Source organism: Macaca mulatta, chromosome 11 (genome assembly GCF_049350105.2).
Source record: "Macaca mulatta isolate MMU2019108-1 chromosome 11, T2T-MMU8v2.0, whole genome shotgun sequence".
Taxonomy (NCBI): domain Eukaryota; kingdom Metazoa; phylum Chordata; class Mammalia; order Primates; family Cercopithecidae; genus Macaca; species Macaca mulatta.
The window spans coordinates 105,797,053-105,868,913 of NC_133416.1; the positions used below are offsets into that span (position 1 = coordinate 105,797,053).

The 71,861-nt window shown below is 41.8% G+C and overlaps 1 protein-coding gene and 2 non-coding genes across 7 annotated transcripts; all 3 read left to right on the forward strand.

The window, feature by feature from the left end:
- The first annotated feature begins 2,525 nt into the window (after positions 1-2,525).
- Positions 2,526-2,597, forward strand: TRNAD-GUC (transfer RNA aspartic acid (anticodon GUC)). Its single transcript has one exon. It is a non-coding gene; the product is annotated as a tRNA-Asp (tRNA).
- Positions 2,598-3,268: 671 nt separating this feature from the next.
- On the forward strand, positions 3,269-3,340 carry TRNAW-CCA (transfer RNA tryptophan (anticodon CCA)). The gene has a single exon. It is a non-coding gene; the product is annotated as a tRNA-Trp (tRNA).
- Positions 3,341-10,713: 7,373 nt separating this feature from the next.
- TMPO (thymopoietin) lies at positions 10,714-46,694 on the forward strand. 5 transcript variants are annotated; one of them, XM_002798750.4, is made up of 9 exons: positions 10,718-11,274; positions 23,817-23,943; positions 27,915-28,073; positions 34,032-34,129; positions 40,575-40,694; positions 40,793-40,888; positions 41,295-41,405; positions 42,663-42,751; positions 43,879-46,694. In XM_002798750.4, the coding sequence occupies exons 1-9, from the start codon at positions 10,996-10,998 to the stop codon at positions 44,162-44,164; spliced, it is 1,365 nt and encodes a 454-aa protein (XP_002798796.3). In that variant the 5' UTR covers positions 10,718-10,995; the 3' UTR covers positions 44,165-46,694.
- The last annotated feature ends 25,167 nt before the right edge of the window (positions 46,695-71,861 follow it).

A 71,861-nucleotide genomic window follows, 5' to 3' on the forward strand; every position in this document is an offset into this window, starting at 1 on the left:
ACTGCCCCATAGCTCTACCCACTGAGAGACTTGGGGAAGTCCCTTCGATTTTACCAGGAAAAGGACATCATCATCGCTATCACAGTGCCCTTTGGCCCTGGCAAAAGTTTTTGGAGGGTCAAAGTGGAAGGAGGCCCCGGCACACTGAGTTTGTTTTGAGGCTTTTGGTGTAGTTAACAGTGAAACAGGGGCCAGGCCCAGTGGCTCACGCCTGTAATCCTAGCACTTTGGGAGGCCAACGCGGGTGAATCACCTGAGGTCAGGAGTTCTAGACCAGCCTGACCAACATGGTGAAACCCCATCTCTGCCAGAAATACAAAATTAGCTAGGTGTGGTGGCGCATGCCTGTAATCCAGCTACTTGGGAGATTGAGGCAGGAGAATCGCTTGAACCCAGGAGGCGGAAGTTGCAGTGAGCCAAGATTGTGCCATTGCACTCCAACCTGGGCAAGAGAGCGAAACTGTGTCTCAAAAAAAAAAAAAGAGAGAGAGTGAAAAAGGGTTGAGCGCGGCCGCTCGAGGCCGAGGCGGGTGGATCACTTGAGGTCAGGAGTTTGAGACCAGCCTGACCAACATGGTGAAACCCCCGTCTCCACTGAAAATACAAAAGGAAGTGGTGGCGTGCGCCTGTAGTTCCACCTACTCGGGAGGCTGAGGCAGGAGAATCACTGGAACCCAGAAGGTGGAGGTTGCAGTGAGCCGAGATCGTGCCACTGCACTCCTGCCTGGGCGACAGAGCAAGACTCTGTCTCAAACAATAATAATAATAATAATAATAATAATAATAACGGCAAAAAAGAAAGCCAAAACATGCCTCAGAAACTGCCATTTGTTTAATATCTGCATTAAAAACGTATCCCTTCCATCAGATGAAAAATACCTTATAATTTATTATTGATAATACATTAATTCATAGCATACTAGAAACAAGGGATTCCTTAAAACACATATGTAAGTTTGTTGTTGTTGTTGTTATTTTTATTTTATTATCTTTAAGGTTAATTTGTTGGGTAGGGGTCAGTGAGTACTGATCGGTTGGGTTGGAGACAAGACACATAAGTTTAAGTTCTATAATGAAACGCTTTCAATCATGTCAGTTTATCTGTGCCTATAAACACACTCCTTTAGAGAATAGTCAAGTTTACGGCCGGGCGTGGTGCCTCACGCCCGTAATCCCAGCACTTTGGGAGGCCGAGGTGCGTGGATCACCTGAGGTCTGGAGTTCGAGACCAGCTTGACCAACATGGTGAATTCCCATCTCTACTAGATATACAAATTGGCCTGGCGTGTTGGCGGGCGCCTGTAATCCCAGCTACTCGGGAGGCTGAGACAGGAGAATCCCTTGAACCCAGGGGGCGGAGGTTGCAGTGAGCCAAGATCGTGCCACTGCACTCCAGCCTGGGCAACAAGAGTGAAACTCTGTCTCAAAAAAAAGTTTACATATAAGGCTCTCCCAGTATCCCTGCGAAAAGGGTGGATCCTGTCTATGAACGGGTTTAGATTAGTGCACTTTCCTAACCGTGTTTAATCAGTGGCACATCCTGGTTTTGAATTATTTAAACGTATTATTACTTAGCCATTTACATACTTATGTTGGTCACTTCCAGGTAAACTGTAGCCGCCTACAGAGACCGAAACAGAAGTAGCTGATAACATTTTGATAAAATTTCATTTGACCGCAGCTGGTCATTTCATTGAGCGCTTTTGTATTACAAAAGTGTGTGAATTGGCCGGGCGTGGTGATTCCCGCCTGTAAATCCCAGCACTTTAGGAGGCCGAGGCGGGTGGATCACTAGAGGTCAGGAGTTCGAGACCAGCCTGGCCAACACGGTGAAACCCCGTCTCTAGTAAAATACAAAAATTAGCCAGGCATGATGGTGCGTGCCTGTAATCCCAACTACTTGAGAGGTTGAGGCGGGAGAATGACTTGAGCCTTGAAGGTGCAGGTTGTAGTAAGGCGAGATCGCACCACTGCACTCCAGCCTAGTCGACAGAGCAAGACTTCCTCTTAAAAAAAAAAAAAAAAAAAAAAAAAAAAAAAAAAAAGGCTTACGAATTGTTGTTTGAAGAGACAGGAGACCGCGGTGACCCTAAGTGTTCCAGACATCTGGCAGCCATATGCTATCCTTGAACTTGAACTTCAGAGTGAAAGTATAAATTTGTAAGGGGAAGGCTCTGCCGCAAGTCACATACCACTGGTCAATTTAAAAAAAACAAAAACAAAAAACAAAAAACCTCAGGCCAGCAACCTAAATCATTTAGAAAGCGTCAAGAGCCTGGGAAAAACCATTTTCACACACTTCTCCAGCACTAACATGGCAAGCGCGTTTGCTTCACATATTCCAAACCTTTTATTCTTCCCACCAACATCAAGAGTACAAGGCGCCCTGGGAGGACAATAAGCCTAGCAAGGGCTCCAAGAGACCAGACCTTCCTACTTTCCGGGGGCAGGCGACAGGGGACGGAGCGCTAGAAGGGTCTTACGGCTCCTTGAAGATATGTCCGAAAAAATCTTCGCACAACCACTCCTCGTTAGTATAGTGGTTAGTATCCCCGCCTGTCACGCGGGAGACCGGGGTTCAATTCCCCGACGGGGAGATATGACTTTTTGTCGACCGTTATTATTTTCTGTATCGTTCAATGACAGAACACTCCTGTTAAAGATAATGTGCTAAACTACTTCCCTTAAGTGTACGACCATGTCTTTTCAAAATGGTGACTTTTAAGCTTAATGCCCACCATGAAATGAAAGCCTCCCCTGAGAGAAAATGCCTTACATTGTTTGCAGGAAGAGAGGAAAGGGAAAAAAAAAACGCTCTGAAAGCCTCCGCCCTTGCCTCCAGCCGCCATCTTGCGAAGAGCTGCGCCGGCGTACTGGCGCCTCTCCAGATTACAACTGGAGGTCGCGAACTCAGCGCGAGGAACCTGTTGGGGGAGGGGAGAGAGGGAGGAGTCTCGCGCCTAACGGGGCGGGGGCGGGGCGGGTAAGAACGGAAATCATTTGGTAAAGAAGAGGAAGGGCCAATTTCCTTTGATCCTGGAGACCCGACTAAACGGGAAGCCCGGTTCTCCCGCCTCCGCTGGTTACGTCCCAGCCTTGGTTAGAGGACTAGCAGTCAGGAAAGTTTGGACGCTGAAGGAATCGGGCTCCTGGTTCCACAGATACTGGGTAGAGGGGCAGAGAGTAAATGGAAGAGAAAGACGGGTACTCTTGGAAGGAAAGCCATTTATCGGTGTCCTAAGAAACTGCGTGAGCCACAGCCCAGCAGGACCTCGTGGCGCAACGGTAGCGCGTCTGACTCCAGATCAGAAGGCTGCGTGTTCGAATCACGTCGGGGTCAAGTCGTGTTTTTGTTTCCCATTTCTCTTACGTTATTTTAAACTACCGACTCCTAGAAGCTGAGGTGTATTCCCGCCGCCAGTTTTCTTGAATGTTAGAATTTTGTCCTCTTTCAGGTGTTATGGTACTAATCCTTGGTTTGCAGGAAGATACGATTTACTCTATATCGAAGAGCCTCAAGGCTGATGTTTTTATCATTTGGCCTTTTAAAGTGAGTTTTTTTTTTGTCACTTAACATGCATAATGTGTAAAGAGGTGGACTATTACTGCTGTGCATTAGTGGGTGTTATCAGTCCACTAGTCTATCACAGGAAGTGTACAATATACTGTACAAGCTGTTTTTTCCAAAGTTTTAGGCTGTTTGCCTTTCGAGAGTACAATAGTGTACAATTTCTAATTTTGAATGTTATACTAATCAAATGTCTTAGCCCTTACCGTGTGCCAACACTGTGAACAACCTCACAATGTTTGACTATTATCCCACTTTTACAAATGTGGCTGTGGCTCACAGGGTTAGTGACCTGCTAAGGGTCACCCAAGATTCTGAACCAGGTGAACAACTCTGGATCCCTCTTTATAAATACTTTATAATAAAGGTAGAAACAAGCAGTTGAAAGAATGTGTGACGGCTGGGCTTGGTGGCTCACGCCTGTGATACCAGCACTTTGGAAGGCCGAAGTGGGTGGATCACGAGGTCTGGAGTTCAAGACCAGCCTGGCCAACATGGTGAAACCCCATTTCTACTGAAAATACAAAAATTAGCCAGGCATGCTGGCAGGTGCCTGTAATCCCAACTACTCAGGAGGCTGAAGCAGGAGAATTGCTTGAACCCAGGAGGCAGAGGTTGCAGTGAGCCAAGATGGCGCCACTGCACTCTGGCTTGGGTAACACAGTGAGACTCCATCTAAAAAAAAAAGACATGATTAAGTAAAAATGAAGCCATTAGGGTGGGTCCTAATCCAGTCTGACTGGTGTCATACTTATGAGAGGAAATTTGGACACACAGACACCAAGGATGTGTGCACACAGGGGAAAGGCCATGTGAGGACACAGCAAGAGAGAAGCCATCTACAAGCCAAGGTCTAGGAAGAAGCCAACCCTGCTGGCCTCTTGATCTTAGACTGCTGGCCTCAAGATCTCTAAGAAAATAAGTATCTGTTTACTTTTATTATGGTAGCCCTTGACAGCTTCCGTCAAGAACTACTAGTTCTGCAGAATGACTGGAGAGGTAAATAGGAATCAGCATACAGGACCAGTGTGCCATTCCAACTAATTTAGATTTTATTCCGAGGGCAATGCAGAACTATAATTCATGACTGAGACAATCCAACCAGCTTCACAAAGACTAAAAAATGGCCAAGAACTGTTCCTGGACCAGCATTCTGGGAATAAGTTAGAAATGCAAATTTTCAGGCCTTACCTCAGACCTACAGACTCAGAAAATTGGGTGTGGGGCACAGCAACAAACCTTCCAGGCCATTTTGATGCAAGCCAAAGTTTGAAGACCTCTGGCCTATAAAGCAAGGCAAGACTACAGGTCCTACTTACCCCACAGGTTAAAAGGATCAAATAAGATAAAATACATCAAAATGTTTTCGAAGCTGTTATACATGTCATTATTAATACTGTTATGGCTCTATAACTGTCACTTCCCAGGTCCCAGAGTCTTTCCCAAGGCTGGGCATCTGTAGTTTTTTAGAATGCTCCATCTGATGACTTTCTATAACTTTGAAAAGACTGCAAATCCAACACTTTTTAACTTAATTTTCTACACTCATGATATAGGGATGATATACAGAAAGAGTTTTATAGTAAAGGTAGAAACAAAGAGCTATCAAGAGCTATGAAGTGTCAGGATTTAAACTGAAACATGGACCTGTCTAGAAAAGACAGCTTTGTGGATTTGTTCTATTTCACTAAGAAATGTCTATTTATTCTTATTTATTTATTCTTCTTCCAAGAGGACTTCTTTATTCTTCCAAGAGGACTTATCCACTACTACAGAATGCTCTGCTCATTTATTTCACCTGTTTAATAGCCTAGCTTTTTTTTTTTCCTGAGATTATTTTACTTAAGTCCTGTGAAAGAAAAATAAATCTCGGTATTACCAGGGTCCCGATCCAGACCACAAGAGAGGGTTCTTGAACCTCACACAAGAAAGAATTCAAGGCGAGTCCATAAAATGAAAGCAAGTTTATTACGTCGGTATTACCAGGGTCCCGATCCAGACCACAAGAGAGGGTTCTTGAACCTCACACAAGAAAGAATTCAAGGCGAGTCCATAAAATGAAAGCAAGTTTATTACGTAAAGGAATAAAGAATGGCTACTCCATAGGCAGAGCAGCCCAGAGGGCTGCTGATTGCCCATTTTTGTGGTTATTTCTTCATTATATGCTAAACAAGGGGTGGATTATTCATGCCTCCCCTTTTTAGAACATATAGTGTAACCTCCTAACATTGCCATGGCATTTGTAAACTGTCATGGTGCTGGTGGGAGTGTAGCAGTGAGGACAACCAGAGGTCACTCTCATTGCCATCTTGGTTTTGGTGGGTTTTGGCAGGCTACTGCAACCTGTTTTACCAGCAAGGTCTTTATGATCTGTGTCTTTTTTTTTTTTTTTTTTTTGAGACAGTCTCACTCTTGCCCAGGCTGGAGTGCAGTGGTGCAATCTCGGCTCACTGCAACCTCCACCTCCCGCGTTCAAGCAATTCTCCTGCCTCAGCCTCCCAAGTAGCTGGGACTACAGGAACGCGCCACCATGCCCGGCTAATTTTTGTATTTTTGGTAGAGACGGGTTCATCATGTTGGTCAGGCTGGTCTCGAACTCCTGAACTCATGATCTGCCTGCCTTGGCCCCCGCAAAGTGCTGGGATTACAAGCATAAGCCACTGCGCCCAGCCTATGACCTGTATCTTGTGCTGACCTCCTATCTCATCTTGTGGCTTAGGATGCCTTAACTGTCTGGGAATGCAGCCCAGTAGGTCTCAGCCTCATTTTACCCACCCTCTTTTTTTTTTTTTTTTTTTTTTTTTTTTTTGAGACGGAGTCTCACGCTGTTGCCCAGGCTGGAGTGCAGTGGCGCGATCTCGGCTCACTGCAAGCTCTGCCTCCTGGGTTCACGCCATTCTCCTGCCTCAGCCTCCTGAGTAGCTAGGACTACAGGCGCCCGCCACCGCGCCTGGCTAATTTTTTTTGTATTTTTAGTAGAGATGGGGTTTCACTGTGGTCTCGATCTCCTGACCTTGTGATCCGCCCACCTCGGCCTCCCAAAGTGCTGGGATTACAGGCTTGAGCCACCGCGCCCGGCCTTTTTTTTTTTGAGATGGAGTTTTGCTCTTGTTGCCCTGGCTGGAGTGCAATGGCACAATCTTGGCTCACTGCAACCTCCGCCTCCCAGGTTCAAGTGATTCTCCTGCCTCAGCCTCCTGTGTAGCTGGGATTATAGGCATGCACCACCACGCCCGGCTAATTTTGTATTTTTAGTAGAGACAGAGTTTCCCCATGTTGGTCAGGCTGGTCTCAAACTCCCGACCTCAGGTGATCCGCCCATCTCAGCCTCCCAAAGTGTTGGGATTACAGGTGTGAGCCACCGGGCCCAGCTCCAGATGATTTTTTTTTTTTTTTTTTTAAGTCATAGGAAAGATTTCTGATTACAAAAAAAAAAAAAAAAAAAAAAAAAAAAAAATTGCATCAGGCCAGACGCAGTGGCTTATGCCTGTAATCCCAGCAATTTGGGAGGCCGAGGCAGGCGGATTGCCTGAGGTCAGGAGTTCGAGACCAACCTGGTCAACATAGTGAAACTCTGTCTCTACTAAATTACAAAAAAATTAGCTGGGCATGGCAGCAGGCGCCTGTAATCCCAGCTACTCAGGAGGCTAAAGCAGAAGAATTGCTTGAATTGGGAGGCAGAGGTTACAGTGAGCTGAGATTGTGCCACTGCACTCTAGGCTGAGCAACAGAGGGAGACTCTGTCTCCCCCTCTCCCTAAAAATTGCATCCTCCGTGCACAGTGGCTCACGCCTGTAATCCCAGAACTTTGGGAGGCTGAGGCAGGTGTATCACCTGAGGTCAGGAGTTCGAGACCAGCCTGGTCAACATGGCGAAACCCAGCCTCTAAAATACAAAAAAATTAGCTGGGGGGTTAGTAGGCTTCTGTAATTCCAGCTACTCAGGAGGCTGGGGCAGGGAGAAATGCTTGAACCCAGGAGGCAGAGGTTGCAGTGATCCAAGACTATGCCACTGTACTCCAGCCTAGTCTCTGTTGGACATTCTGACCAGTCAGAATATTAAGATTTCTCAAAACTCTCATTTCCCTGTGAAATTTTCTGAATTAAAACGACTTGGTATTTTATTTATTCAGAGACAGGGTCTCACTCTGTTGCCCAGGCTGGAGTGCAGTGATGGGATTATGGCTCACTGCAGCCTCAGCCTCCCTAGTAGCTAGAACTACAGGTGGGCACCATGCTGGCTAAATTTTGTATTTCTTTTGTAGAGATGGGGTTTTACTGTGTTGCCTAGGCTGGTCTTAAACTCCTAGGCTCAAGGGATCTGCCTGCCTCAGCTTCCCAAAGTGCTGGGATTACAGGCGTGAGCCACCATGCTTAGCCTTTGTGTTTTGTGTGTTACATTGATCAAACACTTTAAAAATTATCTTTTATGTTGAAACAAGTATTAAGGAGGTGATGGAAAGAGTCAATTCCTTGAGGAGGGCAAGAGCCAGAGTATAAGTGGTAGAATTTGCTTCTGACAGGACACATCTTTCACTGAAAAAAAAAATGCAAGAGAAAATGAATGCAGATTGGAAAGTCTGACGTTGAAGCATTCCCCACAGGTGGTTTTTATTTTCTGAAGTTGAGGCAAGGTCACCAGCTAAAAATGAGAGGTGGGGAAAAAGGACGTGAAATTTGAGGAGATGTGAACACATGAATGGTTAATCCAGAGACTGGAATAGCATTGCCAGCCAGTGTTGAGTGCTCCTGAGAGGACTGAGGTCATGAATTAAAACCAGTTAGCTTGTTATATGACTGACTGACTTTTCTCCAGCAGCTTTTGCTGTTTGGATTCAAGAAATGAGAAAGTTCAGCTGGAGCATGGTTTAGTCCAAGCAAGGCTGAGATTCTTTCAAGCAAAAAAGGAGACATTGAGATCAGAGTTGAAAATGTTTGTAAAAGAGGATGAAAAGGACTGATTAGGGAATTTAAGTCAGGTGACTTGCAAAATGATTATATGATCGCAGAAGCAGAAGAGTTGAGTTTTTTTAAGTGTTGGGGTTAATAGAGTGGAGGTCTTAATTAGGTAATTGAGAGTACAATAAATTAGCTGGGAAAAAAGGGCTAGTGATTGACAAATTGGGAAGCTTGAAACTGAGATTTCAACTGATGACAAGGTTCAGAATCTGAGTGACACCGAAGTGGTTAAGACGCAACAGAGGAACAAATTCTTGGAGATGAAGAGGTCAGAGGTCTAAGAGGCCAAGTGTTGGTGTTGCATGGGTCACCTACAAGGATGTTGAATTCAGATAGAATGTAGACAAGAGGGATGGTGAGGAAAACCTACGACAAGCAGCTCTATAATTTCTGGGAAGTGGCCAGGAGGCTCGTGGATGATGGCAGTAAGGAGAGTAGAAGGTGATTTGGCCAGAAGATATGAACTTCAAGTATTTTTGAAGGAGAAAAGAGCAGAAATAGTTTGGAAGTAGCAATCAGGACCAAAGAGACCACCCAATCTCAATAGCCTAACCTCTTTGTGTTAGGGTATGCTGAATCTGTTAAGTGTAATCTCAATTTTGGAGTTCTACAGCAGTAAATCCGCAAGTATAACCACCTGTAGCTAATGTCCAGGTATAAGAAAAAGATAATGAAAATGTTTTTGCCCAGGAAACATTAATTGCAGGCATCTAGAATGCAGTTCTTGCATTATACGTACTGGGTTACCAGTCATTGCAAAATCATGGTCCTTTGCCTCTCAGCTCAGTTCCCCTTCTGAAGATAAAAACATTTGCCTATGTGTCCAGGGAAGCCGTAGGGGCAAAAAACCAAGTAACTTTTACAAGGGATCATAAAAATCTACCTAACAACTTGCTAATTAAAACCTGATTTTTAATTTGCATTATTGAGCTTAATACCATTGCTTATATATGGATACTGAGATTTTTATAAACTAGTTACCTCTAGGAAAATATCACTAAAAGAAGTATCTCCTCAATTTGAACAAAAGTAAGTCGCTTAAATCATAGGAAACATTTTTAGTGAAAGCGTTTGTTTTAAATATATTCTAACCTAACAGTGTAGAAAGCAGGCAAACCAAAAAAAATGTAATCAGTTTCTAAAATATAGTTTGGAGCTCAGATTCTGGGGAAATTATTAACACATTCTTGATCCAAGGTCTCCTTTCTTTTCTAGAATCTTTAATCATACATATTCATCAGAAATACAAATATTTGTCATCAGTGATACTAATTTTCAGGCAAACATTTTAATTGCAGTCACTACCAGGTTTTAATTTGGATTAGTAATACGGGTTTGATTAGGGTTCTCGGCCTAATTATAGGTCACTAGGCTTCCTTTAGGATTACGCAACATCTGCTATTTTAAATTGACCATTGAGGGGGTTCCCAAGGGTTCGGCTTCGTTTTGTTATCAAACGTTAGTGGGATCCAAAGCCAGGATCGGTTTCAACAAAAATGCAAGCGCGAATTTGTCTTGAGTCTCAACGCACTGTTCAAATTAAACAATTTAGACATGCCCCAACTACGAGACTAAGAAGTGAACGGTATAGTACACTTTTGTCACAAATTCAAGGGTAAAGTGCCCGATGGTAGAGGTCTGGCTTCTCCCGGGTTTCTGGAACAAAAGAAGCGTTCGCGAGTAGACAGAGGGGTAACTCCCTGCCCTCCCCCTCCCAAAGTAAATCAAATCAAGGAATATGAGTGCCTGCAGACAAGTCTCGCTTCTTTTCTTCCCCTTCATGGCTAGCGTTTGGGGAAGGCAAGGCTGCGGCTACTCTTCGGTGCTTCAGTGTCCCGGGAGGAAGAAAGGCCCAGACAAGGGTCCTCACAGCCGGCGTGGAATTCGGCCGGTTCGTAGGCGATCGACCCCAGAGACGAAAGCTGCTTCTCAAGCTGGGGGAGGGAGAGGAAACGGCGCACAAAAGCAGTACGACCTGTCCCTTATCGGCGTCTAAGGGGAAGGGTGGAGAAAATGAAAACAGAAGCGGGCCGGGCGCCTCGGCTCCCGCCCCAGCGCCTTTTAAACTGCGTTTCTACCTCCTCTCGCTCAGCGCGGCGGCTAATGGAACCCGCGCGGGCCGTCCCGCCAATCACCGCCGCGCTTCCTCCCGTCGCCCGCCAATGGCGCCGCGCGTTCTTGGGGCGTGGGCGAAGCAAGCTGCTCGCCTCCTGCCTGTAGTGTGTAGGCTGGGGTTGGTGCGGGCTTCCAGCTTGGCTGCACTTCGTCCGTAGTTCGGCTCTGGGGTCTTTTGTGTCCGGGTCTGGCTTGGCTTTGTGTCCGCGAGTTTTTGCTCCGCTCCGCAGCGCTCCTACTGGGCAGGAGCCGTGAGGCTCGGAGGCGGCAGCGCGGCCCCCGGCCAGGAGCGAGCGCGCCGGCGTGAGCGGCGGCAGCGAAGGCTGCGGGGAGGGGGCTTCGCAGATCCCCGAGATGCCGGACTTCCTGGAAGACCCCTCGGTCCTGACGAAGGACAAGTTGAAGAGTGAGTTGGTCGCCAACAATGTGACGCTGCCGGCTGGGGAGCAGCGCAAAGACGTGTACGTCCAGCTCTACCTGCAGCACCTCACGGCGCGCAACCGGCCGCCGCTCGCCGCCGGCGCCAACAGCAAGGGGCCCCCGGACTTCTCCAGTGACGAGGAACGCGAGCCCACGCCGATTCTCGGCTCTGTGGCCGCCGCCGCGGGCCGGAGCCGAGCAGCCGTCGGCAGGGTAAGGACGCGGGGCCGGGGCCACAAAGGCGGGCGTTTGGCGGTTGCCGCGCGCGCTCGCCGCCGTTTGCAGCCCCTCCCTCCCGGGCGCCCCCTTGGGCCTCCCAGGTGCGGGGCTGTCCCTGCGCCCCCTCGCGTTGCCCCTTCCCCGCGGGGCTGCAGGCGCTGGAGCGGAGAGGCCAGAAGTTGGGGCACCGGGATTCGCGTTCTTTGACGTGTGTGTCTGGGAGGTGTGGAGTTGCGTTGGTGGCGGTTGTTTTGCACGCGGGCGACGCGGCTTCCCTGGACCACCAGCTGCCGGCAGCGGGCGTTTAGACGGGGACTTCCGTGGCCTTTCGAAAGCTCTGGAGGGGTGGCCCCAAAATGCTATAGGTTAAGTTCGAGCGTTTTCCCGCTTTATTAACTGAAATGACTCGCAGCAGAGTCTCACAGCGCTCCCTGGAGGGCAACTGATGACACACTAATTTCTAACCAAAATTTGAATTAAGGAAATTCCCGCCTTTTTATACTTTTGCGTATGGAGGGCTTTTTGAACCGTTTATGTTTTCTAGTTTAATTTTTCCCACCAACAGGACATCTTTTGGCGGGACGGCTTCACGCAGAATTGAAAGGAACAGTTTAAACTACATTTTAAAGCGCCTATTATAATTTTTAAATATTTATTTATTTATTTTTGAGATGGAGTTTCGCTCCTGTTGCCCAGGCTGGCGTGCAATGGCGTGATGTCGGCTCACTGCCACTTCCGCCTCCCGGGTTCAAGCGATTCTCCTGCCTCAGCCTCCCGAGTAGCTAGGATTACCGGCATGCGTCGCCACGCCCGGGTAATTTTTGTATTTTAGTAGAAACCGGGTTTCTCCATGTTGGTTAGGCCGGTCTCGAACTCCTGACCTCAGGTGGTCCACTCACCTCGGCCTCCCAAGTTCTGGGATAACAGGCGTGAGCCACCGGACCCGGCCCTATAAACAAATATTTGAAAATTACTCACAGTTTGGATTGCGTTTTTCTCCCTTACTGGTAAATTTTGCTTGAGGAAAGGAAAGAGGATTCAGGAAAAATTTATTGCATGACATTCTGGTGCAACAGTATTGCAATTTGGAATGTCTGATCCTGGTTAAATCTCAAATCGGCTCCAGCAAAGCATGTTTTGTTTGAGAATAGTTTGCTTTTTTTCCTGTGGATTTTAATATGCTTTTTGTGTGTTTGCTTATGCCTGCCGAGTTACCAGGCTTCAAGTCGTAGTAGGATGAAGCTAAAACTAGTAATTGGTGTAACATAAAATGCCTTGTAAGAGACAGTGAATGTGGTGTTTGGGGTTGTTGCGAGTTATCACTAGTGTAAACCGAAATTACTCCTTCCTTCAAAGTTTACTTTAGTTTTTAAGGAACCTGTCTAATGTGTTTTCCCAGCTACTCAGGCAAAAATGAAAGACAAATGTAATAGACACAGGTAAATTTAATTGAAAATCTTATCCTAAGTTTTAGAGAAGTTGAACGTCTTAACAAACGTCTTAAGTCCGGTGTGTGACACATAGTAGTGCAAAATAATTGTACAATAAATAAAAGACCTATCACACCTTATTGTTTCAACGTCTTGTTTTGTGGAAAGCTACTTTAATTTATTAATAAACAAATTTACTTTTGAAGTAAAGTGTGCCCTTTTACCCATTATGTTCCCCTGTTCTGAAAAAGAAGGTAGTATTTAAACTCTTTCAGTAGACGTTGGTTGAGGCCGGGCGCGGAGGCTCACTCCTGTAATCCCAGCACTTTGGGAGGTACAGGCGGGTGGATCACCCGAGGTCAGGAGTTCTAGACCAGTCTGGCCCACATGGTGAAACTACTAAAGAAAAAAAAATACAAAAATTAGCCGGGCCTGGTGGCAGGGGCCGAGGCAGGAGAATCGCTTGAACCCGGGAGGCGGAGGTTGCAGTGAACCGAGATCACGCCATCGCAGTCCAGCCTGGGGGACAGAGCGAGACTCCGTCTCAAAAAAAAAAAAAAAACAGTTGTTTGAAAATGAAATATTCAAATCCGCACACTTTATTAAAAAACCTAGTTGTTCTATAGAACCCTTTATCGGTCCTCTGTGCAAATGTATTAAACCGTGAAGTTTTTGGTTGTATGTTTATAATATAATTACTGGTTATTATTTTTAGGCAGGATCTCGCTCTGTCACCCACACCAGAGTGCAGGAGTGTGATCATAGCTTACTGCAGCCTCAAGCTCCTTGGCTCATGAGAGCCTCCTGCCTCAGCTTCCCTGAGTAGCAAGGGCAATGGGGCATACGCCACTATGCCCGGCTAGTTTTTTTATCTTTTTTTCTTTGTTTTTGTTTTGTTTTGTTTGTTTTTACACAGGCTTTCTGTGTTGTCCAGGCTGGTCTAGAACTCTTGGCCTCGAGCAATCCTGCCTCAGCCTTGGTTCCTATTTGTTTTGAGGATGATTTCTTTTACACAGAAACAACCGTCTCAGTTTTAATGTTTCCTATCAGTCACTTGGTAAAAGAGAGTTTATGTCCCAATCTACCTTGTGTTCTTTGGGGGTAAGAAGACCTAAATGTAAAAATTTTTTTTTTTTTTTTTTTTTTGAGATGGAGTCTCGCGCTGTCACCCAGGCTGGAATGCAGTGGCCGGATCTCAGCTCACTGCAAGCTCCGCCTCCCGGGTTCACGCCATTCTCCTGCCTCCGCCTCCTGAGTAGCTGGGACTACAGGCGTCCGCCACCTCGGCCGGCTAGTTTTTTGTATTTCTTAGTAGAGACGGGGTTTCACCGTGTTAACCAGGATGGTCTCGATCTCGTGACCTCGTGATCCGCCCGTCTCGGCCTCCCAAAGTGCTGGGATTACAGGCTTGAGCCACCGCGCTCGGCCTAAAAATTTTTTGATTAAGATTATCCAGCAATTTTGAGTTCCTACCAAGTGTTTTTAACTACTGGGTTTAAAACTTTGGGGATTTAAAAATGAATTGTGTTTATTTACTCGTATGTGCAACTCGTGCTAATTGAAGTTGGTCAGCATCATGTAAATGTTGAGTAAAATGAAATAATTTTTTTTTTTTTTTTTTTGAGACGGAGTCTCGCTCTGTCAGCCCAGGCTGGAGTGCAGTGGCATGATCTCGGCTGACTGCAAGCTCACACCATTCTCCTGCCTCAGCCTCCTGAGTAGCTGGGACTATAGGCGCCCGCCACCATGCCCAGCTAAGTTTTTTGTATTTTTAATAGAGATGGGTTTTCACTGTGTTAGCCAAGATGGTCTCGATCTCCTGACCTCGTGATCTGCCCGCCTCGGCTTCCCGAAGTGCTGGGATTACAGGCATGAGCTACCACGCCCAGACAAAATGAAGTAATTTTTGTTGTTGTTGTTTTGTTTGTTTGTTCTGAGATGGAGTCTCCATCGCCTAGGTTGGAGTACAATGGCCTGATTTCAGCTCACTGCAACCTCCGCCTCCTGGGTTCAAATGATTCTCCTGCCTCGGCCTCCCAAGTAGCTGGAATTACAGGTGTGCGCTACCACACCCGGCTAACTTTTGTATTTTTAATAGAGACGGGGTATTGCCTCCCGAGTAGCTGGAATTACAGGTGTGCACTACCACACCCGGCTAACTTTTGTATTTTTAATAGAGACGGGGTATTATTGCCATGTTGGCCAGGCTGGTCTCGAACTCCTGACCTCAGGTAATATGTCCCCCTGGACTTCCCAAAGTGCTGGGAATGCAGGGATGAGCCACGGCACCCAGCCTAGAAGTAATGTTTTTTAGAGTACTTAGTAGGTCTATTGGCATGGTAATTAAGCTTTTTATATTTCATTTATTTCGTCCATACAAAGAAAACTTACTTCATAATTACAGGTTTAAATATCTTCTACCTGGAGTATTTAAAACTCAAGAGGTGTTTACCCTTGACTGGTCTTAATAGCCGTGCCAACAACTTGAAGAAAAGTATCGATAGTCAGTAGCGTCATTTTCTCTTTTAAAGTACGTTAAGTACAAGTGAGTTAGGAGTCTGGTCAATGTTTTTATCAGCCATAGGAAAAAATAATTTTGAATTTACAGGAAAAGAGTCTTAGGACATTTATAATAATTGATGTATAAAGTTATTCATGTCAGATTCCTTTTATATGTACTATATTTTATGTTTTGGTCATTTTTAGCCCCATATAAAAATAATACTAGGTCATATTTCTTTTCTTTTTCTTTCTTTTTTTTTTTTTTGAGACGGAGTCTCGCTGTGTCGCCCACGCTGGAGTGCAGTGGCGCGATCTCTGCTCACTGCAAGCTCCACCTCCCGGGTTTACGCCATTCTCCTGCCTCAGCCTCCAAGTAGCTGGGACTACAGGCGCCCGCCGCCTCGCCCGGCTAGTTTTTTGTATTTTTTTTAGTAGAGACGGGGTTTCACCATGTTAGCCAGGATGGTCTCGATCTTCTGACCTCGTGATCCACCCGCCTCGGCCTCCCAAAGTGCTGGGATTACAGGCTTGAGCCACCGCGCCCGGCCTTTTTCTTTCTTTCTTTCTTTCTTTTTTTTTTTGTGAGATGGAGTCTCAGTCTGTCACCCAGGCTGGAGTGCAGTGGCATGATCTTGGCTGTCTGCAACCTCCGCCTCTCATGTTCAAGCAATTCTCCTGCCTTAGCCTCCTGAGTAGCTGGGATTACTTACAGGCACACACCACTACACCTGGCTTAATTTTTTTATTTTTAGTAGAGACAGGGTTTCACCATGTTGGTCAGGCTGGTCTGGAACTCCTGACCTCGTGATCCACCTGCAAGCTCCGCCTCCCGGGTTCACGCCATTCTCCTGCCTCAGCCTCCTGAGTAGCTGGGACTACAGGTGCCCGCCACCACACCTGGCTAATTTTATGTATTTTTAGTAGAGATGGGGTTTCACCGTGTTAGCCAGGATGGTGTTGATCTCCTGACCTCGTGATCTGCCCACCTTGTCCTCCCAGAGTGCTGGGATTACAGGCATAAGCCACCGCACCCAGCCTCAGGTCATATTTCTTAAAGAATATTTACAATCTTCTACATAATGGGGTGGTAAAAAAGGAATAAAAGAATATTTATTGGCCGGGCGCGATGGCTCAAGCCTGTAATCCCAGCACTTTGGGAGGCCGAGACGGGCGGATCACGAGGTCAGGAGATCGAGACCATCCTGGCTAACACGGTGAAACCCCGTCTCTACTAAAAAATACAAAAAACTAGCCGGGCGAGGTGGCGGGCGCCTGTAGTCCCAGCTACTCGGGAGGCTGAGGCAGGAGAATGGCGTGAACCCGGGAGGCGGAGCTTGCAGTGAGCTGAGATCCGGCCACAGCACTCCAGCCTGGGTGACAGAGCAAGACTCCGTCTCAAAAAAAAAAAAAAAAAAAAGAATATTTATTTATTTAGAATATAGGAGAAAGCCAAATTATGTTTAAGAGTTGCAGATAAGGGAGATTTTTAACATTTTAAGACAAATCAAGTGTTAATGTGGATTTGGCCAAGATGAACTATTTGCATGCATATACCTTCTATTTAATCATGAGTTTATAAGGATTTGTTGTTGTTGTTTTTTTTTTTTTTTTTTTTTTTTTTTGAGACGGAGTCTCGCTCTGTCGCCCAGGCTGGACTGCAGTGGCGTGATCTCCACTCACTGCAAGCTCCGCCTCTTGGGTTTATGGCATTCTCCTGCCTCAGCCTCCTGAGTAGCTGGGACTACAGGTACCTGCCACCACGCCCAGCTAATTTTTTGTGTTTTTAGTAGAGACGGGGTTTCACCATGTTAGCCAGGATGGTCTCGATCTCCTGACCTTGTGATCCTCCTGCCTCGGCCTCCCAAAGTGCTGGGATTACAGATGTGAGCCACTGTGCCCAGCCTATGGGGAATAGTTTTAATTAAAAAAGAAGTTGTTTCATTTTAGCCTCTACCATAGTCTCTTGGATTCACTTGGTGTAATGTGACAGAACTTTACATGTTAAAAGTTTTGTTTTGATTTTGTTTTCTTATTTCTAAGCTTTTTATGTGTCTTGCTACCAATATTTTTATGTGTTGAAGTTATCTAGATCGTGTACACAAAAATAAACATGTACAGAGTTGGCCGTCTGCCTTTTTGTTCTAAGAGGCAGAACATGAAGGTGTAGCTATTTGGATCTAGTGGAGCATAATATTCTTGAATGATCTGGTCTGGTGAATTATGAGTGTGTATTTGTTTGAGAAGGAGTCTTGCTCTGTCATCCAGGCTGGAGTGCAGTGGCGTGATCTCGGCTCACTGCAACCTCTGCCTCCCGCGTTCAAGTGATTCTCCTGCCTCAGCCTCCTGAGTAGCTGGGATTACAGGCGTGCACCACCACGCCTAGCTAATTTTTGTGTTTTTGGTAGAGACTGTTTCACCACGTTGGTCAGGCTGGTCTCAAACTCCTTTCTGACTTTGTGATCTGCCTTCCTGAGCCTCCTGAAGTGCTGGGATTACAGGCGTAAGACACTGCGCCCATCTGTGTGGTGTGATCGTAGCTCACTGCAGCCTCGAACTCCTGGGCTCAAGCCTCCGGAATAGCTGGGACTACAGGTGTGTGCCACCATGCCTAACTAATTTTTAAAAATTTTATAGAGATAGTCTCACTATGTTGACCAGCCCGATCTTGAACTCCTGGCCTCAAGTGATCCTCCCGCTTAGGCCTCCCAAAGTGTTGGGATTGTAGGTGTGAGCTACTGCTCCTGGGCAAATTACGAATTATCAATAGGAAATATTTGAAGACTTGGGAAAGAACAATAAAAAGTATGCTACCAATAGGAAATGTTAATTATATCTCAAATTGACCACCAGTGTATAATAAGGTGTTAAGTTTACAGACTTGTGACTCATAGAGTTATAGATTCAAATTCCGGGTCTGCCCCTTATTCATGACACTGAACAGTGTCTTAATCTAAGATCCTCTCTTTTCACCTGAAATAGAGGAATAATCTAATAGCTACTTAATCAGATTGAGGAGTACATGCCGTTGCATATGTGAAGTGTCTAGTGCTTAGTAATTAATACCTATTACAAGAAATGATTTCTGAATTTTTGTCTTTAATGTTAGGGCAATACAATGCAAAGTTACTAAAATATAATTTCAGGAAACAAGGTAGATACGTGAAAGTGACGTGTATATCATAGCATGCAGATTTCCTGAATTAGTGAAGTGCATACTTGAACCTCAGTTTTCTGAGTTGTCAGATGGAGATATTAGTATCTTATTCCATAAATTTTTTGGATTCGGTAAGTTAATGCAAAGACATTTGGAACACAACTCAGTACATGATATATAATAAGTGCCCGATATAATCTGTTATAATGTTATGGTTCAGCATCTTTATACTAGAAGTAGAGATTAAAGGTATTACAGTAGCTCATAGGTGATATCATAGAACTGTTGGGTTTTAAAGTTGAAAAATACATTAGAGATCATCGGGTGGCATAGTAGGTACTCACTATTTTTGAGTGAAACTCTTAAGTGATCTACTTAAAGGAACAAAGTTTTCTGGAGGCAGAATTTAATGCAACTAATGCTTCCTTTTTCCTGACTGAAACTACTAATCATGTATAGCACACTGCCTCCTAATTTTTTATCCTTATTAAATCTGGGATTTATAAAATGACATCACTTTTCTGGAACTTTTTTCCTGACAGATTAAAAATCACATGTTTGGCCGTGCGTGGTGGCTCACACCTGTAATCCCAGGACTTTGGGAGGCCGAGGCAGGTGGATCACCTGAGGTCAGGAGTTTGAGACCAGCCTGGCCAACGTAGTGAAACCCTGTCTCTTCTAAAAATACAAAAATTAGCTGGGCGTGGTGTGCGCTTGTAATTCCAGTTGCTTGGGAGGCTGAGGCAGGAGAATCGCTTGAACCTGGGAGGCCATGGAGGCCATGCCACTGCAGGCTAGCCTGGGCAACAGAGTGAGACTACATCTCAGAAAAAAAAAATCACATTTTTGGTTTTCATCTGTCTGACTTACCTTGTGTAGGTTTGTTGGTCGCTTATTTAAGATATGTTTGTTCAGTTAAAGTTTTTCATTGTGTTTGAAGGAAATAATAAGATAATTGATTTTCTTTCTCTTTTTCGTTCGTTCGTTCGTTCTTGCTTGCTTGCTTTTCTTGCTTTGCTTTCTTTCTCTTTCTTTCTCTGCAAAGTCTGGCCTTATCACCCAGGCTGGAGTGCAGTGATGCAATCTTGGCTCACTGCACTCTCTGCTTCCCCAGTTCAAGTGATTCTCCAGCCTCAGCCTCCCAAGTAGCTAGGACTATAGGCGTGTGCCGTCACACCTGACTAATTTTTCTATTTTTATTAGAGATGGGGTTTCACCATGTTGGCCAGGCTGGTTTCAAACTCCTGACCTCAAATGATCCTCATTCGTCGGCCTCCCAAAGTGCTGGAATTGCACACGTGAGCTGCTGCACCCAACGGAGAATTGGTTTTCTACTTAGATTTGATAGGCCTGCTATTTCTAATAAGAAATGGATTTTCAAAAATAAATTACTTTTTCCTTCCCCGGATTTGACAAAACATTTATTGGGGACTATTCCTGTATCAATCTTCTTAGAAATTTTTAGATGCTTGGAATAAAATATAAGGATGATAGTGCTCCTGCTTTCTGTTGCTTGCCTCAATGCTGCATCCAGATCACCTGGGCTACACATTACAAACAGATTCTCTGGCCCGAGGTAAAGAATCAGAAATGGGTAAGACCTTTCCAAAATAGTGGTTAATAAGAGTTAAGATTTTGGGCTGGGTGCTGTGGCTCAGGCATGTAATCCCAGCACTTTGGAAGGCTGAGGTGGGCAAATCACGAGCTCAGGAGTTTGAAACCAGCCTGGCCAAAATGATGAAACCCTGTCTCTGCTAAAAGTACAAAAATTAGCTGGGCGTGGTGGCATGCACCTGTAGTCCCAGGTACTCAGGAGGCTGAGGCAGGAGAGTTGCTTGAACCTGGGAGGTGGAAGGTTGCAGCGAGGCGAGATGGTGCTACTGCACTCCAGCCTGAGCGACAGACTCCACTTTGAAAAAAAAAAAAAGAGTTAAGATTTTTTTTGAGACAGTCTTGCTCTATCACCTACGCTGGAGTGCAGTGGCACAATATCAACTCACTGCAACCTCCGCCTCCCAGGTTCAAGCAATTCTCCTGCCTCAGCTTCCCAAGTAGCTGGGATTACAGGCGTGTGCCACCATACCCAGCTAATTTTTGTATTTTTAATAGAGACAGAATTTTGCCATGTTGGCCAGGCTGATCTCGAACTCCTGACCTCAAGTGATCCACCTGCCTTGGTCCCCCAAAGTGCTGGGATTACAGGCATGAGCCACTGCACCTGGCCCAGAGAGATTTCTTGAAAACCTCTCGGGCAGGTTTGAAAAGTTGGAATTTCCTGGATGTTTTATTGATAGTAAATTGAACATTCTCATGGTAGCGGGGGTTGTGTACAAATAATTTGAACCTGATTGATTGTTTTTCCATATTTTATTTTTATTTTAAGCATTATTTTAGTTTTTCTCTACTACCTGACTGCACTTTTTGGAAAATTTGAGTAAGTCAATAACATAGGATTAAGTTTGATTAAATCTTTTCTTGAAAGAAATAAGTCTTAGAACTCTTAGACTCTAGGCAACTATTTGGATATTACGGGTGTGGGTTGCTTCCAGATTTGAGCCTGACAGGTCTAGGTCAGTGCAGTATATGTGAAAGTTGACATAATTGTTCTTTTTTTTTTTTTTTTTTTTTTTTTTGAGACGGAGTCTCGCTGTGTCTCCCAGGCTGGAGTGCAGTGGCGTGATCTCAGCTCACTGCAAGCTCCGCCTCCCGGGTTCACGCCATTCTCCCGCCTCAGCCTCCCGAGTAGCTGGGACTACAGGCGCTCGCCACCTCGCCCGGCTAGTTTTTTGTATTTTTTTAGTAGAGACGGGGTTTCACCGTGTTAGCCAGGATGGTCTCGATCTCCTGACCTCGTGATCCGCCCATCTCGGCCTCCCAAAGTGCTGGGATTACAGGCTTGAGCCACCGCGCCCGGCCGACATAATTGTTCTTATGAGCAGCTATCTTTTTGGTGAGGGTTTTTGGCTTCTGATTATAGAATGATTAGCGATTAGCAGCTTTAAGAAGAATTTCTTGTATCTTGCTTTATTTGAAGTATTTCAGGCCAGGCTCCATGGTTCACGCCTGTAATCCTAACACTTTGGGAGGCTCAGGGGGGCATAACATTTGAGGTCAGGAGTTAAAGACCAGCCTGGCCAACATGCTGAAACCCCATCTCTACTCAAAATACAAAAGTTAGCCAGGCATGGTGGTGTACACCTGTAATCCCAGCTATTCAGGAGGCTGAGGCACTTGGACCTGGGATGCAGAGGTTGTGGTGAGCCAAGATTGCGCCACTGCACTCCAGCTTGGATAAGAGTAAGACACGGTCTCAAAAAAAAAAAAAAAAAATTGAGCCTGACAATTCTAGGTCAGAACATTTTTATTTACTTATTTATTTTGTTGTTGTTGTTGTTGTTGTTGTTGTTGAGACAGAGTCTTGCTTTGTCGCCCAGACTGGAGTGCAGTGGCCGGATCTCAGCTCACTGCAAGCTCCGCCTCCCGGGTTCACGCCATTCTCCTGCCTCAGCCTCCCGAGTAGCTGGGACTACAGATGCCCACCACCTCGCCGGGCTAGGTTTTTGTATTTTTTAGTAGAGACGGGGTTTCACCGTGTTAGCCAGGATGGCCTCGATCTCCTGACGTCTTGGCCTCCCAAAGTGCTGGGATTACAGGCTTGAGCCACCACACCTGGCCCATTTTTATTTTTAAAAACAGGAATTCCAGTACATAGCCAAATAATGCCTGATTTTTTTCCCCCTAATATGTTTGGAAAGTGAACATTCCATGCAACTTGATAATTTTAGCCTTTTTCGTAAAATTTACTTTGATGTTGCCATTGTTTAGCCATTTTTTTTGTTTGGCACTCTGATGTTTTTTCTGTGATCACTGAGGCATTTGTCAGGCTGTTTGCCACAGCCTTAAAAGGTATCCATTCTTTTGCTTCCTTTTTATTTGTTCAACCTTGGAAATTTATAGTTTTTCCAGTAAATATTGCCTTTGTATAAATTAATTTTAAAACTTTTTAATTTTCCCTCAAAGTTTGTTTCAAGTTATTTTGACTATTTTTAGTAAACTGGTGGTACAGAAGTTAATCTGGTGACTAAACTGTGTCAAAGGTGATAATGTAACCATGAAGTCTGTCAGATTTCCTTCCTAAGTCATAAACTAGCTACTAAAATAACTATGTTACAAGGAGTTTACAGTCCTGTCTCCTATCCTTGGGGTGGAAATTGGTTCCGGGACCCAGCCATGGATATCAAACTCGGGATGCTTTAGTATGTCCCTTAATATAAAGTGGTGTAGTAAGCTACATACATCCTCCCTTATACTTCAGATCATCTCTAGGTTACTTATAATGCCTAATACAATGTAAGTGCTATGTAAATAATTGTTATACTGTATTTTTATTTGTATTTTTATTGCTGTATTGTCATTTTTTTCCCCCAAGTATTTTTGGTCTGTGGTTGGTTGAATTCACAAATGTAGAACCCAACTGTATTCATTTGGGAGAATGGAGAGCCAGCTGTATTCATTTGGCCTTCTTAAGTTCTCATATGCTGTTTAAAGAAAATCATTTCTGTATATATATCCAAGTGTAAGCCTGTATGGTAAAGTCTTAAACTTTCCTGGATTAATTTAAACTTTGAAGGATTATCAAAAAGTTAGTAAGTAGCGTTCATGATCATTTAGATGAAAATTTTTAAGCCCAGCCTGGCTTTACTTTGCAAGTTTCATGCTGATCTGTTTCCCTTGCCATTGGAGTATATGCTTTAAGAAATGAAATATAATTTGTGGTTATTTAGGCTATGTGCAGTGGCTTACACCTGTAATCCTAACACTTGTGGGAGGCTAAGGTGGACTGATCACTTGAGTCCAAGAGTTTGAGACCAGCCTGGGCAACATGGCAAAAGCCCCATCTCTACAAAAAAAAAAAAAAAAAAACATGCAAAAAGCCAGGGGTGGTGGTGCGCACCTGTAATCCCAGCTATTTGGGAGACTGAGGTGGGAGGATCACTTCAGCCTGGGAGGTGGGGGTTGCAGTGAGCGGAGATAGTGCCACTGTACTCTAGCCCGGGTAACAGAGCTAGACCCTGTATCATTTAAAAAAAAAAAAAAAAAAAAAGGTTATTTAAAAGAAAGCGTTAGCCAAAGTCAGTTTTACTTTTATTTGTTCTTTTGCATTTTTGATGCTATTACTACCTCTTTTAGATAGTCCAAAATGGACTATTTTAACAACAGTATCTTTAAAATTTAAGTTACTTGCTTGGCTATGCGGTTTGTATGATTACAGTTCAACTTAGGAAATGTTCTCCAATAATGAGTTGCTCTTAATTTAATCAAATTGCTAAGGCCTAATAGTACTATAAACCAACTTGGTGGTGAGTTTGCATGTTTATTTTATTCAGATTATTATCTAGTAAGTGAACACTTTAATTCATATAGAAATGATTACTGGACTTTGTTTACAGAAAGCCACCAAAAAAACTGATAAACCCAGACAAGATGATAAAGATGATCTAGATGTAACAGAGCTCACTAATGAAGATCTTTTGGATCAGCTTGTGAAATATGGAGTGAATCCTGGTCCTATTGTAGGTAAGTTGATAAAATTTCAAATACAGTATCTTTTCTCTGAAGCAGGACCCCAAATTATTTTCTCCTTTTGCTTAGCAGTTAGTTTAGGTTCTAAGGACTGGTTTGTCATTAATCATTTGTATCAGCAAAACCTATGTTTCTTTGACTTCAAATGAGTGAAATAAAATGAGAGGATTGAATTAGATAATCTCCAAAATTACCTCTATTGTTGAGATTGTTTTATACAGTGCTTATATCGTTCTTCTTTTTGTTTTGTTTTTTTGGTTTTTGGAGACATAGTCTTGCTCTGTCACCCAGGCTGTGGAGTTCAGTGGCGTGATCTCGGCTCCCTGTAAGCTCTGCCTCCCGGGTTCACGCCATTCTCCTGCCTCAGCCTGCCGAGGAGCTGGGACTACAGGCGCCCACTGCCACGCCTGGCTAATTTTTTGTATTTTTCAGTAGAGACAGGGTTTCACTGTGTTAGCTAGGACGGTCTCCATCTCCTGACCTCGTGATCTGCCCGCCTCGGCTTCCCAAAGTGCTGGGATTACAGGCGTGAGCTACCGTGCCCGGCCACTTACATCGTACTTCTGCTGAGACATGGGTCTTATATGACAATTGAGGAAAATCTGAGGTAACATAGCTGGGCAGAATTGCCCAAATAAATGAGTTAGTGGCCGGGTACAGTAGCTCACTCCTGTAATCCCAATACTTTGGGAGGCCAAGATGGGAGGATTGCTTGTGCCCAGGCGTTTAAGACCAGCATGAGCATCGTAGGGAGATCCCATCTCTGCAGAAAATTTTAAAATTAGCACGGTGTGGTGTCACAAGTCTGTTGTCCCAGCGACTTAGGAGGCTGAGGCAGGAGGATTGCTTGAGGTGGTAGGGGGTTCAAGGTTGCAGTGAGCCATGATGGCTACTGTACTTTGGCCAGAGGCAGTGGAGGAAGACCCTGTCTCAAAAAAATAAATAAATAAAGGAAAAAAGAAAAAGTGAGTTAGTGACAGACTTCTTAATGAGGTTATTAAATTCCTAGCATAGTACCTTTTTTTTTTTTTTTTGAGACAGGGTTTCGCTCTTGTCGCCCAGGCTAGAGTGCAATGGCATGATCTTGGCTCTCTGCAACCTCTGCCTCCCAGGTTCAAGCAGTTCTCTAGCCTCAGCTTCCCGAATAGCTGTGATTACAGGTACCCGCCACCACGCCTGGCTAATTTTTATATTTTTAGTAGAGATGGGGTTTCGCCGTGTTGGCCAGGCTGGTCTCAAACTCCTGACCTCAGGTGATCCGCCCACCTCAGGCTCCCAAAGTGTTGGGATTACAGGCGTGAGCCACTGCGCCCAGCCCCTTTTTCGTGTATCATTAAAAGTACCCTTTTGAAAATCCTGTCTTGATTGGAATTGAATAATTATACCCTTAAAAAACAAAAACCTAGAACTAAATACACTGGATTTCCATTGTTGGATTACTTTTAGGTGATGAAGATTTTGCAGTGTTGATTATGCCTTAGTTTTGGAGTGTCTTAGCAATAACCGCAGGATGAGAAAATTCCATTTTGATGGTTTTTTTTTTTTGAGAAAAGGTCTTGCTCTGTTGCCCACACTAGAGTGTAGTGACGCAGTCGTGGCTTACTGCAGCCTCAACCTCCTGGGCTCAAGCAGTCCCACCTCAGCCTACCAAGTAGCTGGGAACACAGGCATGTGCCACCATTCCTGGCTAAATTTTGTATTTTTTGTAGGGATGGGGTCACACTATATTGCCTAGGCTAGTCTTGAACTCCTGGGCTCAAGCAGTCCTGCCACCTAGGCCTCCCTAAGTCCTAGGATTACAGGCATGAGCCATTGCATCTGGTCTTGATCTTCTAAGTTACATAAAATTGTGGACACTAGAGATTTGGTAGGTTTTGCTGTAGGTATAGTTGCAAATAAGGATTTGGAATATTTTGTTTTAATGTATAAGCTGCTTCCAAATAATCATAAGTTTATTCATGTACAATTACCAACAGATATATAACACTTTTAAAAAATTTTTTGTTTAAAGTTCTAAAAGGCCTGGGCATGGTAGTTCATGCCTATAAATAATCCCAACATTTTGGGAGGCCAAGGTGGTGGAATTGCTTGAGCTCAGGAGTTGAAGAGCAGCCAGGGCAACATAGTGAACCTTGTCTCTATTTTTTAAAAAAATTAGCCAGGCATGGTGGTGCACATTTGTAGTCCCAGCTACTCAGGAGGCAAAGGTGGGAGGATTGCTTGAGCCTACAAGTTGAAGGTTGCAGTGAACTACGATCACACCACTGCACTGCAGCCTGGGCAACAGAGCAAGACCTTGTCTCGAAAAAAAAAAAAAGAAATTCCAAAAGAGAGACACTGAAAAATGTGTGTTATAATGTCAGCCTACATTAAATGATATGTTGATATATGACCTGTTCATCTTAAAGCTATTTCTATAACACTTCTGGACACATGTTGCTTCTAAAAAATATCCATTGTCATTTTGCTCATCTTACAGAAGTTAAGGAAAGATATACAGTTAGTGTAAGACAAAATCTATTTTGGTTTTAAACTGCCACTGATGTTCCAATGTGTTAAGAATTTGTAATCAGTTTTGCTTTGTGATATGTGTTTTCCATAAAAGGTCATTTTAACTGCAAAGTTAAATATTTAAATCTGATTTATAGAACTTTTCTTTTCCCCATAACTGAATACAGGCATATTAATGCCTTAGAGTTGTGGAAGTTTAATCATAGTTATTTTTCATAGAGGTACAATCCGCTTATATGTGATTTTTCTATGTTGGCAAGTACTATTATGTGGTAGTAGAGAAAATACACAAGTGCAAGACTTCAGTCAAAAATAGTCATACATGGCTTTTCAGTAGATGGTCTACAGTAAGGCCTATATTAATTTACTATGTATTTCATGCTATTAAAAGAAATGTCGTTTCCAAAAAAAAACCACCTATTATAAAAACAGTGCATTATATAGTTCTGTAGAATGCAGTGGTGCGATACCAGCTCACTGCAGCCTCTACCTCCTGGGTTCAAGCAATTCTCCTGCCTCAGCCTCCTGAGTGGCTGAGATTACAGGCGCCCACCACCAGGCCCAGCTAATTTTTTGTATTTTTGGTGGAGATGGGGTTTCACCATGTTAGGCTGTCTTGTCTTGAACTGCTGACCTCAGGTGATCCACCCACCTTGGCCTCTGAAAGTGCTGGGATTACAGGCATCAGCCACCACGTCTGTCCTTTTGTTTGTTTGTTTGTTTGTTTGTTTGTTTGTTTGAGATGGTGTCTCACTTCGTCGCTGGACAGTGGTGTGATCTTGGCTCACTGCAACCTCTGCCTCCCAATTTCAAGTGATTCTCCTGTCTCAGCCTCCCAAATAGCTGGGATCACAGGCATGTGCCACCACTCCCGGCTAATTTTTGCATTTTTAGTGGAGATGCAGTTTCACTGTGTTGGCCAGGCTGGTCTCGAACTCCTGACCTCAAGTGATGCACCCGCCTCAGCCTCCCAAAGTGGCGGGTTTACAGTCGTGAGCCACTATGTCCGGCCGCATTATATAGTATTTTTAAGAACTTGAGTTTAGCCGGGTGCGGTGGCTCAAGCCTGTAATCCCAGCACTTTGGGAGGCCGAGACGGGCGGATCACGAGGTCAGGAGATCAAGACCATCCTGGCTAACACGGTGAAACCCCGTCTCTACTAAAAATACAAAAAAACTAGCCGGGCGAGGTGGCGGGCGTCTGTAGTCCCAGCTACTTGGGAGGCTGAGGCAGGAGAATGGCGTGAACCCGGGAGGTGGAGCTTGCAGTGAGCTGAGATCCGGCCACTGCACTCCAGCCTGGGTGACAGAGCAAGACTCCGTCTCAAAAAAAAAAAACTTGAGTTTAAAAAAAGAAAGAGTGAAAATAGCTTAAAATGTTGCTGAGTATAGTGTCTGAGCTGCACCCTAAATGAAGCAATACAAGTACTAAAGCAAATTCTGCCTTAATCCAGGAACAACCAGGAAGCTGTATGAGAAAAAGCTTTTGAAACTGAGGGAACAAGGAACAGAATCAAGATCTTCTACTCCTCTGCCAACAATTTCTTCTTCAGCAGAAAATACAAGGCAGAATGGAAGTAATGATTCTGACAGATATAGTGACAATGAAGAAGGTAAAATTTTAAATGATGTTAATCAAATGTATGTAATTTTTTCACACTCAAAATACAGTGACCATGAAGAAAGTAAAATTTAAAACAATATTGACAAGATATACAAATTTTATTCATGTCATTAGAGTAATTCTGTAATTTGATTTAAATACTTTTTATTGAAAATTATAAGAAACAACATAGTACAAATTTATAATTTTCTGTCACCTGAAATTGCAAGTTAACTTTGTCTTTTTTGCTTCAAACCCATTTTTCTGAGAGAATAAAGTATTACAAGTAAAGGCAAAGTTCCTTGTACTTATCTGTACCTGTCACCTCCACAGAAGTAACTACTAATTCAATGCCCATCTTTCAAGTTTGTTTTTATATTTCACATACACATCTGTCTAATACATGGTATTATTTTATACTTTAAGAATACAAAATTTATATAAACAATATGCTAAATCTTATCACTTGCTTTTTCTTACTCCTTTATTTTTGAAATATAATCCAATTAGTTACATATCTGTTTATTCCGCATAATACATAGTAGCATTTAAATATGGCATATTTTCTCTATTCTCTATTGATAGGCATTTAAATTGTTTACAGTTTTTGTTGATCTGACCTGAAGGCAACTTTAAAGCAAATATTTTGACTACATTTTTAGTAGACTAGATAGTATCTTAAAATTTGATTATGATGTTGAAATATTTTTTGAGGATAGGACGTGAAATAAATGTCCTTTAAAAATTGTAAGTACAACTTGATTTTTGTAAACTTTTAATTCATATGACTTGTGGTTATTTATTTTGATCCAGATTGTTTATATCTCAATAAGCTGTGTCTACCAGGGCAAATCTGGCAGATTAGTTCAGAATATTAAATTATAGAGTCTTTTCCTTTGACAGCACTATTTTTAGCAAAGAGGCAAAGAATAAAATCAGCTCAAACACAGGTAATGCTTAAACTTCCTGCCTCTTTTGCCTCTACAGGAAAGAAGAAAGAACACAAGAAAGTGAAGTCCACTAGGGATTTTGTTCCTTTTTCTGAACTTGGAACTACTGCCTCTGGTGGTGGATTTTTTCAGGGTATTTCTTTTCCTGAAATCTCCACCCGTCCTCCTTTGGGCAGTACTGAACTACAGGCAGCTAAGAAAGTACATACTTCTAAGGGAGACCTACCTAGGGAGCCTCTTGTTGCCACAAACTTGCCTGGCAGGGGACAATTGCAGAAGTTAGCCTCTGAAAGGAATTTGTTTATTTCATGCAAGTCTAGCCATAATAGGTGCTTAGAGAAAAGTTCTTCGTCATCTTCTCAGCCTGAACACAGTGCCATGTTGGTCTCTGCTGCAGCTTCTCCTTCACTGATTAAAGAAACCACCACTGCTTGCTATAAAGACATAGTAGAAAATATTTGCGGTAGAGAAAAAAGTGGAATTCAACCGTTATGTCCTGAGAGGTCCCATATTTCAGATCAGTCGCCTCTCTCCAGTAAAAGGAAAGCACTAGAAGAGTCTGAGAGCTCAAAACTAATTTCTCCGCCACTTGCCCAGGCAATCAGAGATTATGTCAATTCTCTGTTGGTCCAGGGTGGGACAGGTAGTTTGCCTGGAACTTCTAACTCTACACCCCCACTGGATGTAGAAAACATACAGAAGAGAATTGATCAATCTAAGTTTCAAGAAACTGAATTCCTGTCTCCTCCACGAAAAGTCCCTAGACTGAGTGAGAAGTCAGTGGAGGAAAGGGATTCAGGTTCCGTTGTGGCATTTCAGAACATACCTGGATCCGAACTTTTGCCGTCTTCTTTTGCCAAAACTGTTGTCTCTCATTCACTCACTACCTTAGGTCTAGAAGTGTCTAAGCAGTCACAGCATGATAAAATAGATGCCTCAGAACTATCTTTTCCCTTCCATGAATCTATTTTAAAAGTAATTGAAGAAGAATGGCAGCAAGTTGACAGGCAGCGGCCTTCACTGGCATGCAGATATCCAGTTTCTTCCAAGGAGGCAACACGGTTATTATCAGTTCCAAAAGTAGATGATGAAATCCTAGGGTTTATTTCTGAAGCCACTCCACCAGCAGGTATTCAAGCAACCTCCACTGAGTCTTGCGATAAACAGTTGGACTTAGCACTCTGTAGAGCATATGAAGCCGCAGCATCAGCATTGCAGATTGCAACCCACACTGCCTTTGTTGCTAAGGCTATGCAGGCAGACATTAGTCAAGCTGCACAGATTCTTAGCTCAGATCCTAGTCGTACCCATCAAGCACTTGGGATTCTGAGCAAAACATATGATGCAGCCTCATATATTTGTGAAGCTGCATTTGATGAAGTGAAGATGGCTGCCCATACCATGGGAAATTCCACTGTAGGTCGTCGATACCTCTGGCTGAAAGATTGCAAAATTAATTTAGCTTCTAAGAGTAAGCTGGCTTCCACTCCCTTTAAAGGTGGAACATTATTTGGAGGAGAAGTATGCAAAGTAATTAAAAAGCGTGGAAATAAACACTAGTAACATTAAGAACAAAAAGACACCTATCTTATATTTCAAACTTTTATGCCAACATTTTCTTTTCTGTTAAGGTTGTTTTAGTTTCCAGATAGGGCTAATTACAAAATGTTAAGCTTCTACCCATCAAATTATAGTATAAAAGTAATTGCCTGTGTAGAACTGCTTTTCTTTTTTAAAGATTTGCATAGGTAGGAAACCTGGTACAAACAATTTAAAGCTTTCTAGATCACATATTAGTCTCCAAATTGTTTTCTATTTCCTGCTTTACGTATGCTTTTACAATTCTCCAAAACTAAGAAAATTCTAATTAGGATATAAGGAGTCTTTACTGTTTAATAGAGTAATATGCATCCTCCTTTATACCTAGGACAGGTTTAAACGTTTGTTACACATTCAGAACAGTGATTTTGTTCTTTTTGATATTTTTATCTCAGTATCTTTTCACATTCCATAACTTGTCCATATTTTTGCTCATATTTTGTTGCTTTTGTTTTTTTACTCATGTCTGCAACAGCAATCATAGTAGTCTAGATCAGTGCAACTCAAACTACCAGTCTACGAACTGTTACTTATCCACAGGCAAGATAAGCATGCACAATAATTTAAATCTAAAGATACTTTTTAAGTCAATGACAGGATTTATTTTTTAGCAAAATTGTATTAATAGCTAAAGCAATGTATTGATTTACACTCTGATGCAAGTAATGTATCTCTTCATTGACTGGTAGCAACCAATTCATGGACCAGTACCATGGACCACACTTTGAGAAACACTTCTTTGGATAATAATAGATATCCTGGGATAGTGCATGTTCACCGTCTATTTTATCAGATAATGGGGCTTTTTAAAAAATACTACTTTGCTTTCATGATATATTGTATTTTGTGGAAAGTTAAGTTTAACAATATAGACTCTAAAAGCAAATTTAATTTGTTTAAAGCCATAAGAAATATACTATATCCCAGTATCTGTGTGTCTGTATAAAGCATTGTATTATCATCTTTTAATTTCTATGATTGTAAGATAAGAATCTAACTGCAGAGGTATTGTGGAAAATAGTAGCCTTAAGCATAATAAAATATGGTCTCTTGGGTACTCCCTCTGGCCATTACCACATTCTTAGATTATACATGTCCCTCTTTGCAACTTTCTGAGAGTAATTTTATTTGTTGTCTTCTGAAATGTACATGTATACATGTACCTATTGAGTGCTGTGTGATTTTTAAAAATGTATTACTGTAGAATGCTTCTGCAAATTCAATAAAAGTTGTTAAATTTGAACAGTGTTGTGTGGTCTCCAGAAACATGTTGTTATGTGTGCTTTATTCTTGGAGTTGCAACAAGTTAAACATTTGTATATGAACACCCTTTTTCCATTTCATCATTGAAACTCACTCTGACATTTCAGCGGTATGATTGAAAATACTCTGATTATTGTATGGTTTTTCTTCTGTTTGAGGACCATGTTTTTATTGACTGTTGGAATTTAAATTTATAAGAGGAATTGATCTGTAACCAGATACTTTATTTGTTTAATTGATTTCTGCTCCACTACTGATGGTTTTTTTTTACTTTGTGCTTTCTAGTTCTTAAAATCTGAGTTAACAAAGCCTAAAGTAAATTTTATATTGCTGGGGGTTGTATCAAACGTAGATATATTGATAGGGCCATTGATAGAAGTGTTGGGAGATAGACTTGAAATCTTAGTCCTAAATATTGAACTGTTTAAACTAACATGATAAAAATCACTGGTTTTTTTTTTTTGGGAAACCTGCAACTATTAAATAGATTCTGGACTAACTAATATTAACAATGGAAAGAGAGCAAGACACATATAGATGTCTAACACTTTTTTGCACAGGTTCATCATGGAGTTCATGTAAAACTTTAGAATTGACTTCCTTTCTGTCTCTTTGATAAAGTAATCTAATTTTTTTTTTTTTTTTTTTTTTTTTTTTTTTTTTTTTGAGACAGAGTCTCGCTCTGTCGCCTAGGCTGGAGTGCAGTGACTGGATCTCAGCTCACTGCAAGCTCCACCTCCCAGATTTACGCCATTCTCCTGCCTCAGCCTCTCGAGTAGCTGGGACTACAGGTGCCCGCCACCTCGCTAGTTTTTTTGTATTTTTTAGTAGAGAAGGGGTTTCACCGTGTTCGCCAGGATGGTCTCAATCTCCTGACCTCGTGATCCGCCTGTCTCGGCCTCCCAAAGTGCTGGGATTACAGGCCTGAGCCACCGCGCCCAGCCTTAAATTTTTGGTAGTAGAAGTTTTAGAAGTAATCACTGACTTGACTTACTAATTTTGCTATACCATGATAAATGTCTACAAAAAGGAGGAAATTTTTTTTTTTAAGAGGAAGTCTCGCTCTTGTCCGCAAAGCTGGAGTGCAATGGCGTGATCTCGGCTCACTGCAACCTCCACCTCCCGGGTTCAAGCGATTCTCCTGCCTCAGCCTCCCGAGTAACTGGGATTACAGGTGCCTGCCACCACGCCTGGCTGATGTTTATATTTTTAGTAGAAACGGGGTTTCACCATGTTGGCCAGGATGGTCTTGAGCTCCTGACCTCAGGTGATCCGCCGGCCTCAGCCTTCCAAAGTGCTGGGATTACAGGCGTGAGCCACCACGCCGGGCCAGGGATGTTAACTAAAATCAGTCTTTTCAAAACCTAGATTTTCAAATGATAATGAATTTAAGACTAGGAGACTGGAATATTGAAGCCTATTAAAAAATACATATCCTTGCGTTGTTAGGTTAATAATAACTATCATGGTGACAAGTCAAGTAATATATAAATATTGGCTTCTCTTCAAAGAAATGTTATTTTTATTTGAAGAAATGGGACGAGACCTGTGATTGGTCGTATTCTGTGAACAAGATTCATTACCTGAGTTGTACCTAGGTTTTTTGTAACTACATCAAAAAAACTTTTATACTGTACTTACTAATGTTATGGCAGTTATTTATTGTTATAGAAGCTTGGTATACTATATGGGTTTTTTCATTTTTAAAATTTCCCTTCTGTGTTCCAAATTTTAATTTAGTAAGCCAACCTTTGCTGTACAGTAGTAGTATACTGTATGGACAAAACAATGGTAACAACTATGTATTTTAAGTGGCCTTTTTCCACATCTAAATTGTTCTTAGTGAAAAGCTTTCGTGGGAGCATTTTGAATTCACTTCATGTTCAAAGCTATTAGTCCCAGATAAAGGAAAGGAGAATAGGAGGAAGTGGTTGTCAGATGAAAGGGTAAGGGAGATAAGCAAAAATGGGATAAATAATGAAACAGTTTTCAAGACAAATTGCAGTTAAACAATTTTGGACTAGTGAGGTATTACCAGTAGACTCGTTTTTTACCTTTTAATGTGCCTAAAACCAGGGTTCCTGATTAATATTAGGATAACATCGTCATTTATTGGGTGTTTCAGAGAGTAACGGTTTCTCTAATGTTATTTCCAGACTCTAAAATAGAGCTCAAGCTTGAGAAGAGAGAACCACTAAAGGGCAGAGCAAAGACTCCGGTAACACTCAAGCAAAGAAGAGTTGAGCACAACCAGGTATCTTTAGTTTTATTTTAATCACCGTGTACAGGTATAAATAACCTCCTGACAACACTAATCCGTGTTTTAGTCTTTAATTGTTGACACCCAGATTCCAGCACGTTCAATAAATTTAATTCTGTTGTTAAATGATACTAAAAATCTAAACTTTATGGGTTTTGTCAGTAGTGTAGCCTGCAATTACAGCAAAAGCAACTTTTTAATAAATGTCTCATTTGTGTTTGAGTCTGTGCTAAACGTAGTTCAAAACCAGTTATACAGCATTTTGAAAGAAATATTTTAAAAGTTGGAAATATCTAGACACTTTTGATACAATTTCTTTAAAAAGCAATAGAAGGGTTTTATATTTGTGTCTTTGTCTCTAGATTTTTGACTTTGATTTTGTGTTTGCCTGTCTTGTCTTCTGTGATTCTTCCCTAAACTCAGATGCTAGTCTGGTCCTAAGACTACAGTTTTCTTTCCTTATGTCAGATGAAAATTTACCTTTTCTATTGTGGGAGAGGCATTTCAGTTTTTCAAAAGGGAAATGTAGGAAACTAAGGAGAAAATAAGCATAGGTGTAAATGAACAGAGAACAAATTATTGACTAACCTAGTATTGTTTACAGAGAACAAATTATTGACTAACGTAGCATTGATTTGGCTGATGCTTTATAAGACAGCTATTCCTAGAGTCATTTTCCTTACCCTTACTATGTCTAGCTGGAAGATTTGTCTAGTTGGTTATCTTTTCCATCTCCTGTTTGTCACTTTTTTTGTTTGTTTGTGATGAAGTTTTGTTCTTGTCATCCAGGCTGGAGTGCAGTGGCGTGATCCCAGCTCACTGCAACCTCCAACCCTGCCGGGCTCAAGCGATTCTCCTGCCACAGCCTCCCAAGTAGCTGAGATTACAGGCACGTGCCACCACGCCCAGCTAATTTTTGTATTTTTAGTAGAGGCGGGGTTTCACTGTGTTGGCCAGGCTGGCCTTGAACTCCTGACCTCAGGTGAGCCACCTGCATCAGCCTCCCAAAGTGCTGGGATTACAGGCGTGAGCCACTGCTCCCGGCCTGTTTGTTGTTTTAAAATTAAATCCTTAGAGGAGTTATTCTTGATTCCTTAAGCCAAGTCTCTCTCTTCATTTGATGTAGTTGATAAGTTGAATTTCAGAACCGTTTGTTAGAAATGAGCTTTGTTACAAAAACGTACAGAGCATTGAATAAATGAAGATTTTGTTAACATAGAACCAAATACTGGAATACATATTTTATTGCCCTTTTATGTAGTAGTCCTAACAAATAGCTTCAGGAGCATGCTGAAGAATAAGGAAATAACAAGAGAACTTAGGAAAATTTGGTGAAGCACGCTGAAACCGACAAGCATGGAGAATTTTGGTCCAGAGTTTGAAGTGAAGATGATGTGGTGCCAGCAAGAGCATGTGACTGATCAGATACTAGGTTAAAAGAAGGGGAGGAGACATAGTATTAAAGATGGTCTAAGGGATAATTGAGTTGACGAATCTAAACTGAGGGGCAGAATAGTCAAAGGAGTGTAAGTTTAGATGACAGGCAGAGTTAGACAGTGGCTTTATTGCAGAAAATTTAAAACATGTAGAAGAGTGGAGGAAGAGTTTAATGACCCTCCAGTCATAGATGTGCCGCAGTTGTCAGGGTTTTACCAGTCTGGTTTCATCACCCCACACTCTCCAGCTTTTTAAATTACTTTTTTTTTGAGACGGAGTCTCACTGTATCGCCCAGGCTGGAGTGCAATGGCACAATCTCGGCTTACTTGCAACCTCCGCCTCCTGGGTTCAAGCAGTTTTCCTGGTTCAGCCTCCTGAGTAGCTGGGATTACAGGCTCCCGCCACCATGCCTGGCTAGTTTTTGTATTTTTAGTAGAGAACAGGTTTTCACCATGTTGGCCAAGCTGGTCTCGAACTCCTGACCTCAAGTGATCCACCTGCCTTGGCCTCCCAGATTGCTGGGATTACAAGCATGAGCCACTGCGCCCGGCCTTAAATTGCTTTTGATTTTTTTTGTTTTGCTTTGTCCTGGAGTATATTAAAGCAATCTTTGACATGTTTCACACATTAAAAAGTCAGCATTGTAGCATATATCTCTGAAAGATAAGTGCCGTTCCAGTGACAATGCCAATATCACACGTGATAAGATTAATAATTTATTCGTGTCTAATTCATGTTTAAATTCCTCTAGTTTCAGTAATGTTTCATTTATGATTATGTTGTTCAAATCAGGATCCAAACAGGATCCACATATCTGGTTTGATTTTTGGTTGTTTTTCTCTCTCAAGTCTGTAGCTATTACCACTGTAACTGTTTCTCTTCCCTCCATTTATTTGGTGAAGAAACTAGGTCATTACAGAATTTCCCAACATTCTGGATTTGTTAGGTTGCTTCTTTATGTCATTTAATTAGCTTCTGTATTCGCTGCATTTCCTGTAGAGTGGGTTAGATCTGTAGTGAGGGTATGTAGTAAACCTTTCTGTGATAGAAATTTTTTATATCTGTGCTATCCATTACAGTAGCCACTAGCTATTGAATACTTGAATGGTGACTGGTGGGGCTGAGAAACTCTCAGTTTTTCTTTGTTGTTGTTTTTGTTGTTTTGAGATGGAGTTTCACTCTTTTGCCCAGGCTGGTATGATATCAGCTCACCACAACCTCTGCCTCCCAGGTTCAAGCGATTCTCCTGCCTCAGCCTCCTGAGTAGCTGGGATTACAGGCATGTGCCACCACACCCGGCTAATTTTGTGTTTTTAGTAGAGACGGGGTTTCTCCATGTTGGTCAGGCTGGTCTCAAACTCCCGACCTCAGGTGATCCATCCGCCTCAGCCTCCCAAAGTGCTAGGATTACAGGCGTGAGCCACTGTGCCCGACTGAAACGATGTTTTAATTTTAATTAAATTTAAATGGCCTCATGTGGCTAGTGGCCTACCATATTGGACGGCACAGATCCAGGGGGTTGGTCAGATCCACATTCAGTTTCTTTCACAAGAATACTTAATAAATGATATTGTGGCCTTCCTGTTACATCGTTTCAGGAGGTATAGAATGTCTTTCTGACGATGCTAAAATTAGTAATTGATTTAGGTGTTGAAAGCTTAATCCATCTGTTACAAAGTTCCACATTGCCCTTTCATTTAATGTTTCTAACAGTCATTGATGATGATTGCCTAGGTCTATTATTTTGAGGTTTTTTATGTATTAGATTTATGATCAGTTACAGTCATCATTCTTTTTTGATGTTCACATTGCGCCATCTCTAGCCATTAGGAATTACTAAGTTGGTTCCTGTATTTTTTAATTTCTTCCCCCATTTATCTTTGATATTTGATAGTTCCTTGTTTTCTGGAACAGTAAGACATCCCAGGCTCGTGTATGCTTCCTGCGTCATACCTGGAATCAGCCATGTTTCCAAGGAACCCTGATCCTTTTAATAGAAAATACTATTTGGAAGCAACAATTTGGATGCTGACATGTTCATTCCTAGTGGCTGTCATTGTTTCTGGGTCTTTTCAGTAGGTAGTGCTAGGTAAATCATGAATTAATGTAAATCATGAATAAATGGTGAAATTTCAAATTTTTAAATACAGGCTAATTTTGGGCATTATACTTGTATCTTTTTTATCTTATGCTGAATATCTTGGTTCTTCAAATGATATTATTACTTACGTAAGTATCACATGTATGTGTTTCTAAATAATACGGTATTACTAGTAACAATAAGGCTGTTAAATGCAATTTGGGATTTTGTTTTTCTTGTCTTTAGGACATATCCCACTAGAATGTAAAGTCAAAATACTGTACTTAAAGTCACTTGAAGTAATTTTTGTCTTTGTGTCATGCAGCCACCAACTTAATAGATTTTTTTTGTTCTCTAATACTAGGATTTTTTTTTTATTATTTTTTAATTGTGTTGAGAGTATAATATAGTTTTATATAGACAAAATAAGGTAGAGTTGGAATTCTGGCTTCTGTCCTTTTCCCTTCCATCTATAGATAACCATTTTTATTAAGTTTTGATTATATTTTGTTTCTTTTTGAAAATACAAGTAAATATATAGATTTTTATATGCTCCCCTTTTACATAAAATGCAGCCTGCTTTGTACATTTCCATTTTTAACCTAAACACGTATCCTTGAGATCACTCCATATAAGAATGTAGCCATTTTCCTCATTGCTTTGTACAACTGCATTTTATGTGTTGCATTTTATGGATGTACTGTAATTTATTTAACCACTCTCCATTTGGTGAATATTTGAGTTGTTTTCAGCTGTATGTTATTATGAATAATGCGAGGATGAACCATAGAGCAACATTTTGCATGTGTCATTGCATATTTTTTGCCAGTTTATCTTGGGGAAGCCTACAAGTGAAATTGCTAGGTAATTTCACCATTACATTTCTCTGCATATGAGTTGAAGCATTTTGCATTCCCACCCGCAATGTTTGAAAGTACTGTTCTCAAATGGAGGAATATGAGGCTGGTGTTTTTTGTTGTTGTTGTTGTTTTTTAATAAAGTTAGTATGAGTAACCATATTGGTCATGTTTTACTTAAATTGATAGTGAGGCCTTTAAGATGGCTTTTACTTATCTCAGGAGCTTTAGAAATTATATATTCCCAGACCCTGATGATATTCAATCTAATTGGTTATGGTAGTTGGGGGCATTTGCTTTTTTTTTTTTCTCTCCTTGATGGTACTGTGCCACAAGGATTGAGAATCTCAGATTATAATACTACCTTTCCTTCTATTCAAATAGTAGGGAATTTGACTATTAAAAAGCACATACTCTGGTCAGGCACAGTGGCTCACGCCTATAATCCCAGCACTTCGGGAGGCCCAGGTGGGTGGATCACCTGAGGTCAGGAGACCAGCCTGGCCAACATGGCGAAACCCCGTCTCTACTAAAAATACGAAAAATTCAGCTAAGCATGCTGGTGCGTGCCTGTAATCCCAGCTACTCAGGAGGGTGAGGCAGGAGAATCGCTTGAACCTCGCAGGTGGAGGTTGCCGTGAGCCGAGATTGCGCCACTGTACTCTGGCCTGGGCAACAGAGCGAGATTCTGTCTCAAAAAATAAAAATAAGAAAGCAGTTACTCTGTGTATGTCTGTAATTTGTTTACAGATTTCTCTTTTGACAATAATTTTGCATTCAGCAAATATTTCCTAGTTGATAGGATAAGGAACCCAGAGATTCAGATTGTAACTTAAAACTCTTATAATGTCAATTCTAAATATAGATAAATACAAAACAATGATTTATGAGACTATGTCTGTAACTTTTGGGGTTTTGGAAGTATTACTTCTAGCCATTTAGGCGTATTTATTGGATGACCACTCCTGTCACAGGATTAAAGTTTGAAAAAAAAATTTGTCTTTAAATTTAATAGACACTGACTTGGACATAAAACCATCAGTAATCTAGGTTAAATATTAGCGTGAAAGCAGAAGTGACAACAGAAGCACACTCTACTATAATACTGATCATTGACCAATGTTCTCTAGTTAAAAGAATTTAAAAGAATCATCTGGTAATAGCGGCTTCAAAACTGAAAACCTTGCTACTTGAATGTGGAATTTCGGGCCCTACCCAAGAGCTACAGAATCAGAATCTGCATTTAACAAAAGCTTCAAGTGATTGATAGGCACATTACAATTTAAGAAGAACTGATCTAATGGGTTTTAAACTAGTATGTAAGAAATGCTGGATTTTTAAAAATGAGGAATGATCAGTGAAACGTAGAAATTAATCTGAGACTGAGAATCTGAGACAGCTCTTTTCTATCTTTCTGTAGTGACATGGATAGCGTTGAGATTTGAAAGTGACATTAGGCTTACATGTTCATTAAAGAGTGACCACAGGGTTTTTGTGGCTACCTAATTTTGTATCTGTTTCCAAGAAAAGTTTGACACTTGAGAATTTTTTAGTTCAAGTAAGCTATGTGTGGGATTATAATTTAAACTGAGTCTACAAAAATGATTCTAACCATATGAAAATAATGTTTAGTCTATGCTAACAATTACAAAAGTTTGTATTTTTGTTCTAAAAGGAAACTGACTTATAATAGATGACTTTCTTGTAAGTCATGATCAGTCTGCTTTTTGTTTAGTCAGAGATGTATCTCCAATACTAGAACCAAATAGCAGAGAGTCAAAAAGGGAACTGGTGATAGTTGATGTGCTTTTTTTTCCCATCATTTTTATAATTTGTGAGCTACTATAGGTGGATTCTTTAGTGTATTTTACCACTTTTTAAGTGTTTTCTGATGCCTAAATATCAGTTCAATTAATACGTTTAGGAATATTTTGAGGGCATAGCATCGTTTGTAAATGCTGGCATTTGGAGACTTATTTCCTGGCTTCTCAGTGTGCCAGTATGGCCGTTATAAAAGTATTTGGTGTTAGAATATGACTTTTTAATGTGTTGATGCTTGAATAGAGCTATTCTCAAGCTGGAGTAACTGAAACTGAATGGACAAGTGGATCTTCAAAAGGCGGACCTCTGCAGGCATTAACTAGGGAATCTACAAGAGGGTCAAGAAGAACTCCAAGGAAAAGGGTGATGCAAGGCTTATTCCTTAGAATTGGGTTTTCAGATTGGTAGGGTTTTAGTATTATTTTATATTTATTGTTTTTGTTTTGTTTTCAAACTAACAGGTGGAAACTTCAGAACATTTTCGTATAGATGGTCCAGTAATTTCAGAGAGTACTCCCATAGCTGAAACTATAATGGCTTCAAGCAACGAATCCTTAGTAAATATGTTTCATAAACTATACAAGTGGTATTCTTTGTAAATTACCCTTTAATTGGAAATGGGGAGGTGGTGAATTTTCGCAAATCTCAAATTTACATTTTTTTTAACAATTTTAAACGGATTTTCCCCATGTAGTTCTGAATTTTAGGATTTTCCTATAATATCCAATTTATGTAAAGAAATCTAATTCATTGTACAAGAAAGTATAAGGATATTTTTGTTAAAATATTTGAAGAATGAGGCTTCACATGTGAGGCACTAAGTTGTGTTTGTAGGCTCTGTTGCTTAAATCTTTACTAAGGGAAAATTTCTAATATTACAGAGATAAAATATCTTTCTTTTCTTTTTAAGTGTCTGTGTTATGTTTGGATAATTCTGAGTCTGAATAATTTGAATCTTGGCAGGTTGTCAATAGGGTGACTGGAAATTTCAAGCATGCATCTCCTATTCTGCCAATCACTGAATTCTCAGACATACCCAGAAGAGCACCAAAGAAACCATTGACAAGAGCTGAAGTAAATGAATACAATTTAGATCGATGCTATCATTGATCTTTCAAAGAGGAAATATTTCTTTTTTTTTTTTTTTTTTTTTTTTTTGGAGTGGGAGGGAGCAGAGCTTTCTTTGTTGGGTGGAGTGTGTAAATATGCATAAATTATTTTAAGGACACTTTTATTAGTGAAAACAGAAATTAACTAATATAGTATGACATGCTAATACTATCCTCTTGCCACTGTATCCCTCTTAAGTTCCAGTTTTCAAGGGAGTGGTCATTTGTGTTCTGCTTATAATATGTTCTGTTTGTCGTGGATGCAAGTTTGAAAGTGCTGCTGGGCTGTGAGGGAGGCTACACTTTATTTTGTTGACGGGTCAAATAAGATACTTTAAGATAACTTTATATGGTGCTGGAATGGGTTAACTCTTGTATAAGCTTGAAAGTACTAACTGCATGATGCATTTTAATTTGAATGAATCTTTACAAAAGGAGCTGAAACATTATTTTGTTCTGGACATAAAGGTAAACAGCAAAACAAGCTAAACATTATTTTATATTTTTTTAATTTGGGCATATTTCATTGACTATAATTTTAAAACATAAAATTTGCTAAAGGTTCATGTTAATTGAGTATCTTCTGTATTTTATCTTTTACTACAGAATTCTTAATAAATGAAGAAACAATATACTTTTTGTTATTATCGGAAACAGAGTCTTGCTCCATTACCCAGGCTGGAGTGCAGTGGCGTGATCTCAGCTCACTGCAACCTCTGCCTCCTGGGTTCAAGCGATTCTCCTGCCTCAGCTTCCTGAGTAGCTGGGATTACAGGTGCCCGCCACCACGCCCAGCTAATTTTTGTATTTTTAGTAGAGACAGGGTTTCACCATGTTGGTCAGGCTGGTCTCAAACTCCTGACCTCAGGTCCACCCGCCTCAGCCTCCGAAAGTACTGGGATTACAGTGAGGGAATTAGCATTGCCATGTTAGATTACTGAATTTTTTCCCCCCAGTTATTTGAATGTGTAGCAGTTTTTCCACTCCAATAACCACATATATAAGGTATCTTCAAGAAATTTGAAGTTTTTCAAATTTGAAATTTGAAATTCCAAGAGCCTTGGAAGCATGTGGATACCTAGGTATTAATTTAGAAATGGCAGTTGTAAAATCTGTGATAGATGTAAGGGCATTTTGTTCTCTAAAACTTACTATTTATGTTTTAATTATTGCACGTTTACACTAAATTTTAACTTGTGGTTGTTTGTTTGTTTCTTATTAGGTGGGAGAAAAAACAGAGGAAAGAAGAGTAGAAAGGGATATTCTTAAGGAAATGTTCCCCTATGAAGCATCTACACCAACAGGAATTAGGTATTCAGATACATTGAAACAAGTACTAGCGTATTCTAGTAGGGAATCTTTATTTTTAATTATTCATCACAAAGTTACTGTACCTCTGCTCAGAATTAAGCTGTTCTTTTGGAGCCAGGTGCAGTGGTACATGCCTATAGTCCCAGCTACTCAAGAGACTAAGGCAGGTGGATCGCTTGAGCCCAGAGTTCAAGACCGGTCTGGGCAACATAATGAGATTCTGTCTACTCCCTGACTCTTAAATAAATAAGAGAATGAACTGTTCTTTTGGGAGCAGTTTAATTCCCCTAAGCCCACCAGTAAATATTCTTGGAAGTTGAATGAGTTTCAAAATTGCAGTTGGTAAATGGAGGATTTTAAATAAATCATTTACTTACTACTTAATTTATATGTTAAAATCTAAATGGAAATCTAGTGAGAAATACTTTTTCCCCCTGAATTTCTCTTTAATAATTGAAAAGACTGTGTATATATATCTTAATTTTTAACTGAAAGAAACACAACCAAAACTATGTTTTGTTTTTCCTCTTTACTCCTAAACATTAGCTTTGAAGAGCCTTTCAGAAGGCAGTTTAGTGACTATTTATCAGTGTTCTGAATATTCTTTTCTAATAAAGGATGCATCTAACTTTTTTTTTTTTTTTTTTTTTTTGAGACATTGTCTCACTCTTGTTGCCCAGGCTGGAGTGCAGTGACACTATCTCAGCTCACTATAACCTCCACCTCCCAGGTTCAAGCAGTCCTCCCCGCTCAGCCTCCCGAGTAGCTGGAATTGCACCCACCATCATGCCTGGCTAATTTTTGTATTTTTGTAGAGACAGGGTTTCACCATGTTGGCCAGGCTGGTCTTGAACTCCTGACTTCAGGTGATCCGCCCACCTCAGCCTCCCAAAGTGCTGGGATTAACAGGCGTGAGCCACCACACCTGGCCCATCTTTTAAAATAGAAAATGTGTAGAAGTTTTAAATAGGCTGACTGACCTCACTGCTTTGTATGTATCAATTTTCTCTACTGTTATCTCAGGGAATGTGCTTGGAATTAGGAGTGGCAATGACATTTTATGTTATTTCTCTAAATCATGCCTTTATCTAAAATTATTTTTCTCTTCCTCCTTTCACTCCCAACAGTGCTAGTTGCCGCAGACCAATCAAAGGGGCTGCAGGCCGGCCATTAGAACTCAGTGATTTCAGGATGGAGGAGTCTTTTTCATCTAAATATGTTCCTAAGTATGTTCCCTTGGCAGATGTCAAGTCAGAAAAGACAAAAAAGGGACGCTCCATTCCCGTATGGATAAAAATTTTGCTGTTTGTTATTGTGGCAGTTTTTTTGTTTTTGGTCTATCAAGCTATGGAAACCAACCAAGTAAATCCCTTCTCTAATTTTCTTCATGTTGACCCTAGAAAATCCAACTGAATGGTATCTCTTTGGCACATTCAACTTGGTCTCCTATTTTTAATAACTGTGTTGAAAAACATTTGTGTACACTTGTTGACTCCAAGAACTAAAAATAATGTGATTTTGCCTCAATAAATGTAGTATTTCATTGAAAAGCAAACAAAATATATAGGAATGGACTTCATTAAAATGTTTTTGAACTTTGGACTAGTAGGAGATCACTTTGTGCCATATGAATAATCTTTTTTAGCTCTGGAACTTTTTGTAGGCTTTATTTTTTTAATGTGAGCATCTTATTTCATTTTTGAAAAAATGTATATGTTTTTTGTGTATTTGGGAAACAAGAAGGGCGAAACATGGTAGTGTAATGTGAAGCTACACATTTAATACTTAGAATTCTTACAGAAAAGATTTTAAGAATTATTCTCTGCTGAATAAAAACTACAAATATGTGAAACATAATGAAATTCAGTAAGAGGAAAAGTAACTCGGTTGTACTTTTTGTAACTGCAACAAAGTTTGATGGTGTTTATGAGGAAAAGTACAGCAATAATCTTTTCTGTAACCTTTATTAATAGTAATATTCTTGTAGCCCTGTCATACTCACTTTTTAAGACACAGTATCATGAAAGTCCTACTTCAGTGAGACCCATTTACATACAGTAGATTTTTAGCAGAGATCCTTTAGTGTAACATACATATTTTAGAGAATTGTTAGCTGGCTATACATGTTTTGAAAAGCTGTTTGGCTAGCTATAAGGCTATAATTGGAAATTTGTATTTTTTATTTACAGCAAAACATTTATTCAGTCATCCAGTTTGCTACCAAAATACCTTTTAGATAAGTGTGTGTATGTTTGTTTAGAAGTTAGAAATTGTAAACACTGGTCTTATGTTTCATTTGGATTCATTATTGCATTGTCTTGTTACCAGAAACAAATTTTGCCAGGCTTTTTTTGCCTTATATTTCCCAGCATAATTTGATTAGAAAGTACAAAATGGGCTGGGCGCGGTGGCTCACGCCTGTAATCCCAGCACTTTGGGAGGCCAAGGCGGGTGGATCACGAGGTCAAGAGATCAAGACCATCCTGGCCAACATGGTGAAACCCCGTCTCTACTAAAAATACAAAAAAAATAGTTGGGTGTGGTGGTACACGCCTGTAGTCCCATCTACTAGGGAGACTGAGGCAGGAGAATCATGTGAACCCAGGAGACGGAGGTTGCAGTGAGCCAAGATTACATCACTGCGTTCCAGCCTGGCGACAGAGCGAGACTCCATCTCAAAAAAAAAGAAAGTACAAAAAGGACTTGCTTTTATATTATAGCATAAGCAGTAGTTAATAAAGTTGTATACTCTGAATAAGAGATGGGCATTATGTTTGTTTGTTTTTTTTTTTTTTTTTTTTTTTTTTTGAGATGGAGTCTTGCTCTTGTCACCTAGGCTGTAGTGCAGTGGCACGATCTGGACTCAGTGCAACCTCTGCCTCCCAGGTTCAAGCAAGTTTCCTGCCTCGGCAGAGTCGGGGTTTCACAATGTTGGCCAGGCTGGTCTCGAACTCCTGGCCTCAAGTGATCTGCCTGCCTCAGCTTCCCAAAGTGCTGGGATTACAGGTGTGAGCCACTGCACCCGACCGGCATTATGATTTTGTGTACTCTTGAAATGGTTATCTTTGTGGTGTTTTTTTGTTTTTTTTTTTTTTTTTTTTTTTTTGCTGAAACTTACCTCATGAATAACTTGGTTACGTAAAGTAGTAAGTAGGTGATTAAAATTTCAATAGAATCAAATAAGACAAAAATTTTAAACTGACTTGAGTTTCAACTTTACAGTCATTGGCCATAAAGCACACTAAAAATGTAAGTTATTTTTAAATACATCTGAAATAAAAATACTTAATAAAAAGGAAGAAGCTGAAGATGTATATTTAGACCAGCACACAATTTTGATTTCAATTAGCCTTATTCTGATATTTAGCTTTTAGATCTTTCGTACACATTTTCATGTACTTTGCAGTTGAGACCAGAAAGACTTGTAGGTCTTTCTGCAGAATGAGTGGGTCCTTCTGCAAAGTGAGTGGGAAACTTACTCCTAGATCAGAAATGTTTGCCTGTCTGAGTAAAAGTGTTTCTTTGAGATGAGCCATAGAAGGGGCACCTTTTACCCAACTTTTCTTTGTTTTTAAACTTTGTTTCCCATACTGTTTTCAGCCTTTTGTTTATAATTAGAAATTGTGAGAAGCTTCATTTAGTGTTTAAAAATGTGGGAAGGTAAATCAGACTTAACATGTATGTAAGATCAATTCACTTAAAAGTATGGTCCAAATAGCAAAAATAGGACCAGGTGAAACATGTAGTCATTTTTTAAAAACATGTACTTGGTCTTTTGTGTGTGTCTGTTTTATTCCATTAGAATAAATGTGTCCTTGATGTAAATGCAAAGCATTTCTTCCTGATTCAATTGTAGATGTAGACTTTACAATATAATTCAATAATAAAAAGTAATTAACCTCTAGTTTTGTCGTTGCAATAAATGGTTTTCAGATAGCATAAACTGTGATTTCTGGATAACATTTCTTATGTGGTATTATGGATTATTGTGTTTTATTTCAGTCTGTTCATATGTCTTACTTCTTATCATTATAATCAGGTTCTCATTTATTCAAAGGTAAGCAATGTGTCACAATTGTACTCACAGAATGACATTAAGAAGTGCTCCAAGGCACCTCTCCCACACTTGGTTCCTTTTCCCCACCAGTTTTACCGCCTTTAGTATTTACCTATGACCCTTAGGATTGTTAGTCTTGCTTTGAGACTAAGCCAGTGTCACTGTGATATGTCATGGAGCTGTGCTCACAAGATGAAAGTGCCATTATGTCTTCGTCATTCATGTGTCCCAGAGGTGTTTCTCAAGGTAGTATAGACACCATAATTAATAAGAAAGCAAATCACATCAAAGACTTAAAACAACAAGTTTTATTTATGCTTACCATGTGCCTGGGTACTTTTCTGTGTGCTTAATATGTATTCCCTCAATCCTCACAATAATCATATGGAGTAGGCATTTTCGTAATCTCATTACAAATGAGGAAATTGATGGTTAGAGGTGTTAAGAAACTTCGTCATGTTTGCATACAGCTGAGAAGTGATGGATCTGGTTGCATGTGATATGGCAGGAGGGAACCTAAAAGACCAAACAATTCTGTTTACATGCTTTAAACCAGTTCTTCTGTGTTCAGCCCTGCTCCTTTCACAACTTTGGTGGTGCCTTTTAAGTTTCAAACTTCTGAAGCGTTCTTTTGGGTAAAGTAGCTCACCCCTAGGTTTTTTTGTTTTTGTTTTCTTTGAGACAAGGTCTCACTTAATCTTTCTCTGTGGCTATTTAAATTTAAACCTGGCCGAGTGTGGTGGCTCACGCCTGCAATCCTAGCACTTTGGGAGGCTGAGGCAGGCAGATCAGCTGAGGTCAGGAGTTGGAGACCAGCCTGGCCAAGATGGCAAGACAATTTTTAATCTCTACTAAAAATACAAAAATTAGCAGGGTTGGTGGTGGGTGCCTGCAATCCCAGCTATTCGGTAGGCTGAGGCAGAAAAATCACCTGAACCTGGGAGACGGAGGTAGCACTCCAGCCTGGGTGACAGAGTGAGACTCCATCTCAAAAAAATAATAATAATTAATAATAAATTTAAGCCTTTAATTTTGTTAATTCTTTTTCTGTTTCTTAATCTCTTTTTTGACGGAGTCTAGCTCTGTTGCCCAGGCTGGAGTGCAGTGGCACCATCTTGGCTCCCTGCTCCCTCTGCCTCCTGGGTTCAGGTGACTCTCCTGTCTCTGCCTCCCGAGTAGCTGGGACTACAAGTGCGCCAACATGCCCAGTTAATTTTTGTATTTTTAGTAGAGACGGGGTTTCGCCATGTTGGCCAGGCTGGTCTTGAATGCCTGACCTCAGGTGATCTCCTAAAGTGCTGGGATTACAGGCGTGGGCCACCACACCTGACAATTTTTTTTTTTTTTCATCTTCCAAGCAGCTTTTTGAAGTATCTTTTGCTATCTCACTCTACCTTTTTGTCATTGTGTTAAACACTTTTTTATTCCCTTGCCAGTATTCAAGTCTCAGTAGAAAGAGGCTGTAAGCCTGTCACCTTGAATTGATGGTCACTGAGAGCTTTTCAGAATTCACGTATCATCCTTTCCACCAACGATTTGTGGAGAAAGTAGAGGAACAGACATAGGGTTTGAGTGCAAGGGGACTCCATGTGTTCTGTTAAGTTCTCCTGATTATGGAATCATTAGTTGAACTGACAACATTTATACTATATTTACAGTGTTTTTAAATGGATTGAAATTTATTGGCCGGGCGCGGTGGCTCAAGCCTGTAATCCCAGCACTTTGGGAGGCCGAGACGGGCGGATCACGAGGTCAGGAGATCGAGACCATCCTGGTGAACACAGTGAAACCCCGTCTCTACTAAAACTACAAAAAACTAGCCGGGCGAGGTGGCGGGCGCCTGTAGTCCCAGCTACTCGGGAGGCTGAGGCAGGAGAATGGAGTGAACCCGGGAGGCGGAGCTTGCAGTGAGCTGAGATCCGGCCACTGCACTCCAGCCTGGGTGACAGAGCGAGACTCCGTCTCAAAAAAAAAAAAGAAAAAAAAAAAAAAGTTATTGGTTACCAAATTTTGACACTTAATGCAACAGCCATTTGATGCTTCCTCTGTGGTAAATACAATGTGTAGTTGATGGTGCATGGGTGCAGTTTTAGAATTTTCTTTGAACTTATGTTGAGGCATTCTTTGGGGAAGTTGTTTATTTTAAAAGCATTTGATGCTTGGTGTGGTAGCGCATGCGTGTAATCCCAGCACTTTGGGAGGTGGGAGGCAGAGGTGGGCGGGTCACCTGAGGTCAGGAGTTTCAAGACCAGCCTGACCATGGTGAAACCTTGTCTCTACTAAAAATACAAAATTAGCTGGGCATGGTGGCACATCCCTGCAGCCCCAGCTACTCAGAAGACTGAGGCAGGAGAATCGCTTGAACCTAGGAGGCAAAGGTTGCAGTGAGCCAAGATCGTGCCATTGCACTCTAGTCTGGGTGACGAGCAAAACTCCATCTCAAAAATAATAATAGGCTGGGCGCGTTGGCTCATACCTGTAATCCCGGCACTTGGGGAGGCCGAGACTGGCGGATAACCTGAGGTCAGTTCGAGACCAGCCTGACCAATATGATGAAACCCCATCTCTACTAAAAATACAAAAATTAGCCGGGCCTGGTAATTAGTCGGGCGTGGTGGCATGTGCCTGTGATCCCAGCTACCCAGGAGGCTGAGACAGGAGAATTGCTTGAACCCAGGAGGCAGAGGTTTTAGTGAGCCGAAATCTTGCCATTGCACTCCAGCCTGGGCAGAAAGGGCAAAACTCCATCTCAAAAAATAATAATAAACATAATAAAATTGAAGCATATTGTCTATTAACTAATAACTTATTTAAATATTGCTATTGTTCATTATATTGAGAAACTAATAATCAAACTAATAAGAAACTAAACTTATAGTCAAAGAACTAAAAATTTGCTTATTTGGAATAAATCAAAGTTGAGTATGAAAATTCAGTCCTGACAATAGACCACTAATGACTTTATTGTCCAGAAATTAACACATTGGTCTTGTGACAGTGAATACATTTTCCTTCCTTTTGGAGGAAGGGGATGTAAGCCTTTAGCAGCTATAAATGCATTTCCAACTTATGTTTATGGTGAGTTTATTGGGACATATACCCCATCATAAGTTGAGGAACATCTGTACATGTCACATCATGATGGACCCAACAGACAATGTTGAATGGAGCTAGCCGGGAAAAAGTAGGGCATTATTCCATTCAAAATTCTTTTTTTTTTTTTTTGAGACGGAGTCTCCCTCTGTCGCCCAGGCTAGAGTGCAGTGGCCGGATCTCAGCTCACTGCAAGCTCCGCCTCCCGGGTTCACGCCATTCTCCTGCCTCAGCCTCCCGAGTAGCTGGGACTACAGGCGCCCGCCACCTCGCCCGGCTAGTTTTTTTTGTATTTTTTAGTGGAGACGGGGTTTCACCATGTTAGCCCATGTTGGGATGGTCTCGATCTCCTGACCTCGTGATCCGCCCGTCTCGGCCTCCCAAAGTGCTGGGATTACAGGCTTGAGCCACCGCACCCGGCCTCCATTCAAAATTCTTTATGTAGAAAAGCAAAAATAGTCCATGGCAATAGAAGTCAGAATACTACTTACCTTTAGGGAGGAGTATGAGAGATTCTTGCAAGGTGATAGAAATGTTTCGTGTCTTGGCCAGGCGTGGTGTCTTTTGCCTGTATTCCCAGCTCCTGGGAGGCCAAGGCAGGAGGATCACATAAGCCCAGGAATACAAAACCAGGCTGGGCAACATAATGAGACCCTATTTCTTTTCCTTTTTTTTTTTTGTAGGAAAAATACAGGTGTGGTGGCGCATGTCTGTAGTCCCAGCTACTGGGGAAACGACCCTATCTTAAAAATATATATATATATATCCAAACTGAAGCAGAGAGGAAAAGGCTAAAAGGAACCTCAACAAAGCCTCAGTAACCTGCGTGTGAGAGAGTATCTAGCAGTCTTTTTTTTTTTTTTTTTTTTTTTTTTTGAGATGAAGTTTTCACTCTTGTCGCCCAGGCTGGGCGTGATCTCGGCTCACGTCAACTTCCGCCTCCCAGGTTCAAGCGATTCTCCTGCCGCAGCCTCCCTAGTAACTGGGACTGCAGGCATGCGCCTCCACTCCCGGCTAATTTTGTATTTTTAGTAGAGACGGGGTTTGTCCATGTTGGTCAGGCTAGTCTCGAACTCCTGATCCCAGGTGATCTGCCCACCTTGGCCTCCCAAAGTGCTAGGATTACATGCGTGAGCCACTGCGCCCGGCCAATATCTAGCAGTCTTTCATAGATGTAATGGTAATACCAGGGGAGGAGAGAGACTGCAGGGGGAAAAAGTTTCTTAAGAAATGGCTGAAAATTGGCCGGGTGCGGTGGCGCAAGCCTGTAATCCCAGCACTTTGGGAGGCCGAGATGGGCGGATCACGAGGTCAGGAGATCGAGACCATCGTGGCTAACACGGTGAAACCCCGTCTCTACTAAAAATACAAAAAACTAGCTGGGCAAGGTGGCGGGCGCCTGTAGTCCCAGCTACTCGGAGGCTGAGGCGGGAGAATGGCGTAAACCCGGGAGGCGGAGCTTGCAGTGAGCTGAGATCCGGCCACTGCACTCCAGCCTGGGCGACAGAGCGAGACTCCGTCTCAAAAAAAAAAAAAAAAAAAAAAAAAGAAATGGCTGAAAATTTCCTAACTTCGTAGAAACGATATAAGCCCAAGTATAGGACGTTCAGGTGACCCCAAAACAAAGTCAAACAAGGCAATTTTAGTGAAGCTTTTCAAACAATGAAAGACAACTTAGCAACTGGAGAAAACTATATAAATGACATGGGTAAACAACAATTAGTTACTACTAATTAGTAATAGTGCGAGTCAGAGAGTAATGAAACATCTTTAAAGTGATGAAAGAAATACCACTGTAGATACCCAGCAAAAATATCCTTCAAAATAAAGGTATCTTCAGGTAAAACTACAAATGGAAAAGAATACTAGATTTAAAACTGGAATTACACAAAGGAATGAAGAGTGCCAGAAATGGTAAATTCATGGCTAAAGACTTAATTGTTTTTATTTCTTTAAAAGGTAGTTTACTGTTCAATACAAAATTGTAATCTTGTATTGTGGGATATGAAATGTAAAATACATGTCAATAAAGACAAGGAATATTGTTATCAAGTTCTTGTATGTAGATTAATATTATTTGAAGATAGACTAGTAGGTTAAAGATGCATATTGTAAACCCTAAGGTAGCCATTAATAACAAAACAGGTAAAGCTAGTAAACCAATGGAGTACATAAAATGTAATACTAAGAAAAAGACTCAATCCAAAATAAAATGGGAAAAGAGGAAAAAACACTGGAGGGATGGGAAAAGTAGAAGACAAGTAATAAGATGGTAGTCTTAAATCCAACAACAGATGCTCCTTGATTTACATTGGGTTTATCCAGATGTTACACCATCATAAGTCAAGGGGTATACTCAACTTGTGTTGCTTTAGCAGCATCATAAAATCGAAAAATGGTAAATCGAACTATCTTTTTCTTTTTCTTTTTTTTTTTTTTTTTGGAGGAGGAATCTTGCTCTGTTGCCAGGCTAGAGTGCAGTGGCACAATCTTGGCTCACTGCAACCTCCCTGTCCCGGGTTCAAGCGATTCTGCCTCAGCCTCCCGAGTAGCTGGGACTACAGGCATGCGCCACTACGCGCAGCTAATTTTTTGTATTTTAGTAGAGGGGGTTTCACCATGTTGGCCAGGATGGTCTCGATCTCCTGACCTCGTGATCCATCCACCTCAGACTTCCAAAGAGGTGGGATTACAGCCACCGCACCCTGCCTCGAACTATCTTAAATTAGGGACTGTCTGTATATCATTGTATTAGAAGTGATTTAGGAAAGTTTATGGATTTGTGTTGGGCCACATGAAGCCGTGGGCTGCGGGTTGGACAACTTTGGTCTAAATTAAAAGGTGGAGATTGTCAGATTGGATTTTTTAAAGTAAGATCCAACTATATGCTGTCTACAAGAAACATTTAAAATATAGAGTTACAGGTTTAAAATGAATGAAAGAGTACACCATGAAAAAACTATAATAAATCCAGAATGGTTACATTAATACCAAAGTAGACTTTAAGAAAAGGATTATTACTGTAGATTTTTAAAAAGACACTCGGGCCAGGCATGGTGGCTCATGCATGTAATCCCAGCACTTTGGGAGGCCGAGGTGGGCAGATTACGAGGTCGGGAGATGGAGACCATCCTGACTAACATGGTGAAACCCCGTCTCTACTAAAAATACAAAAAAATTAGCTGGATGTGGTCGTGGGCGCCTGCAGTCCCAGCTACTTGGGAGGCTGAGGCAGGAGAATAGCGTGAACCCGGGAGGTGGAGCTTGCAGTGAGCTGAGATCGCGCCACTGCCCTCCAGCCTGGATGACAGAGCGAGATTCTGTCTCAAAAATTAAAAATGAAAAGACATTCATAAAGGGTCAGTTTATTAAAAAGACAAAATCCTAAATGTGTACGCACCCAGTAACAAAACTTCCAAATACATGAAGCAAAACGTGACAGAATCAAAAGGAGAAATAGACAAATACCAAGTCTAATTGGAGATTTTGACACTCTTCTTTCAGTAACTGTTATAACAAAAATTCAGCAAGTTTATAAAAGACATTAACAATACCTTCAACTAGGCCGGGCGCGGTGGCTCTGGCCTGTAATCCCAGCACTTTGGGAGGCCGAGGCGGGTGGATCACGAGGTCGGGAGATCGAGACCATCCTGGCTAACATGGTGAAACCCCGTCTCTACTAAAAATACAAAAAACTAGCCAGGCGAGGTGGCGGGTGCCTGTAGTCCCAGCTACTCGGAGGCTGAGGCGGGAGAATGGCGTGAACCCGGGAGGTGGAGCTTGCAGTGAGCTGAGATCGCGCCACTGCACTCCAGCCTGGGCGACACAGCGAGACTCCGTCTCAAAAAAAAACAAACAAACAAACAAAAAATACCTTCAACTAATTTGACGTAATTGACATTTATAGAATGCTACATCCAATGACAGCAGAATACACATTCTTCTCAAAGGCACATGGAGCATTCATAAAGATACAATTTTTGTTGGGTAATACCTCTCAATGAAGTCTCAAAAAATGGAAACAAACTATACTTTCTCATCAGGATAGAATTAAAAGTCAACAAAAAGATACCTGGAAAATCCTCAAATATTTGGAAGTTAAATACCATAATTAAATCCATGGGCCAAAGAAATCACAAGGGAAAGTATTTTGAACCAAATGATAATGCAAATAATCAAATTTAATATAATTACATGTATCTGCATACACAGAAAATATTTGCATTATATAAATCTGACAACTTGTATTCAGAATATATAAAGAAAACCTAAAGAATTGGCCAGGCATGGTGGCTCACGCCTGTAATCCTACCACTTTGGGAGGCCGAGGCGAGTGGATCACGAGGTCAGGAGTTTCAGACCAGCCTGGCCAATATGATGAAACAATCTCTACTAAAAATACAAAAGTTAGCCGAGCATGGTGGCGCGCGCCTATAGTCCCAGCTACTTGGGAGGCTGAGGCAGAAGAATCACTTGAACCCGGGAGGCAGAGGTTGTAGTGGGCCGAGATTGCACCACTGCACTCCAGCCTGGGTGACAGAGCAAGACTCCATCTCAAAAAAAAAAAAGAAAGTCAAAAGAATTGCAAGTTTCAGCAGATATTTAACAAAATATAGGAATGGCTAATAACTACTGGTGCAACATTATTAGTATTCAGAGGAATGCAAATTAAAATTACAGTGAATTACGTACCCATTGGAATGGCTGAAATTAAAAAGCTTGACAACAAAATATTGATGAGGATGTGGAGAAGCTGGAACTCATACGTTGCTGGTGGGAGTGTAAAACCTTTGAAAAACAGTTTGGCAATTTTTGTATATTGTTAAGCATACACTTACCGTAAGATGCAATAATTCCACTCCTAAGCATTTTCTGAAGAGAAGTGGAAACGTCTACAGATCTTTTATTCGTAATAGCAAAAGAACTAGAAACAATCCAAATATCTAACGAAGCAAAATGGTTAAATTCTAGTATATGCATTCAGCCAGATTTAAAAAAGAAGTATTGATACACACAACAACATATGTGAATCTCAAAAATGCTGAGAAAAAGAAGCAAGGTGTTGCCGGGCACAGTGGCTCACGCCTGTAATCCCAACACTTTGGGAGTCCGAGGCGGGCCAGTCACCTGAGGTCAGGGGTTTGAGACCAGCCTGGCCAACATGGTGAAACCCCGTCTCTACTAAAAATACAAAAATTAGCTGGGCATGGTGGTGTGTGCCTCTAATTCCATCTACTTGGGGGACTGAGGCAGGAGAATCGCTTGAACTCTTGAGGCTGAGATTGCAGTGAGCCAAGATCACACTACTGCACTCCAGCCTGGGTGACAGAGCGAGACTCCTGTCTCAGAAAAAAAGAATAAAAAGGGGCTGGGCACAGTGGTTCACGCCTGTAACCCCAGAACTTTAGAAGGCTGAGGCAGGAGGATTGCCTGAATCCAGGAGTTCAAGACCAGCCTGGTCAACATAGTGAAACCTCATTTCCATTTAAAATATATATACTTTTAAAATATATGAAGTTATACATACATACATATATATGTAATTTTTTCTTTTGAGACAGAGTCTCACTCTTGCCCAGGCTTGAGTGCAGTGACCGGATCTCGGCTCACTGCAACCTCTGCTTTCCAGGTTCAAGTGATTCTCTTACCTCAGCCTCCCGAGTAGCTGGGATTACAGGCGCATGCCACCACGCCCAGCTAATTTTTGTATTTTTTAGGAGAGATGGGGTTTTGCCATGTTGGCCAGGCTGGTCTTGAACTCCTGATCTCAGGTGATCCGCCCTCCTATGTGTGTGTGTGTCTGTGTGTATATGTATATGTGTATATATATAGAGAGAGAATCAAGAGAAGTGGAAACGTGCGTGCGTGTGTGTGTGTGTGTGTGTATATATATATATATATATATATTTTTTTTTTTTTAGTATAAAAGGAGAGGAGACGTCCATTAGTTCACTAGACAGTGACACCTCCCCAATGTTGTAGGAAGTAATTTTGCATGGGGGTATTTGGTTATTGTATAGCAATCGATAACATATATACAGAACACATAACAAAGAGAGGATGCATGTTGTTTTAGTTTTCTATTGCTACCATTGAAAGTCTAGCAGCTTGAAACAATGCCTACTTAATATCTCAGAAGTTCTGGCTCTGTGTGGCCCCTCTAGGTTCCTTGCTTAGGGCCTGGTAGGACCAAAATCAATGATCCAGCAGAGCTGCATTGTTTACTAGCGACTCTGGGGAAGAATTCCCATACAAACTCATTCTGGATGTTGGCAGAATTCAATTCCTCCTTGGGGTTTCCACCTGGTCCCCTCTGTCTCCAAGCTAGCAAAGGAGGATTGAGTCTTCATGCTTTTTTGAATCTCTCTGACTTTCCATTCTGTCTCCTTCTTCTGCTTTTCAGGGTTCATGTGATTATACTAGGCCTATCTGGGTAACTCAGAATAATTTCCTGATTTTAACAATCACATCTATGATATAAAGTCCTTTTGTCTTATAATGTAAAGCATTCACAGGATTAACACCAGCGGCTGAAGGTCATGGGAGTAAAAATTCTGCCTACTGCACATGTTCCTGGAAACATTAATCAGAATTGACCATATGCTGAGCCATAAAGCAAGATCCCAAAGTTTCAAAAGAGTGCAGTAATTCATAATATGTTCTCTCAGTACAGTGGAACTGAACTGGAAATCAATAAAGAACGATATTGATAAAATCCCCAACTGCTTGGAAATTAAGCACTGCACTTTCAAATAACTCATGATTCAAATAAACAATCGCAAAAGAAACTAGAAAATATTTTGATCTGAATGATAATAAAGATACACGGGGTGTAATCAGTGATTAGAGTGAACATTGTGTGGTAAAATTTGGAAAGCTTTCCATTTGAGATCAAGGATAAGACAAGGATGTCCACCATCACCAGTTTTATTCAAGATTGTATTGGAATTGATAAAATAACAATGAGGCAAAAAAAAAAAAAAAAAAAAAAAAGTCCTGAGTCGCTTAACAATGGGGATTCTGAGAAATGAATCATTGTCCAAACACTGTAGAGTATATTACACAAACTTAGATGGTATAGCCTACTACACACCTAGCTGATATATAGCCTATTGCTCCGAGGCTGCAAACTTGTACAGCATGTTATGGTACTGAATACTATAAGCAAATGTAACATAGTGGTAAGTATATGTGTATCATATTTAAACAGAAAAAGCATAGTAAAAATACTGTATGAAAGATTTAAAAAAAAAAAAAAAGGTACACCTATGTAGGGCAGTTACCGTGAATGGAGCTTGCAGGACTGGAAGTTGGTCTGGGTGAGTCAGTGAGTCAATGGTGAGTGGATGTGAAGGCCTAGGGCAGTTCTGTATGCTACTGTAGACTTTATAAACACTGTGCACTTAGGCCACATTCAATTTATTTTTAAATTTTTAAATTTTTAAAATTTTCTTTCTTCAATAGTAAATTAACAGCTTACCAAAACTTTTTTTTTTTGAGACTCATAATCTTGGCTCACTGCAACCTCCACCTCTTGGGTTCAAGTGATTCTTCTACCTCAAAGCCTCCTGAGTAGCTGGGACTACAGGCATGCGCCACCACACCCAGCTAATTTTTGTATTTTTCATAGAGACGGGGTTTCACCATTTTGGCCAGGCTGGTCTTGAACTCCTGACTTCAGGTGATCCGCCTGCCCCAGCCTCCCAAAGTACTGGGATTACAGGTGTGAGCCACTGCCCCCAGCCAACTTACCAAAACTGTTCTACTTCATAAATGTTTATTTTTTTAAACATTTTTACTTTTTTGCAATAACACTTAAAACACAAATACATTGTACAACTGTACAGAAATATTTTCTTTCTTTGTATCTTTATCCTATAAGCTTTATTTCCTTTTCTTTTTAAAATCATGGTATGGGTTTGCTTTTCCTGTTATAAGCTTTTTTCACTTTTTAAACTTCTTTGTTGAAAATGAATACATGAACACATACATTATCCTAGGCCTACACAAGGTCAACATCAATATCACTGTCTTTCACCTGCACATCTTGTCCCACTGGAAGGTCTTCAGGAGTCATAACACACATGGAGCTGTCATTTCCCGTGATAACAATGCCTTCTTCTAGATACCTCTTGAAGGACCTGTCTGAGAATGTTTTACAATTATCTTTTTTTTTTTTTTTTTTTTTTTTTTTTGAGACGGAGTCTCGCTCTGTCGCCAGGCTAGTGCAGTGGTGCGATCTCGGCTCACTGCAACCTCTGCTTCCCGGGTTCAAGCAGTTCTCCTGCCTCAGCCTCCCGAATAGTGGGACTACAGGCACGCACCACCATGCCCAGCTAATTTTTGTATTTTTAGCAGAGACGAAATTTCGCCATGTTGGCCAGGATGGTCTCGATCTCTTGACCTCGTGATCCGCCCGCCTCTGCCTCCCAAAGTGCTGGGATTACAGGCGTGAGCCACTGCACCTGGTCTTAATTTTCTTTTAATAAGTAGAAGGAATATACTCTAATGATAAAAATTACAGTAAACACATAAACCAGTAACAGTCATTTATTATTATCAAATATTAAGTACTGTACATGATTTTGCTATACTCTTATATGACTGACCACACAGTAAGTTTGTTTTTTGTTTTTTGTTTGTTTGTTTTTTTTTTTTGAGACGGAGTCTTGCTCTGTCACCCAGGCTGGAGTGCAGTGGCCGGATCTCAGCTCACTGCAAGCTCCGCCTCCCGGGTTTACGCCATTCTCCTGCCTCAGCCTCCCGAGTAGCTGGGACTACAGGCGCCCGCCACCGCGCCCGGCTAGTTTTTTGTATTTTGAGTAGAGACGGGGTTTCACCGTGTTAGCCAGGATGGTCTCGATCTCCTGACCTCGTGATCCGCCCGCCTCGGCCTCCCAAAGTGCTGGGATTACAGGCTTGAGCCACCGCGCCCGGCCAGTAAGTTTGTTTACACCAGCATTGCCAGAAATATGTGAGTACTGAATTGTGCTACAACATTATGATGGCTACAGTATTGCTAGGCAATAAGAATTTTTCAGCCTCTTTATAATCTTATGGGACCGCTGTTGTGTATGCGGTTCATCATTGACCAAAACATCGTTAAGCAGTATATAACTATAAAAAGAAAGCCTGGAAAGAACGCCTCCTGGGTTCATGTCATTACTCACAGATGACATGATCATAATGCAAAAAAGCTGAAAGAATCTGTAGAAGAACTATTCTAATTAATAGGTTTAATTAGAAAGGTCTCTAAATATAAGATTATTACACTAAAACCAGTTGTGTTGCTGTGTCAACAAGAAACAAATAGAAAATGAAATTTTGAAAAGTATCACTTATAATAACACCAAAATATATCAAAAAACATTAAATCTAACGATGTCAAAGACCTTTGCACTAGAAACTACAAACCATTGAGAAAAAAATAAAATAAATACCACATTTATAGATTGGAAGAGTTAATGTTGTAAAGATCTTATTTCTTCCCAAATTGATCTACAAATCCAATGTAATCCCAGTTAAAATTCCAGCAGATTTTTGGTGTGGAAATTAACACAACATTTTGACTTAGTTGATTCTAAAATTTAGATGGCAATGCAAAGACCAAAGAATAACTAAGGCAAACCTAAAGAACAAACCTGTAAAATGACACTGACTGCTTGATAGCATGCCCTATTATAAAGCTGTGGCAACTTAGACACTGTGGTTTTGTTCCAACAATAGACAAAGGGGCCAGTGGAACACAACAAAGAATCCACAGACAGGCTGAAGGGTCACCTGACAGATGACAAAGTCAACACTACACAGCAGTGGAGAAAGGCTGGTCTTTTTTGGGATGGGTCAATTGACTATCCCTGTGGAAAAACATTAAACTTGATCCCTACCTCACAATCATTTAAAAGTTACTTTTATTATTTATTTATTTATTTATTTATTTATTTATTTATTTATTGTTGAGATGGACTCTCGCTCTGTCAACCAAGCTGGAGTGCAATAGCATAATCTCGGCTCACTGCAACATCCGCCTCCTGGGTTCAAGTGATTCTCCTGCCTTAGCCTCCCGAGTAGCTGCGAGTACAGGCGCCTGCCACCACGCCCAGCTAAGTTTTATGTTTTTAGTAGATACAGGATTTCACCATGTTGGTCAGGCTGGTCTTAAACTCCTGACCTCCTCAAGTGATCCCCAACCTCGGTCTCCTGAAGTACTGGGATTACAGGCGTGAGCCACCATGCCTGGCCTAAAAATTACTTTTAAAAAAAAGTTAGTTTCAGAAGTATTATCCTTAAAATTGGAAAGGTAAAGCAATAAATATTTTAGAAGAGAGCATAGGAGAATATTTTCATAAATTTTGAGTAGGTAAAACTTGCTTAAATGTTTTTGAAAAGCAGTAATCATAATTAAAATAATTCATACATGGGACTATAGTAAAATTAAAAAACTTCTGTTCACCAAAAGACATCACTGAAAGAGTGGAAAAGCAAACCAAAGAGTGGAAGAAAATATTTGCTATACATGGGTCTGATAAAGCAGTCATATCGGAAATACATGAAGAACTTCTACAAACTGATCTAAAAAAAAAAAAAAAAAGTAATATAAAAGTCATCCAAAACTGAGGGATTTCACAAAACTGGATGCCTAAATGTTTGATAAATATTCAAAACATATAAAGAACTTCTACCAATAGGCTGGGCATAATGGCTTCTGCCTGTAATCCCAGTACTTTGAGAAGGCAGAGGCAGGAGTATCACTTGAGCCCAAAAGTTTGAGACCAGCCTGGGCAACATACTGAGACCCCATCTGTATTTAAAAAAAAAAAAAAAAAAAAAAAAAAATTCCAACAAATAAATGAAGAGACAATCTTTTGCCAAAAATGGGCAAAAGTCTTTAACAAGCAGTTCACACATAGCTAATAAACATTCAAAAGTGCATGGCATGACTGGTAAATAAACCACAGAGAGATATCGTTACACACCCATCAGCCTGCTAAAAATTAAATCATACAATAGCAAAAGAGTATGTGGGGCCAGGAACGTTGGCTCACCCCTGTAATCCCAGTACTTTGGGCGGCTGAGGCGGATGGATCATTCGAGGTTAGGAGTTTGAGATCAGCCTAGCCAACATGTCGAAACCCCGCCTCTACCAAAAACACCCCAAAAATCAGCTGGACGCTGTGGCGGGTGCCTGTAGTCCCAGCTACTCTGGAGGCCGCAACAGGAGAATCACTTGAACCTGGGAGGCGGAGATTTCAGTGAGCTGAGATCGCGCCACTGCACTCCAGCCTAGGCGACAGAGCAAGACTCCGTCTCAAAAAAAAAATAAAAATAAAAAAATTAAAAAAATAGAAATTAGCTGGATGTGGTGGCACGCACCTGTAATCCCAGCTACTGAGGCAGGAGAATCACTTGAACCTGGGAGGCGGAGATTTCAGTGAACTGAGATCACGCCACTGCACTCCAGCCTGGGCCACAGAGTGAGATTCCATCTCAAAAACCAATAAGCAAACAAACAAAACCAAAAGAGCATGTGGAATGATGGAACAAAAATAATAAGCGATTACAGGCGTGAACCACCATTCCTGGCCCCACATACTCTTTTGCTATTGCATGGTTTAATTTTTAGCAGGCTGATGGGTGTGTAATGATATCTCTCTGTGGTTTATTTACCAGTCATGCCATACACTTTTGAATGTTTATTAGCTATGTGTGAACTGCTTGTTAAAGACTTTTGCCCATTTTTGGCAAAAGATTGTCTCTTCATTTATTTGTTGGAATTTTTTTTTTTTTTTTAAATACTGATGGGGTCTCAGTATGTTGCCCAGGCTGGTCTCAAACTTCTGGGCTCAAGTGATCCTGGGGGCATACCCAGGTGCACTGGTGGAATTATACATTGGAACAACTCTGAAAAGTGGTTTGACATATATATTGAGTATAGTGTATCCAACAATTGAGTAATACCACGATTAGGCACACACCCTATGTAAACTTTTTTTTCTTGTTTTTAAACAGTCTTGCTCTTTTGCCCAGACTGGAGTGCAGTGGTGCCATTTCAGCTCATTGCAACCTCCACCTCCCAGGTTTAAGCGATTCTCCTGCCTCAGCCTCTCAAATAGCTGAGACTACAGGCACACCACCACCACACCTGGCTAATTTGTTGTATTTTTAGTAGAGACAGGGTTTCGCCATGTTGGCCATACTAGTCTCAAATTCCTGGACTCAAGTGATCAGCCCACCTCGGCCTCCCGAAGTGTTGGGATTACAGGCATGAGCCACCATGCCTGGACACACTTTCTGATTTTCAAACATATCACAAAGCTATAGTAATCAAAGCAGTGTGGTACTGGCATAAAGACAGACATATAGACCAATGGAATAGAATAGAGAACCCAGAAATAAACCCTAGCATATATGGTCAAGTAATTTTCATTAAGTGCACCAAGACTGCTCATGGGGAAAGAACAGTCTCTTCAACTAATAGTGTTGGGAAACTGAATATCCATCTGTAAAAGAATGAAGGTAGACCCTTTTCTTGCACCATGTACAAAATTTAATTCAAAATAGATTAAGGAGGCCAGGCAAAGTGACTCATGCCTGTAATCCCAGTGCTTTGGGAGGCCAAGGCAGAAGGATCTCGTGAGCCCAGGAGTTCAAGACCAGCTTGGGCAACATAGTGAAACCCCATCTCTACAAAAAATAAAGAAAATTAGCCAGGCCTGGTGACACGTGTCTGTAGTCACAGCTACTTGGGATGTTGAAGTAGGAGGATCAAGTGATCACATCCAGGAGGTCAAGGCTGCACTCCAGCCTCCATAACAGAGCAAGACCCTCCCTCAAAACAAACAAACAAAAACAAACAAACAAACAAAAACCCAAAAGATTAAGGACCTAAACATAACACCTAAAACAATAAAACTCTTAGAAGAAAACATAAGGGGAAAGCATCATGACATTGAGTTTGGCAATGATTTTTTTTTTATATGGCACCAAAAGCATAGGCAACAAAAGCTAAAATATGCAAATGGAGCTACATGAAACTTAAGAACATCAGTGCATCAAAAGACAACCTATGGAATGGGAGATACATATCCAGAATATATAAAGAATTCCTGCAATTCAACAACAAAAAACCCAAATAATCTAATTTAGAAATAGGCCAAAGACATGAATAAACATTTCTCTGAAGAAAATAGACAAAGAGGCCAGGCGTGGTGGCTCACGCCTGTAATCCCAGCGCTTTGGGAGGTCAAGGCGGGCGGATCACCTGAGGTTGGGAGTTCAAGACCAGCCTGACTAATATGGAGAAACCCCGTCTCTACTAAAAGTACAAAATTAGCCAGGCATGGTGGTCAATGCCTGTAATCCCGGCTACTCAGGAGGCTGAGTCAGGAGAATCGCAGGTGGAGGTTGCAGTGAGCTGAGAGCATGCTGTTGCACTCCAGCCTGGGCAACGAGAGCAAAACACCATCTAAAAAAAAAAAAAAAAGAAAACAGAAAATAGGCAAAGGGCCAATAAGCGTATGAAAATCATCATTAATCATTGGAGAAATGATTAGAGAAATGCAAATCAAAATACAATGAGGTATCACCTCATACCTGTTAGAACTATTGAAAAAACAGAAAATAACCAGTATTGGCAAGTGTGTGAGAAATTAGAACTCTTATGCACTGCCGGTGGGAATGTAAAATGGAATAGCCATTATGGAAAACAGTATGGAGGTTCCTTAAAAAATTAAAAATAGTACTGCCATATGATACAGCAAAAACACTTTTGGGTGTATATCCAAAAGAATTTAAATCAGGTTGGGCGCGATGGCTCACGCCTGTAATCCCAGCATTTTGGGAAGCCAAGGCGGGCAGATCACGAGGTCAGGCGATCGAGACCATCCTGACTAACACGGTGAAACCCAGTCTCTACTAAAAATACAAAAAAAATTAGCCTGGCGTGATGGCGGGCGCCTGCAGTCCAAGCTACTCGGGAGGCTGAGCCAGGAGAATGGCATGAACCTAGAGGCAGAGCAGTGAGCCGAGATCACGCCGCTGCCCTCCCTCCCTCCCTCCCTCCCTCCCTCCCTCCCTTCCTTCCTTCCTTCCCTTCTTTCTGACGGAGTCTCGCTCTGTCGCCCAGCCTGGAGTGCAGCGGCGCAATCTTGGCTCACTGCAACCTCTGCCTCCTGTGTTCAAGCGATTCTCCTGCCCCAGCCTCCTGAGTAGCTGGGATTACAAGCGTGCACCACCACACCCAGCTAATTTTTGTATTTTCAGTAGAGACTCGGTTTCACCATGTTGACCAGGCTGGTCTTGAACTGACCTCAAGTGATCCGCCTGCCTCAGCCTCCCAAAGTCCTGCGATTATAGCGTGAGCCACTGCGCCCAACCAGAGTTAAGTGATTTTCATGAGGCTACACATCTAGTTGACAGAGACTAAAGTTTTGAATCCAGATTTGCCCCAAGGGTTTACATTCTTTTTTTTTTTTTTTTTTTTTTTTTGAGAGAGAGTCTGGCTCTGTTGCCCACGCTGGAAGGCAGTGGCGTGATCTCAGCTCAGTGCAACCTCTGCCTCCCAGGTTTACATTCTTTCTTGTGACAACAGCAAAGAAATATCCAACCAGGCAAACTAATGAAGATAAACAACTCCAAACATTCAGACTCTACTCTTTAGTTAAGTATGCATTTGGTGGGTAGCTCTTTTTTTTTTTTAGAGGCAGGGTCTCACGATGTTGCCCAGGCTGGTCTAGAACTCCTGACCTCAGGTGATCTGCTGGTCTCGGCCTCCCAAAGTGCTGGAATTACAGGCATGAGCCATCACACTAGGCTCTGGATATGTTTGATTAATGGAATGAAGGCTGCCACCATCAGATAACAGAACATGTGGAAGTTTTTCTTTGATTAAAGGACCAGAAGAGATTAAATCAAGTGAGGTTTATTCAGGTATGTTTTCAGGTATCATAACAGTGACAGTTTTTTTGTTTTGTTTTGTTTTTTGGAAATGGTCTGTTGTTATGTTGCCTAAGCTGGATCTCAAGCTCCTGGCCTCAAGTGATCCTCCTGCCTCAGCCCTCCAAGTATCTGGGATTACTGGCATGAGTCACCACAATCAGTTCCTTAAGGCTATTTAAAGTAGACATAATAGCCAGGCACCGTGGCTCACGCCTGTAATCCCAGCACTTTGGAGGCTGAGGTGGGCGGATCACCTGAGATCAGGAGTTCCAGACCAGCCTGGCCAACATGGTGAAACCCCATCTCTATTAAAAATGCAAAAATTAGCAGGGCGTGGTAGTGCGTGCCTGTAGTCCCAGCTACTCTGAAGGCCGAGGCAGGAGAATCGCTTGAACCTAGGAGGCGGAGGTTGCAGTGAGCCGAGATTGCACAACTGCACTCCAGCCTGGGCAACAGAGCACGATTCCATCTCTAAATAAATAAATAAAAATAAAGTAGATGTAATAGAACTGGGTTCAGTGGTGTGTATCTGTAGCCCCAGCTACTCAGCGGGCTGAGGCCAAAGGATCCCTTGAGTCCAGGAGTTTGAAGCTCCTGTGTGCTATGATCACACTTGTGACTAGCTCTACTGCACTCCAGCCTGGGCAATATAGTGAAACCCTGTCTCAAAAAAAGTCACAACAATTATTTTAAATAAAGTAGATATAACAGAAAAACATTATATGTTATTATCAATAAATGTTTACATATAGATTGTTTTGTTTTTATAAATAAGTCACTTTGGGGCTATTGTACATTTTTAACCATACCAAAGAGAATGTCTGATAGCAGTTCCAAGGTATTTGCTTATTATTGTCTGGTACTCTTTTGTTAGTCAAGAATGTCGCTAATATTTTTACTTGGGTAATTTCTAACTTCCCAATATTCTACAAATAGAATTTTAGTTTTGTGTACAGAGATCCTTCTATACTATTTTCATACTATACTACCCTGTATTAGGCAGCTTTGAATCGAGGAAAGAATTGCAGATGAATTCATAACATTCCTGATCTTTTTCTCATTACAAACTGTGAATTTTACGGTAAAATTTTAAAGCAACCAAAAGTAACTATTTTTAGACTGCAAAGTCAAGTGCTGTAGTAAATTCTAATCCAGCTAAAACATGGACAGTGAGAACCCCAAACATTTTGCACAATAAGAATTAATAAGCAGGTTTTGGTTAGGCCATTTACATCAGGATTTTAAAAATAATGCCTAGACGACAGGGCGCGGTGGCTCACGCCTGTAATCCCAGCACTTTGGGAGGCCGAGGCGGGTGGATCACGAGGTCAGGAGATTGAGAACATCCTGGCTAACACGGTGAAACCCCGTCTCTACTAAAAACACACACACAAAAAATTATCTAGGTGTGGTGGCGGGCACCTGTAGTCCCAGCTACTGGGGAGGCTGAGGCAGGAGAATGGCGTGAACCCGGGAAGCAGAGCTTGCAGTGAGCCGGGGTCGCGCCACTGGACTCCAGCCTGGGCGACAGAGCGAAACTCCGTCTCAAAATAACAATAATAATAATAATAATAATAATAATAATAATAATAATAATGCCTAGTCATATAGCCTCAAACTGGTATTCCAGTCATTGAGTTTAAACGATTTTACAAAAAGGGCACACTAGATGTCGCTGTGAAACTCACTGTAGTTTGTAATATTTCTACTATAGAAGAGCTCTGTCAAGTAGTCTGTCATTTGTCATTAAAATGTGAGTTGCTGGCTGTGCGAGGTGACTCGCTCCTGTAATCCCAGCACTTTAGGAGGCTGAAGTGGGCGGATCGCTTGAGCTCGGGAGTTTGAGATCAGCCTGGGCAACAGAGTGAAACCATGTCTCAAAAAAAAAAAAAAAAAAAGTGGGCCGGGTGCAGTGGCTCACACCTGTTATCCCAGCACTTTGGGAGGCTGAGGCGGGTGGGATTGCCTGAGGTCAGGAGTTCGAGACTAGCCTGGCCAACATGGTGACTCCTCATCTCTACCAAAAGTACAAAAATTAGCTGGGCGTGGTGGCGGGCGCCTGTAATCTCAGCTACTTCGGAGGCTGAAGCAGGAGAATCGCTTGCACCCAGGAGGCGGAGGTTGCAGTGAGCTGAGATTGCACCATTGCACTCCAGCCTGGGCAACAGCAGTGAAACACCATCTCAAAAAAAAAAAAAAAAAAAGAAAGAAAAGAAAAGAAAATGTGAATTGCTGTTAGTTTTGGTCTTCTTTTATTATTATTTTATTATTATTTTTTTTAAATTTGGAGACAGAATCTCGCTCTGTCGCCCAGGCTGGACTGCAGTGGTGCGATCTGGGCTCTCTGCAACCTCTGCCACCCAGGTTCAAGCGATCCTCCTGCTTCACCCTCCAGAGTAACTGTGATTACAGGCGTAAGCCATTGTGCCTGGCCAACAAAATATTTAAAAATTAGTCAGGTGGCCGGGCGCGGTGGCTCAAGCCTGTAATCCCAGCACTTTGGGAGGCCGAGACGGGCGGATCACAAGGTCAGGAGATCGAGACCATCCTGGCTAACAAGGTGAAATCCTGTCTCTACTAAAAATACGAAAAAAAAAAAACTAGCCAGGTGAGGTGGTGGGTGCCTGCAGTCCCAGCTACTCGGGAGGCTGAGGCAGGAGAATGGCATAAACCCGGGAGGTGGAGCTTGCAGTGAGCCGAGATGGCGCTACTGCACTCCAGCCTGGGCGACAGACAGAGCGAGACTTCGTCTCACAAAAAAAAAAAAAAAAAAAGAAAAGATCAAACTATACTCACTAACATTATGATTTGTTTCTCAAAACTAGAGATCAGAATTCTACTTTTGTTTCAAATTTGTAATCTGAGTTATTCAGTCTTTTTTTTTTTTTTTTTTTGAGAGGGAGTCTCCCTCTGTCCCCCCAGCTGGAGTGCAGTGGCATGATCTCAGCTGGCTGCAACCTCCCCCTCCCAGGTTCAAGTGATTCTCCTGCCTCAGCTTCCTGAGTAGCTGGGATTACAGGTGTCCACCACAACATCTGACTAATTTTTATATTTTGGTAGAGACAGGGTTTCACCATGTTGGTCAGGCTGGTCTCAACCTCCTGACTTCATGATCCGCCTACCTCAGCCTCCCAAAGTGCTGGGATTACAGGCATGAGCCACTGTGCCTGGCCTATTCACAGTCTTTGTATGTGTTTTCTTCCCAGTGAGGCTTTAATGTTGTTTTGTTAATTAACCATATAAATCGTGATGTAAGAGGACTTTAACAAAGCTGAACATAAAGAATTGAGTTTATGTATGCATTAAATCCATCAAGTGAGCATTCAAATATTCTCTCTATAGAATGTTATTTCAGGGTCTAAATGTGTTGCTATAACATATTGCTTTCAGTTAGAACTCCTATATTGCTGTGCTGGTTAAGCTATTGTTTCTCAGCTCCAAACCCACTCCTCTGTAGTTTCTGACAGTTGGGCTGAGACAATGCCAAAGACTATTATAGGTTCACCAACAGGGGGTACTAAAGGAGATTGGACAGCAGGAAGATGGGACTTGGCTGCTGCTCCTGTCCCAACCCTTTACATCTTCCTCCCTTCACTCTGGCAGCAACAGTTGGTTTGTGCTTTTTTTTTTAGATGGAGTCTAGCTCTGTCATCCAGGCTGGAGTGCAGTGGTACGATCTCGGCTTACTGCAACCTCTGCCTCCCGGGTTCAAGCGATTCTCTTGCCTCAGCCTCCCAAGTAGCTGTGAGTACAGGTGCCCACCACCATGCACAGCTAGTTTTTGTATTTTTAGTAGAGATGGGGTTTCACTGTGTTGGCCAGGCTGGTCTCGAACTTCTGACCTCATGATCTGCCCACCTCAGTCTCCTAAAGGGCTGCGATTAAAAGCGTGAGTCACTACGCCTGGCTTTTTTTTTTTTTTTTTTTTTGAGACAGGGTCTCACTCTGTCACCCAGGTTGGAGTGCCGTGGCGCAATCTCAGCTCACCATAGCCTCTGCCTCCTGGGTTCAAGGGATTCTCCTGCCTCAGCCACCAGAGTAGCTGGAATTACAGGCACATGCCACCACGACTGAATAACTTTTTTTTTTTTTTTGAGATGGAGAATTTCACTCTTCTTGCCCAGGCTAGAGTGCAATGGCATGACCTCGGCTCACTGCAACCTCCATCTCCCGGGTTGAAGCGATTCTCCTGCCTCAACCTCCCAAGTAGTTGGGATTACAGGCATGTGCCACCATACCTAGCTAATTTTGTATTTTTAATAGAGACGGGGTCATGTTCCCCAGGCTGATCTCAAACTCGTGGCCTCAGGTTATCCACCCACCTCGGCCTCCCAAAGTGCTGGGATTGCAGGCGTGAGCCACTGCACCCGGCCTATGCCATTAGATCTCAATAGAAGGGAGAAGGTTGAAATTGTGGTGTCTTGAAATAGCCCAGCTGCTAAACGACTAGAAGAGTTCTGTGATACAGCCAGTATGTTTGGGTTATTTTTATACTAGATAACCTGGAAGGGTACTTTGATATGAGCAAAAATGATAAAAGGACATTTTGGCTAGCATACCCAGCTTTTTCTAGCATTTCCAGAATCAGCCTCATTGAGTTCCTTTGGAGACAAGCTCCAGCCAGGCAGTGCCTTCTCAGAGGTTTGGGTCCTAGTTCCATAGGCAACTACGCTGCTAAACTCTAATAACTCCAACCTTTGTGCCTCCACCACTAGGGGTGGTAGCTCTTTCTGCAGTTATTATGTGTGCAGACTCAGTCTTCTCTTGGTGCCTTTAAGCTTCTCCAATGCCCATTTAACCTATTCCCATAGGCAACACTCTGTTAAAATAATGATGTGGTTTATTTTTTTCCTGATAGAAGGATTATAGTCACAGTTTTATCAAGGAAAATAGCATAAAATGCTCTACTTAACTATATACAGTGTATTTTGAGTTAATACCTTGTTCAGAAAAATTATAATTGTGTTTTTCCCATTGTCTCGCTCAACAACACGACAATCAACACAGCAGACTTTTGTGACCAAATGTGGAGGATTTCTCCCCACCAAGAAACGAGCAATCAATTCTGCAGCAGACACCAGCCGAATATCCTCTAATTCAATTCCAACGTCATTGACCTGGAGATAGTGCCAGGTCCCGTAGGTTGAGGGTTCAGTCTCCCAACCTGCCCCCATTTCAGACACCGTAGCAAGTCTGGGTCTCTGGAACTTCTGACCAACTGGCTTTAAGTTGGGGTTCCCAGAATTCCCTCTTTGGGTTCAATTAATTTGCATGTGTGACTCACAGAACTCAAGGAAACATTTATTTACATTTACTGGTTTATTATAAAGGATATTACAGATAATACAGATGAAGAGCTGCATAGGGCAAGTTATGGGGGATGGGGCATAGTGCTTCCATGCTCTCCCCAAGCACACCGCTCTCCAGGAAACCACGTATTCACCTGTCCAAAAGCTCTCACACCCTGCCCTCTTGGGACTTTTTATGGAGACTTCATTGGATAGATGTGATTGAAGCATGCACAACCATGTGATTGGACAAAAGGGGTATGCTCTAAACCCAGAAAGATTATTAATATTATTTTTTGAGACAAGGTGTTACTCCCATTGCCTAGGCTGGAGTGCAGTGTCGCCATCTTGGCTCACTGCAACCTCTCCCTCCCAGGTTCAAGCAATTCTCCTGCTACAGCTTGCCAAGTAACTGGGATTACAGGTGCACACCACTATACTCGGCTAATTTTTGTATTTTTTGTAGAGACAGCGTTTTACCATGTTGACCAGGCTGATCTGGAACTCCAGAGCTCAAGTGATCCATGCACCTCGGCCTCCCAAAGTGTTGGTCCAGCAAGATTCTTCTTGGTCACTCTGTCACTCTGTGCAACATTCCTTCCTCCAGATTAGGGGACAAGATCCTCTCTGGAGTGATGAGATTAGAGTCCCGCCATGGGCAGGCAAAGGGAGGGCAGGAGATCAGAGAGATTCTCTTTATTGTAACAGGGGCTATGGGAGTGATGAGCCAGGAACCATAGATGAAAACCTATATATATGTCACATGCCTCAGATTTTATAGGTTAGTTCTGTCACAGTTTTAGTAAAAGTAACCACATTTGCTAAAATTGCCTTTTTTTTTTTTTTTTCCGGAGTCTCACTCTGTCGCCCAGGCTGGAGTGCAGTGGCATGATCTCCGCTCACTGAAACCTCCGCCTCCAGGGTTCACGCCATTCTCCTGCCTCAGCCTCCCGAGTAGCCGGTCCTACAGGCACCCGCCACCACGCCCGGGTAATTTTTGGATTTTTAGTAGAGACGGGGTTTCATCATGTTAGCCAGGATGGTCTTGATTTCCTGACCTCGTGATCCGCCCGCCTCGGCCTTCCAAAGTGCTAGGATTACAGGCGTGAGCCACTGCGCCTGGCCACTTCTTTTTTTTTTTTTTTTTTTTTTTGAGACAAAGTCTCACTGTGTCGCTCAGGCTGGAGTGCAGTGCCCTGATCTCGGCTCACTGCAGCCTCCACCTCCTGGGTTCAAGCTATTCTCCTGCCTCAGCCTCCCGAGTAGCTGGGATTACAGGCATGCGCCACCACATCTAGCTAATTTTTGTTTTGTTTTTGAAACGGAATTTCGCTCTTGTTGCCCAGGCTGGAGTACAATGGCATGATCTCAGCTCACTGCAACCTCCGCCTCCAGGGTTCAAGCAATCTGCCTGCCTCAGCCTCCTGAGCAGCTGGGATTACAGGCGTGCATGCCACCATGCCCAGCTAATTTTTGTATTTTTACTAGAGACGGGTTTCACCATGTTGGCCAGGCTGGTCTCAAACTTCTGACCTCCCAAAGTGCTGGGGTTACAGGCATGAGCCATCGCACCTGGCCTGTAATTGCTTCTTAACCTTTTAGAAAATCTTGAAAACAAGGCATTTTGGAAAAGGGCCCCTAAAAAACAATTTTTGTAGACTAAGCTGTTGGCTTCTACAGGTTTCGAATGCAATATAAATACTAAGGGAAACTGTAGGACAGATAAGTCTATTTT

Bases quoted from the DNA above. Each gene is read 5' to 3' on its own strand.
- TMPO (XM_002798750.4), top strand. From the start codon at position 10,996: ATGCCGGACTTCCTGGAAGACCCCTCGGTCCTGACGAAGGACAAGTTG. The intron at 11,275-23,816 runs GTAAGGACGCGG...CTTTGTTTACAG, and splicing joins GCCGAGCAGCCGTCGGCAGG to AAAGCCACCAAAAAAACTGA. The intron at 28,074-34,031 runs GTAAAATTTTAA...TGTTATTTCCAG, and splicing joins ATATAGTGACAATGAAGAAG to ACTCTAAAATAGAGCTCAAG.